This window comes from Stegostoma tigrinum, chromosome 40 (assembly GCF_030684315.1).
Source record: "Stegostoma tigrinum isolate sSteTig4 chromosome 40, sSteTig4.hap1, whole genome shotgun sequence".
NCBI classification, from domain to species: Eukaryota; Metazoa; Chordata; class Chondrichthyes; order Orectolobiformes; family Stegostomatidae; genus Stegostoma; species Stegostoma tigrinum.
In genome coordinates this window covers 16,528,705-16,590,118 of record NC_081393.1, presented here as the reverse complement: position 1 = coordinate 16,590,118, position 61,414 = coordinate 16,528,705, and the positions used below count along the sequence as shown (strand labels likewise).

Below are 61,414 nucleotides of genomic sequence, written 5' to 3'. Positions count from 1 at the left end.
TTTGGCCCCGATCCCTCTCAACCTTTCCTATTCATGTACCCATCCAGATTCCTTTTAAATGTTGTAATCGAACCCACCTCCACCACTTCGGCAGTTCATTCCGTGCACAAGCCACCCTCTGCGTGAAAAAGTTGCCCCTTAGGTCCCTTTTAAATCTTTCACCACTCACCTTAAACTTACTCCCTCGAGCTTTGAATTCCGCTACCCTGGGGAAAAGACTTGGATCATTCACCCTATCCATTCACCTCACGATTTTATAAACTAAGGTCACCCCTCAGCCTCCGATGCTCCAGGGAAAATAGCCTCAGCCTATTCTCTATTTTCATAATTATTACTGGATACTGGCCCTTTTGCCAAGGACATTTTTTTCTCCCTCTCTGCTGTATCAAAATGCTACAAAGTTTTGAATACCTGTCAGATATTCCCTCACACTTCTCTGTTCTAAGAGAATGACTCCACCTTCTCCAGACTCTCCACAAATCCAAAACTTGCTACTTGGTACCATGCTTGTAAACCTCATACAAAGTGTTAGCAAGCAGTAGGAGAAGGCTTGACCTTTCACATCACGGCACATTATCCTTTTCAAGAAGGTCCTCTCCTGGCTCCTCCTAGGCCTGTTGACATCCAGAGCTTGCCAGTACCTTCAACTAGTAACATATTGCCTCTCAGGGCTGACTGGGCCATGCCCTCACATAGACAGATCCTTCCTGAAATCTGTTGTCCAGAACCGAACACAACAGCGCAAGCTCAGGGGTGGAGGGAGCAGTTTGATGGAAGGGTGTCTGGATGAGAAGGGGTCGGAGACAGAAGACAGTGTTACAAGTGAGGGGCTGTGTTGGGTTGAGGTGAGGAAAATGATCAGTGCTCAGACACAGGGCCTTTGCTGAAGCTTTTATTGAGTTTAAACTTTGCGTGCAGCACAAGCTTTGCTCTGCTTGATAATATTAGCTTGCATAGAAACACATAGCACAAATTGCAACAGGCAGACAGATTCACCTGAACACAGCATTAAATTTTCTTTTCATGCACAACGGAGCTGGCTAACATGAAGAACTGTTTGAAGCAAAACATTTTGCGGATTTGTGAAAGCTGCCTGTCACTCCTCTGCCTCGGTATGGTGCAATTACTTTGACACTTAAACATTGAACAGACCTCCCCGCCTTTACTGGACCATCCTAAACTCCCCACACAGTCTAGCCTAAGGCAGCATTAGTTCCATTAAGGTCGTCACATTCGGGATTTAGTCCCTGAATAGGATGGAATGTGTGAGTGGGTTTGTAAAAGTATGATATGGGATGTGGGCGTTGCTGGCTGGACCAGCATTTGATGCTCATCCCTAATTGACCTTTGAGAAGGTGGTGGTGAGCTGCCTTCTTGAACTGCTGCAGTCCCTGTGTTGAAGGGAAACCCACGCAGTGCTCTTAGGGAGGGAGTATCAGGATTTTGACCCAGTGACAGTGAAGGAACGACAATACGTTTCCAAGTCAGGATGGTGTGTACCTTGGAGGGGAACTTGCTTGTGGTGTTGTTCTTGTGCATCTGCTGTCTAGGTAGTAGAAAGTGTGGGTTTGGAGGGTAGTTTCAAAGGACAGTTGGTGAGTTGTTGCATTGCATCTTTAGAGGGCACACACTGCTGCAGCTGAGCATCAGTGGTGGAAGGAGTGAATATTTGTGGATGTGGTGTCAATCAAGCGGGCTGCTTTGTCCTAGATGGTGTTGAACTTCTCAGGTGTTGTTGGAGCAACACTCATCATTCAAGTGATTGTTGACCCAAGGTTTAATACTATTTCAGGAGGGCCTTTGGAAATCTGATTGCCAACTGATTGGACATGTTGCTTGCCATATTGTTCCCATTGTCCCATCCCAACCCCATCTTTGGTCTGTCCTCTCAGCACTCTGCTTTTCCAGTGTCAATGGATGAATTTAGATCAAGCAGCCTCTTCCTCATCACCCCTGTCTTTATATGGTTAATAGGTGAAAGTGTTCCAGGAATTCATTTCTGAAAACCACACATTTTTTGGATGTACCAACTTTTTTTTTTCCTCTCAGTTTTGTTCACAGTAGTGACCTGGAATTTCGCTTTTAATCCCTGGACTTTCTGGGATGATCCTGGAGCAGGTCCTTCAGTATCACCTGCTTCTTGGGCAAAACAAGTCTCTGGTCTTTCTTTCCTAACATGTTTTTGTGCTGCATGAGATTATCGTCCAACCAGCAACTTTATGTATTCATTATGTTAATACTCAAAGCACCCCCTTCCACTCTGTCTCACTCTTTTCCTGAGTCTCCACAGACTTATGTCATCTTATCTTTGATTTCTGATTTCTCATCTTGCCTACGCTTTGCAGCGAGGATTGCTGTTTCTTGATGACTGTTACTTTATGGAGGAGATCAGTTTCAAAATTCTAACCCTTGGCTCCCTCCACCACTATTCCTCCAGCCCCATGACCCCCTGGCATCTCTGTTTCCAGCCTCCCACTGTTTCCTTTGGCTCACCATTGGCTGTTGTGCATTCAGCTGCCTGGGTGGTGAGCTTTGGAATTCCTTCCCTACACTGCTGCACCTGCCTACCTTGCTCCCCTTCCATAAGGCAGCTCCTTGATTGAGATTTTGGTCACGTGTCCTAACTGTAGAATGCTACAGTGCAGAAGATGACCATTTGGCCCATCGTGGTATCTTCTGTTCTGGCTTTGCGCTCATCTCTGCCATCTCATAGTACTCCTATGAGGCACCTTGCAACTGCAAGTTACTGTTGATCAATGAACCCTAAAGGCTGACATCCATCCCAACATGAGGCTTGAACAGTATGGATTGAATGGGTGATAGCTCGGCCAGCCTTTTTGCTTACAAGGTCCAGCCTCGTGGCCAAGCCCAATGCAAGAAGTTGTGGAATTCTGAGCATAGAATATAATCTCATGAGGAAGAGAATGAAAGGAGGATGCATTTAGAATTCAGACACACTACTGGGCTGTGTACTTGCTTCCTTCCTGACTGGATTTAGAGAGCGAGTGGAGGGAACGGAACAGGGAGGAGATGGTGTTTCGAGAAGCAGAAACCAGGCAAAGACTTGGTGGTGAGGGAGCATGTGTGGAGCCACAGCTGCCAGGTGTAGGGGTACTGGAAGACATGGTAGAGAATCAATGGAATGAGGACTGGGGGAGAGATATACACAGACAAGATGCATATGCACAGAGTGGATGGTGTGGAGAATAGGAGATGGTAGACGGCAGACGAGAAAAGACTTGCACTTGTATAGCACTTCTCACAATCATTGGATTCCCCAAAGCGCTTTCGTACCCATGAAGTAGCTTTTGATGTGTGGTGACTGTTGTTATGAGAGAAACACACATAGCTGACTCCTACAAACAACATAATCATCAAGTAACTAGATCTGTTTCTGCTGCTGGTGGCTGAAGGATAAATATTGGTCAGGAGCAACGTATAGTTATTGGGCGGGACACCAGGAAAGGTGCACTTGGGGGTGCAAAGGAAATGTGAGTTGGTAAAGGGTGGACAAGGCCACCACAGGAGGTGATCAGCCCCCAGCTTTTTACCTGCAAATGTTGTTATGGGATTAAGTTGCAGGTACATCCATTTGTGGCCACTGGATGGCAGTGTCTGACAGTAACCCTAAAGATTAACTGCAATCTTTGCTGATGCCTGTTTTGGACTGGAAACCCCTGGTATAACTGTCCCCTGTTTCCATTCAAATTTGTTCTGTCACCGCACATGCAATAGAATTCTCTCTGTCATTTCTACAGTTCACTGGCTTGGCATCCTGGGCTATTCCCCGTTTAATAAGCGATGGGGGCTGGCTATTGGACTTCCAACCTGCTGCTCGATGTGCTGGGCCCACTGGGGTGACCCAAAATTCGATTTGCTCTTCCTTTCAGCCCTGCCAAGTGAGTAGTTGTCATAAATGGTCGCAGGAATGGGGCAGCATTTATTTAATGCATACAGTAGTTATGTGAGAACCTGCCTTTTGCTGAATGATTTTTCAAGGTGATCAAGGGAGTCAATAGAGAGAAACTGTGGCCTTTGAAGGCAGGAGGGCTCATTCCAGAACAAGGGGCAAACCTTTAAAACTAAACCTAGGCCATACTGAGCTTTAATGTCAGGAAGTGTGTCTTTTATACAAAGAGGAACATAAAACTGTAAAGAACATTGAGGCAGGGACTCAGTTGGAAACTTTGAAGCTGAGATTGATGGTTATTTGTCAAACAGGAATATTAAAGAGCTCGGAACATTGGGGAATAAATAGAGTTAAGATACAGACCAGGTGTGAGCGAACTGAATGGTAGAACAGGCTGGAAGGGCTGAGTGGCCTCCTCGAGTTCCTTTGATCCTCAGCGTGATCACATATTGAATTGCCCTTTCTGTCAGGTGGCTACATTTTGCCAGCAGGTAGGGAAGTGTGGTGTGAAAAGGAACAGGAAAGTTAATCTCCTGGACCTCAAACAAATGGTGCGGGGTGGGGGGAGGCGGTGGTGGTGGTGGATCGTGTGAATCACCTGGGCATTTCATAAATTGTGTGTCTTTTTGAATTATTGAGCATCCTGCTATTTTAAAAACATCAGAGGTGAGAGGCGGGACTCTAGACTGAGGGAAGTGGCTTGTCGGAAACAGGGAGTTCGCATGAAAAATCCTCCAGGACTGCCAGCAATGGAGAGTTGACAGGGAGATGGGCTGGGACTAACTGGTGTTGGGGGGTGTTTCAGATCCAGCCCCAGGTCAGCACAACTCCTGGTAAGTAAGCGAGTCTCTCTGATCTTCCATATCATCATTCAATGGAAAACCAGGGACAAGTGGTGCGTTCAGTCTCATGGGTTGAGGTGGGACTTCGCTACATTGTGCTCATCACATTGAACATGTCAATGGCTGGAATGTTTGCTCAAATTATTTCAAAAGTTCGCAAGAAGAACAGAAGGGAACAGGATGTTGCAGAGAGTGGAAATTGGCGGTTGAGGGGTGTCACCTTCAATAGTGAGATCGATTGTGCTGTCTGCATTGTGCTCTTGAGTGAATGGGCTGACCACCCTGTGTAAATGCGAGGGCACCTCAAGTGTTTTGTGCTGCACAGTTGCCTTAAGACCGGGTACCCTGACATTTAGGACAGAGGTGGACCCATGTGCTAATGGGAGAACATCCATGCCTGGTAGCTTAGCGCCATATGGATGTGGACACTTCAGTGCCCCTGTCTACCACCTAGACGTCTCTGAATGATTGTTGATACGTCTGACCCCATGGCGTGCCCGTGACTGTTTCTGCTCTGGGTGACAAGGAATTATAGTATATTTCAGGGTGGTGGAGGTGGGAGGAAGAAGGACTATTCCAATCACTGATCACCTCCTTCCTCTTCCCCCCCCACCACCAAAAAAAGGCTGTTTTATTCACAGTGGCTCTGATGCTGGTTTAGTCTCCTTTCCCCTCCCTTTTCCCACACATTTTCCCCCAACCCTCACCACCCCCCAACCCCATTTCCCCTGCCGTCGCTGACTCTAACGCCCGACACTGATGTTGCAAGTCTTGCAGCTGGGATCCTTCTTGGCGTTAGCGGTGGAGAGGCTCATGAGCTGGTGCCCACCAATCTCGCCAAGGGTGCCCAGGGACAGGCTGAGCGGCTGGGTGTAAATCAGTTCCAAGATGAGGTCCTGGGCGTGGTGGAAGACCAGCTGGCCTTCGGGGTCCTGGGTGCAGGTCAGGAAGGGGTTGAGGGCGCTGTCCAGCAGGGGGAGCCGCTCACGGCAGAAGAGGTCGCCAGCGGAGCCCTTGGGCGCCAGCACCAGGATGACATAGTGGTAGGCGGTGTACATGCAGTAGAGGTCAGCAAAGTACAGGTTGGTGCCGGGGTTGAAGAGCTTCTCAGCGTCTACCCGGAACCGTATCCGACCGTACGGCGAGTCCATCTGCGGCTCTCCGGTGTTGAACTCAGTGTTGCAGCTGAAGAAGATTCCATGCAGCGTGCCATTCACTGGTGAGCCGTGGCTGCCGCTGCTGTCCTTCAGGTAAGGCTGCATGACACCGTTGTGGTGTGTCCTGAAACGAGAGAGACTGCAAGTGAGGTGGCTGCTCCCCTCCCCTAAACCCACACCCCACCCAACATAAGGAGCATCCGACAGAAGGTGGAGAACAGATCATCATTTCATAGACCTGCTCCCTTCAAACACTCTAAGGACATGGGCATCATAGGGTTAAATACAGCGCAAAGCCCCCACCCCCCCCGTGCACTGTCCCCCAACAACCACTCCCAGGACAGGGACAGCACAGGGTTAGATACAGAGTGAAGATTCCTCTGCACTATCCGTATCAAACATTCCCAGGATAGGGACAGCACGGGGTTGATACAGAGTAAAGCTCCCTCTACACTGTTCCCATTAAATAGTACCAGGACAGGGACAGCATGGGGTTAGATACAGAGTAGCATGCCATTTCCAGACATTCTGCCACAAAAAGACAGCTGAAACTTTGGGATCTGAATTGATGGGTTTATAACTACAACAACATTAACCTCCCTTTGAATGCCACCTTCAACATAATAAAATTTAATTAAATGGAAATTGACATTGACCAGATCAGGAGATTTTAAGGATAAGGATATTTAATCAGTTGACAAAATATCTCTTTGCAGGCCTTTATGTAATTTTTGGTTTGATAATGTTGCTCTGAGACATAAAATAACTTCTGGTTGTCAGTGTTTTACAGGAATATAATCAAACTAAATTTGACATTGTATCATATGGAGAGAATGGGGTTTAGATGTTTGACAGTTTGTTGAAGAGGTTGTCATTTAACTGATGAAAGAGAGGCAGAGTGATACAATGACACGGAGTAGGAATTCCAGGGCTTCAATCCTGGAAGTGGTGGAGCGATTAAAATCAGGGTAGGTGAAGGAGTACAGAAACCAGGGAGGCATGTGGGGCAGGGAAGGGGATTCCATAGCTGGGGACAGAGATGAAAACAAGATTGAGAATTTTACTTTTGAGCTGTACTTGTCCAGGAACCAGGGCAAAGGATAGGGGAGGCGTCCATGGGACCCCAATAGTAGATACTTGTGGGGCTGCTGTGCTTGGGGGTCAGGATTGGTCCATGATTTCTATCTTTGACCCTGCGAGGAGCTTGTGTAAATCACTGAACACAGGACTGACAGACGAATGGGACATGGTGCAAGTTAGGACAGGAACTGCAGAGTTTTTTATGATTGTGTAAGTCACGAGTCCTGCCAGGAGAATATTGAAACATTGCACTTACCCCTGGCACGAAGGAGTGTTCCTGCAGCAGATGGACATGGGCAGGCAGGAGGCAGGCAGAGTTACAGAGATGGGAATAGGACATGTTGGTGACAGCAAGGCTGTGTTCAGAGGTGTGAGTCGATTAGGCATAGGTATAAACATACCTTATGTATTCAAAATATTCCTCGTGCTGGTTCCGATAGAAGACAGAGAATCTCAGCATCCGTCCTGCAATTGCTTCTGCCTTCTCCAGCAATTGTTTCAAATGGGCAGTGGAATAATCTGGGAAATACATTCACAGGGCAGGAGTTGGATCATGCAATACCATTTACACGTTAAGTGTATCAATACTTTATTCTCAGTATTTCTGCAAAGTTATCCGCAGAATATACTCCAGAGTGTTCACATTCACACGATGTTTCTTTGTGACTGTTGATGTTCAGAGAATGTCTTTTGCAGATGTTTAATATTCACAGTACATCTCTGGAACTGTGTAATATTTACAGATGATCATTGTTAATATTCATGTAATATTTACAGATTATTCCCGTTATTGTTCACAGATATTTCTGGGCAAGTCAATATTTAACGGATCTAACTCAGTGTTAATATTCACAGTGTATTTCAGGAGATGTGTTAATATTTGCAGAATAGAACTTAGTCTTAACAGTATTACAGTAATACAGCATCGAAACAGGTCCTTCGGCCCACCATGTCTATGTTGACCAACCAACATCAAATTATACTAATCCCACTTACCTGCATTGTCCATAGCCTACCACACGTTAGCATTTAAATGCTCGTTCTTAAATTTTGCGCAAGTACTTGCCTCCTACAGCCTCTCAGGTCGTGCATTTCATATTTCTGCCCCCCTCTGGGTGAAAAGCATTTTCCTCAGATCCCCTCTAAACCACTTTTTCCTCACCTTAAACATATCCACCTGGTCCTAGACATGTCTGACATGGTGCATGCACTTTAGCTATGCATCTCATAATTTTGTGTACCTCAATCAGATCTCCCCTTAGCCTTTCCTGCTCCCGGGAAAACAAAACCAGTCTATCTGAGATCCTAACCACATTTAGTCTCTGTACCATTCTAACTGAGACTTTCCATCTCAGGCAACATTGTGATGAATCACCTCTGTACCCTGTCCAGTGCAATCACGGCTTTCCAAGAATGTGGCAACCAGAACCGCACGCAGTATTCCATCCGTGGCCTAACCAGTGTTTTTATTTGGTTGTCACAAGACTACCATGCTTTGATTTTCTACGCCCTGGCCTTCTTCACCAGTCTGTTTACCTGTGCTGGCCCCTTCAGGGATCTCTAGACTTGTTCATCAAGGGCTCTTTGCCCCTCAGTACTCCCTAAGGACCTACCATTCAGTGTGTGTATATCCTATTACTAGATCTCCCAAAATGCATCACCTCACACTTACCAGGATTAAATTCCATCTGCCATTGCTCTGTCTAATTTACCAGCTGATCAATACCAGACTGTGGCCTGAGATCATCCTCATGCTCAAAAACACCACAAATTTTTTTTGTGTCATCTGCAAACTTACTAATTCTCCTGTCAACATTCAGATCCCATTTGTTGCTGTACATTACAAACAGCAAGGGTCCCAGCAATATCCCTGTGATACGCTGCTAATCAAAGGCTTCTCGTCATAAAAAAACACTCTCCACCTTCACACTTTGCCTTTTATTTGCAAGCCAACTTTGGACCCCATTTGCCAACCTGCCTTGGACCCCACGCGCTCTTACCTTTGGGACCAGCCCGTGTGGGACCTTGTCAACAGCCTTACTGAACTCCATGTAAACAACTACACTATAATATATGGTCAATATATGTAGTCGCCTTTTCAAAATAAAACCTCAGACAGGATCTCCCTCCACCAAATCTGTGCTGACCATCCCTGATAAGCCCCATGCCTTTCCATTGATTCATCCTTTCCCCTCAGAATTTTTTCAAATAATTTTCTTGCCACTGACGTCAAACTAATTGTGCTGTCCCAGCTGCCCTTTCTGAACAAAGGAATCACATTAGCGATCCTCCGATGATTTGGCTCTTCCCCTGTGGCCAGCAAAGTATTAAATATCTCAGCCCTGACCCCAGCAATGTCCTCCCTTGCTTCCCATTGTAACCTGGAATACATTGCATCAGGCCATGGGGATTTTTGCACCCTTATGCCTGCTAACACATCTAATATCTCCTCCTTAATAATCTTAACATACTCTGGAACTTCACTATCCCAACTAAAATCCCCAGCTGCAATGTCTTTCTCCTTTGTGAATACGGATGTAAAATATTCATATGAGAACTTACCCGTGTTCTATGTACAGATTGTCCCTTTGGTCTCTCATAGACCTCACTTTGTCCCTGGTAATGCTCTTGTTCTTAATATACTTACAAAATACATTGGGATATTCTTTAATTCTATCTTCGACAGATATTTTGTGGCCCCTCTATGTCATCCTAATTTCTTATTTAAGCATCTTCCTACACATTCTATACTCCTGAGGGTCCTCCCCTGTGTTTAATGCTCTGAACCTGACATATGCTTCCTTTTTTTCCCTGTCAAACTGTTGTTATCCCGTGATGTCCAGGGTTCCCTGGACCTGCTATCCTTGCCCTTCACTCTTAGGAACACGCGGGCCCTAGACTCTCAGGATACTACTTTTAAAAGACCCCCACTTTCCAAATGTAATCTTGCCTATAAGTAGCTGCACCCAATCTGTATTTTCAGATCTTGTCTAATTGTATTGAAATTGGCCTTCCTCCAGTTTAGACACTTAACTTCTGCACTATCTTTATCCCTTTCCGTAACAACTCTGATGTCATTTGAAGAGTTATGGTCACTGTCACCAAACTGTTCACTCACTGACACTTCAACCATTTGATTGGCTTCATTCCCTAAGATTAGATCTAGCACTGCCCCATCTCCAGTTGGACTACCTGTGTACTAGCACAAAATGATCTCTTGGATGCTCTTAAAAAATCCACCCCTCTAATTTTTTCACACTAAGGTAGACCCAATTCATTTTAGCAAAGTTGAAATCTGTACTACTCGGACCCTATTCCTCTCACAACTCTCTGTGATTTGCTCCTCTACCACTCTTTGACTGTTGGAAGGCTGTAGTGTAATCCAGCAAAGAGACTGGCTTTTATTTTCTTTGTAAGCTGTACTCAAATGGCCTCATAATAAAATGGCTTTATAAGACACCCTCCCTCATTACAGCAGTGATGGTCTCCTTTAACAATAAGGCAGTGCTGCAGCCCTCTTACATTCCACGCTATCATGCTGAAACTTGTATATCTGGGAATGTTGAGCTGACAGTCCTGCCCTTCCTTCAACCATGTTTTAGTGATTAAAGCATTCCCATATGCTGATCAATGCACTAAGTTCATCCTCCTTATCAGTCAGGCTTCTTGCATGAAAATTGAGACAATTTTAGCTTTCCTGACCTCCCATGTGCCTTATCATGCCAGTGTCTCCTCCGCCCATCAGACTGTCCTAGCATTCCTTCTATATCTGATATGACCTCACTCCCGACATTACATCTGCTCAAGGACGGGCAACTAAAGTAGCACTTACCATTGTCACCCAGATCCCATTAAACACAAAATGATACCCTGTAAGGAAACCGGTTGGTGTCTGATTTCAAGTGCTCACCTCCTGTGCAGAATTCCACCACTTCACTCCAGTCAGACACAAGGTATTCTCCATCGCTTTGCTTGATGGCGACCTGGACCGCGACGCTGTATTCTGTGCGGGGGCTCAGGAACCAGTGTCCTCGCACTGTCATCGGTAATGCCACAGCCTTGGCCACCAGTTTAGTAGGGACATCCTGAATAACCAAGAACATCAGAATGACCTTCACTGATTCAATACCCCTGCATATTGGAATAAGCCATTTGTACATGCGCAGCACCTAAAAACTGGTGCGAATTTGGCCTGAATACTGGGCAGCTGGAGTACAAAGGGATGTAAGTCTTGCTTGCCCAGCTTCTGGCTTGACCACAAGTGGGGTATTGGACACCTCTGCTTTGAAGAACATCTTGTACCTGGAGGAGATGCAGTGTTTGTTAATTGTAATGGTACCAGGATCTAGAGGGCTAAATGTTACAGACTGTTTGCAGAGAATCGGCTTGTGCATTAATGCTTAAGACGACTGAGAGGAAGGTGATCAAAGTGGTAGGCTAGACAGAAGTCCGAGTGACATGATGGATAGTGTCACTGGTTCTTAACAGAAGCTCTGAGTTTGGCTCCCACCCCTGGTCTTGAGAACTAAGGATGTTGCATCAATCATGTGGCCAAGTGGGTTGAGGATCAACGTGCATCGGGTGAGACAGAGATTTCTGATCAGCTGTTTGTAGAAGGCAACAGTAAACCACCGCTGTATCTTGCTCAGCATAGGCGTGGATCAATGCACAGGGCTGTAGTGGCCAGTGTTCTGTCCATGCATGGTACTTGTACAGTGAGAGCAAGAGAGAGGGTTCCAGGGTAGTCTGATCAAGGGGGTTGAAATGGCAACATAGTTTGAGATGCACTATATCGTTTGATGAGGGGAACCTAGAAGAAAGGGGAAAAGATACTGAAAATTGGAGCTCGGCTTTTCAGGTGGCAGTGTCAAGAAGCACTTCAACACACTGAAGGGTGTTTAAAATCTGGAAGAAAAAGAGAAATTGTCGGAGAAACTCATTAAGTCTGGCAGTATCTGTGGAGAGAAAGCAGAAGTAACATTTCGAATCCAGTGACCCTTCTTCAGAACTGTAGTTAGGCAAAGGTGATATATATTCTGAAAACAGGGGTTGGGGAGAAAGGAATAAGTGAATAGTCTGAGCTACCAGCACTTCTGAAGAATGGTCACTGGAGTTATAGTCATAGAGCTGTACAGCACAGAAACAGACCCTTTGACCCAACTTGACTATGCTGACAGATATCCTAAATTAATCTAGCCCCATTTGCCAGCATTCGGCCATGTCCCTCTACACCCTTTCTATTCATGTACCCATCCAGATGTCTTTTAAATGTTGTCATTGTACTGTCTGCATCACCACCTCTGGCAGCACATTCCACACACCACCCTCCGTGAAAAGAATTGCCACTCCAGGTACCTTTTAAGTCTTTTCCCTCTCACCTTAAATCTATTCCCTCTAGTTTTGGACTCCCCTACTTGAGAAAAAGCCTTGGCTGCTCACCCTGCCCATGCCACTCATGATTTTATAAACTTCTTTAAATAAGGTCACCCCTCAGTCTTCAATGCTGCAATGGAAAATAGCCCCAGCCTATTCAGCCACAACCAGTAGCTCAAACCCTCCAGACCTGCAACACCCTTGTAAATCTTTTCTGAACCCTTTCAAGTTTAACGTCATCTTTTCCACAGCAGGCAGACTAGACTCTGCTTGCTCTCCACAGAAGGTACCACAGCAGCAATGCCTATTTTTGTTTCACATTTCCAGCATTCACAGTTCTTTGTTTTCATTAAAATCTGGGGTGCTCTCCCCCAAAAGCAGTTCAGATGCTGAGGTTTGAAGAAAAGAAACTGCCATGAACATTCAAGATAATAAAATGTGAGGCTGGATGAACACAGCAGACCCAGCAGCATCTCAGGAGCACAAAAGCTGATGTTTCGGGCCTAGACCCTTCATCTGATGATGGGTCTAGGCCCGAAACATCAGCTTTTGTGCTCCTGAGATGCTGCTGGGCCTGCTGTGTTCATCCAGCCTCACATTTTATTATCTTGGATTCTCCAGCATCTGCAGTTCCCATTATCTCTGCCACGAACATTCAAATGACTTTTCTTGGCTTCATTTTCAAGTGTTAAATCTAGAATCCTGTGTCACACTGGTATGATCCCAGCTTTCAAGATCAGTCCTGTTCTCTTCGATCATTCTGACGTCCCCGTCCTTCTGGTCAAAGTTCATCTTCACTTGTGATTTCGGCAAATTATGGAGCCATTTTGCCTTGTTACAGTGCTTGACACTGCTAGGTGCACCATCCTGATACAGCTTTGTTTAATGAGGTCCAGGCAAAGAAGCAGGGAGCCTGTCACTGACCCGTGAAGGACTGTGTGATCAGTTCTGTGTGCAGAGGTGTCTCAGCCAGGAGACTCTGAATTCCAATTAAAATCAGCAGAGCGTATCTTACATTACAGTCTGAGCTCCATTTTCTGTCAGATAATAGTTTCTTCATAGCCTTCATTACTGCCGTTAAATCAGCACTCAACTGCTTGTGAAGGGAGTGCTGGCCATATCTGAGCCAACAACTTGGTGTCTGTGTTTAGGTACAATGATGAACTCAGGGAACAGTGGTTATAAAGCTGTCACCTTTGCAATCTTCTGGTTAGGTGTAAGCTTTATTCTTTACCTCTGTAGGTCACATCTTCCCATCTGGTTCACTGTAGCCCATCAAAGAAGGAAATCTGCCATCCATACCTGGTCTGACCTACATGTAACTGCAGACCCACTGCAATTCACTGTCCTCCGAAATGACCTAGAAAGATGCTCATCTCAAGGGCACTGAAGTATAAGAAATGTACATTGGCTTTATCACTGAAGATCACATCCATTTAAGGATTAAAGGGATGAACCAACCTATTACTTATTTCCACTCTCTAGTTCATATTTTTGGCACTGTTTTGTCTCTTTTTCTTCAGTCACATCCAGTACAAGCCAGGCCCAAGGTCCTGTGTAGTGACCAATCGTCACCAAGCCACAATATGCAGAGTCCAATAACAAATATAAGTGAGGTTGTTGACTTGCTTGCCGAGCTGGCTTGTTCTCGTTTAGACATTTCATCACCATGCTAGGTGACATCATCAGTGAGGTCTCCAATAAAGCAAAGTTGTTCTACTCCACTTGGAATTTATACTGTCTGGTCTATTATGGTGAGTAGTGTCATTTCCACTTTTGATCTGAATGAGTTTGTATATGGGGTCCGATTCTTTGTTTGTTGATTGCAATACAGGTGGAGAACCATGCCTCCAGGAATTCCCGTGCGTGTCTATGTTTGCATGGTATTTTGTATTCTATATTGTATATTCTATACAAAATCTTCGCTTTAAACGGATATCCCCGCAACTTCATCCGCATGTGCCGGCTAAACAGACAGCAACAGGAGGACACAGTATACCCTAACACACTGGCCACACTGCCGACATCAAGAAAATTTCAGAACTGACAACGAGACTCCTAAGACCGCAGGAATCATGGTGGCCCACACAGCCAGTCGAGGGCAAACACTTACAAAGATTAAAGACCCCGTTCCCACAACATGCAGAACCAATGTTGTTTACAAAATCCCCTGCAACGACAGCCACAAACGTTACATCAGACAGACAGGAATGGAACCAGCCATCAGAACTCATGAGCATCAACTAGCAGCAAAACGGAAGGATGAACTCTCCTTCGTGTTGGTACACTCAGACAATGAAGGCCATCAGTTTAACTGGGACAAGGTAACCATAGTAGCCCAAGCCAGACATAGACACACACAGGAATTCCTAGAGGCATGGTTCTCCACCCGTAATGCAATCGACAAATCTATAGAGTTGGACGCCATATACAAACACATACAGATCAAAACCAGAAATGACACTACTCATCATAATGGATTAGACAGTATAAATTCCAAGCGGAGTAGAATAACATCACTTAATCGGAGGCCTCACTGATGACGTTGCCCAGCATGGTGACAAAATGTCTGAACGAGAACAAGCCAGCTCAGCGAGCAAGTCAACAACCTCACCCATAACCCAAGCTACAGATCTTTGCCAAAACTTTAAACAATAAGTATTCAGTGCAATTAACAGGTAGAGTACCTGATTCTTTCCAAACCTCTAGTTAGGCTGCACCTACAGTATTGAGTCCAGTTCAGGGCACCACACTTAAGACAGGATATGAGAGTGTGGGGGAAGATTGACCTGAATGGTTCCAGGAATGGGTGATTTCAGCAACAAAGTCAGGTTAGAGAAGTTGAGATCCACTCCGGGAAAGGGAGATTGATGGAGCAAGGGGTTTTGATAGGGATGTACAAGATTATGATAGGCTTAGACAAGGTGGACAAAGAAAAGCTGTTCCCACTAGCTGATGGCGCGAGGACTGGGGGGATTGTGGGAAAAAAGAGATTTAAAATATCTGGCAATTGATACTTGGGAAATGGGGGCAAGATTTATTTCAGATACTGAATGGTTATGAACTGGAACTCGCTGCCTACCAGAGTGGTGAAAGCAGAGATGATAAGTCATTTCAAAAGAAATTTGGAAAGGTGTTTCAGAGGAGAAAATAACTCTCAGGGCTAAGGGGGTAGAATAGGACTGACAGGATTGAAAATTAAAGATCCTTAAATATCGTTGCTCATATTGTCCCTCCTTGCAGATGTTGACAGTCCTGCATATTCCAACATTTTCTGCTTTAGCCTTTTCATGAGGTGCAGTGAGGTGTGACCTTGGTCGATGTATGAGTCCAAGAAATGATTGGATGTATATTTTTAATTTCTTGGCAGTCTCCAATTTCATCCTCATTTACTTTAGTTGCAAACAGAAATGTTCTCAGTTTGTCTCTCTTGTTGCCCTCAGGACAAGTGATCAGAAGAAGAACAAAGTAGTTTTCAAGAGGATACAAAAAGTCTGCAAAAGGACTCACATTAAATGAGCAGGCAAAACTTTGGTAGGTAGAATACTGTGTTCAGCTCTGGTCAGCCAGTTATAGGAAGGATATTACTAAACTGGAGAGAATTCAGAAGAGATTTAGCAGCATGTTGCTGGGTGTGGAAGGTTTGAGTTATAAAGAACGCCTGGATAGGCTGGGACTTTTCACTGGAGCTTGGGAAGTCGGGAGGCAACCTTATGGAGGTTTATAAAATCATGAGGAATGTAGAAAGAGTTAATGTTAGTTGTCTTTTCCCTACGATGGGGATTTCAAGACTATGGGGCACATTTTTAAGATCAAAGGAGGGAGATTTAAAAAAAAGATAAGAGGGGCAATTTTTTTACACAGATGGTGGTTCATGTGTGGAGTGAACTTCCTGACAAAGTGGTGGATACAGGTGCAATTAAAACGCTTACAAGACATTTGGATAAGTACATGAATAGGAAAGGTTTGGAGGGGTATGGGCCAGGAACAGGCAGGTGGAACTATTTTAGTTTGGGATTATGTTCAGCATGGACTAGTTGGACCAATGGGTCTGTTTCCATGCTGTGTGACTCTATGTGCATTTGTGAATTTGGCAAGAAGAATTGAAGGACAGTCTTTAAATGAAGAGCAACTGCAAACTGTAAAAAACACAGGAATCTGGATAACATTAGTGTGGAGCTGGTGGAACACAGCAGACCAGGCAGCATCAGAGGAGCAGGAAAGTTTACAGTTCAGATCCTGATCCGAAACATCAAATGGACAAATGCACATAGAGCTCCACACTATGTTATCTCTGACTCCAGAATCTGCAGTTCTTACTGTCTCTGACAGAAATCTGGATGACCTGGTACATGAATCACAAAACAAGTTAGTATGCAGATGCAGAAAGTGATTAAGACGGCAAAAGGAACATTGACATTTATTGCAAAGGGAACTGAGTTGAAATGTAGAGAAGTGTTGCAAACATTGTACAGGGCCTTAGTGTGCCTGCATCGCAAGTGTACAGCTTTGGTCTTAGAAACAGTGCATTCAACTGATACCCAGGATGGTCGGGTTGGTGGGAGGAAGGAAGATGATTTATTTTAAAGGTTGGACAAGCTGGTCTTGTATCCTTTGGCAAATGAGAAGCAATTGTACTGAATATAGAAGATCCCAAGGGGATTTAACAGGATGGCTGCTGAGAAAATGTTCCTCCTTGTGAGAGAAACAAGAACTAGGCGACACGCTTTGTCAATTTTGGGGGCATGGCCTGCTAAGAACAGAGATGAGGAGAAATGTTTTTCTCTCAGTAGTTTGTGTGTCTTTGGAACTCTCTTCTCCAGAGATTGGTAGAGGCAAGACTGTTGAATACTTTTCAGGAGATAGATTCTTGACTAACTAGGAAGTTACGGGGTTTCAAGGGATGAGTAGAAGTGTGAAATTGAGACCACAATCAGATCAGCCATGATCTCTGTAAATGGCAGAGCAGGTTTGACGCACCAGATGGCCTCACACTTGCTCCTAATTCTTAACTTTTAATATCCATACAAGGAGGGTGCACTATAAATTTAATATGTGCTTGCCAACTATGAATTTGGTGTCAGTGATTCAATTCAACAACTATTTTCTCAGTCTCATTCAGTGTGTCAGCTGTGGTTCAGTTGGTAGAACTCTTGCCTCTCAGTCACACAACTGTACATTTGATTCATGCTCCAGGAACTGAGTGTGGATATCACTGTTGTTGTTGCAGTCTGATACAACCTGAAGCCCCAGCTGCCTTCTGGGGTGAAGCTATAAAATCCCATTACTTTAAATCAAAAATAAGCGAGTATCTTGTCTCAAATGTAACCTTCCACCAACATCACAGAAAACGGATTTTTTTTCAGACCCTGTGTGATTGCAGTAATAGCAGATATTCATGTACTCCTGAGTATGAGGACATTCAGCGTAACGGAATTGTGAACAGCTACCTCTGCTCATATCTATCAGACTCAGTAATAATCTGAGGCTAGGTTCTGCCAGGAATTCAGCTATGGATGATGGTTTCCAAGGCAACAGTTGCTTGTGGAGTCGTTTTTTTTGTTGAACTGGAATGCAGGTTGAATTAAGGGAGGGGAGGGGAAAAAAAAATTAATCATCAGAAATGACAAGGCTTTGATATTCTTCGTAGACCTCAGTATTTTTTCACAAGCCAAGATTTTATAAAGATGCAGAGCACTCCGCTTTCAAATATAGACATTAAATGCTTCAGTATAAGTCATGTTGCCTGTGATAAGACAACACAGGGAACACAAGAGGCATGTGTACAGTGTAATAGCACACTGCTGCTCGTACAAACTGTCATGTATCCATAGCCAGAAGTTAGATACAGACTGGGATCTAATTGAGAGGTTCTAGATGGTTTGTATATTGAATAACAGATACATGGGAGAGAGTTACAGCCTGGAATCTAGTCGAGGGGTTCAAGGTAGTTTATATGTAACATAACAGATACACATGAGTGAGTTCCAGACTGGAATCTAATCAAGGCATTCAAAGTGATTTTATGGAGAGAATAACAGATACCTGAGAGTGATTGACAGACTGGGTTCAAATTGAGGGGTTCAACTGGTTTATTTATAGAATAACAGATACCCAAGAGTGAGTTACAAACTGCAATCTAGTCGGGCAAGTTAAATTTGGAATAACCAGATAACCAGTTACAGACAAGAATCTAATCCAGGGGTTCTGGATGGTTTATATTTAGAACAATAATTCCTGGGAGTTGGTTACAGATTGGAAATGAATTGCGAGGCTCTGGTTGGTTTATATATAAAATGACAGATACCCGTGAGTGAGTTATAAATTGGAAACTAATTGAGAGTTAGGGTTGTTAACATATAAAATATGAGATAACCAAGGCTAAGGGACCAACTGGAATCTAATTTAGAAGTTCATGGTGGTTTATATGTAGAATACTGGGTGTTTGGATGGGAGACACTTTATATTTCAAAAAACAGAAATCCAGTAATGAGATAGAAGTGAGAATCTAGTTGAGCTGTTAGGGCTATTTATGTGTACAAATTCAGATATCCAGTTATGAGTTACAGTCTTAAATCCAATCCAGAAGGGTTGAGGTGATTTATACATAGAATAATAGATATCCAGCAATGAGTTACAGACAGGAATTTGGTTGAAGGTTCAGTGTGGTTTATATATTGAATAGTCAGAGTTATGCAGCACGGAAAAAGACTCTTCGATCCAACCAGTCCATTCTGACCATAATCCCAAACTAAACTAGTCCTACTTTTCTGCACTTCACTCATCTACAGGAGTGAGTTATAGACAGGAATATAATTTAGGACTTCAAGATGGTTTTTATATAGAATAATACCAGGGACTGAGTTGCACATTGGAAACAAATCGAAGGATTCTGGTTGGTTTAAATGTAGAATGACAGATACCCAGGAGTGAGTTACAGACTGGAATCTCACAGACATTTAGAGTTGTTAATGTATAGAATAACAGATAACAAAGAGTGAAGGACCAACTGGAATCTGATTGAGGGATTCAGAGTGGTTTACATATGGAATAACAGATATCTGAGAATTGATTATAGGCTGGAACTGAATTAAGGGGTTTGAGGTGGTTTACACTTAAAATAACAAGTACCCAACAGTGAATTACAGACTGGTTTCAAATTGAGCGGTTCACTGTGGTTCATGTATAGTATAAGCAGTGCCTGGCAGTGAGTTACAGACTGAAATCTAGTGGAGGGTTTGGTGTGGTTTATATATTGTATAACAGATACCTGGGAGCGAGAGACAGAGTTGGAAATTAATTGTGAGGTTCACGGTGTAAAATATATAAAGCAGATACCCATGTATTGGAGTGAGATATGGACTGGAATCTAATCGGGGGAGTTCAGCGTAGCTTTATACAGAAAAACAGATATATGGGAGCAAGGTACAGAAGGGAATCTAATCAGGGGCTTTGGAGTGGTTTACACATCGAATAACAGACACCTGGTTGGGAGTTTCAGGCTAGAATCTAATTATGGAGTTTGGGGTGGTTTATACATAGAATAACAAATACTTGGCTGTTATAATTGTGGGTTGTTGTTTACATATAGAATAACAGATACCGAGAGCAAGTCATGGACTGGAGTCTAATTGAGGGTTTCAGAATGTTTATATATAGAATAACAGATAGCTGGGAGTGACTTACAGACTGGAAACTAATTAAAGTTTTCGGGTTGTTTACATATAGAATAACAGACACCCGGGAGTGGTTTACAGACTGGAAACTAATTGAGGGGTTTGGTTTGTATATATATAGAATAACAGATACCTGAGAGTGAATTACAGACTGGAATCTAATTGAGGGTTACAGGATGTTTATTTATAGAATAACAAATACCCGGGAGTGAGTTAATGACTGGAATTGAGGATTTTGGGTTGTTTATATATAGAATAACAGTTACCCAAGAGCAACTTACAGATTGGAAAGTAATTCAGGGGTTCAGGTTGTTTATTAAGAGAATAACAAATACCCCAGCGTGCACTACAGACTAGAAATTATTTGGGGGTTTTGGGCTGTTTCTGTATATAATAAGATACCCAGGAGTGAGATACAGACTGGAAACTAATTGAGGTGTTCGGGTTGTTTATATATAAAATAACAGATGCCCAAAAGTGAGTTATAGATGAGAAACTAATTGAGGGTTTTGGGTTGTTTATGTAGAGAATAACAGATACCTTGGAGTGAGCTGCAGACACATCACCTGTGTCAGGCTGGTTAGAGAAAATATCCCACGTGAATTGTGGCTGATTATGTAAGAAATCAATCTGTGTCAGACGCCCCCAGAGTGCAAATGATGGCTCCATTGCGGGGGTTTGAGTGAGCTGCAAAGTGGGAGAATGCCAGTGCAATTAGACAGGAGCTGATGGCTTTCATTCCAAAACATTACAATAAGTAATGTGTAATAGCAGCAATGATCAACTGTAATTAATTGTTTTATAGCCCACACGTACTGTCTACAAGTCAGAGAGAATGAGTTGGAGGGATGGGATTCTCTGAGCCCTGCTCGAATTGTGAAACAGTCTTCGTCACATTCAGCAGGTGTAGCCTCAGCTGGAGAAGAGAGGAACAAGCAATGTTTCTCTGTCATACGACTCAATCTTCACCAGCTCTCCAACCTTGGCTGGCTCAGCTACAACTTGCTGCTGTGCGAAGCAGAACCTTAGTTTCTACACCCTCTCTCTCTCTCTCTCTCTCTCTCTCTCTCTCTCTTCATCTCTATCAGCCATATGGCTCTCAGTGGGGAAGTGAAAATCTTCAGGTGTTAATAACACATTCTGGAAATGTGCCAAGCTCATAGCACTTGGCCACATTCTCCCATCTGCAGGTTTCTGCCTAAAGGTTCTTACTGTCCGTCCAGGAATGGCATGGCAGTACTGGTTTGTACAGCTTGACTCAGTATGAGACCACACCTTCAGCACAGTAGATCATTATGTAAGTTGATAGAAGAGGGTGCATTAATAAATCCTTCTCCTCACTATGTTTCCGAGTCGTTGTACTAAGGAAGAGTGACCATAGCAAGACTTAACCAGATCTGCAACAAAATGTGCAGTCTCACCCTGGGCAGCCTTCAGTGCAACAAGGATTTAGTAGAGATGGAGACTGTTAGAACCATTTGTGCCCACATTATTTGTATTCTCTCACTCTCCATCTCCAGCTTTTGTGCTCCTAAGATGCTGCTTGGCCTGCTGTGTTCATCCAGCTCCACACTTTGTTATCTCAGATTCTCCAGCATCTGTAGTTCCCGTTATCTTTAGAATCAATATCCTTATTCTTTTCCAATGTTGCCTTCAGTTACCTTGAGTTCCATTAGTAGGGACAGTTCCTGTTTGCTTTTAAATGTTGCTGATGTGGGTAAAGCATATGTTCTGCTTAGCCCAGAAGGGTTGTCACCCTCATAAGATGGATATGGATGAGAAAAGTCATTCATTTCTTTTGCAATCTGAGCTCAAAATTTAATTAGACCATGAACAGCCTGAGAGCTGTGCCTGTTTAGATAGATGCTCTCAATTTGTTAAATTCAGGTTAACACTAATCGTTGAGTTTATTTTCACTGAAGACAATTACACAGAATTCAAAGAAGCAGCCCAAGCTTTTCAGTTTTTAGCCTTCCAGTATTAGCTCCTGTGTAATTATCTGAAATAAACTCAAATATTAGTGTTAGCATTGGGATGTAACAGCCTATCAGATGCTATTGCCAGAGCAGCTGTATTATCAAACCTAAATTTAACATTAAACAAATTACACTCTGTAACCACAGAAGTGATTAGTAATTATTGTAAGCTGTCTGCCTGAAACCTTGGAATAAGCTTACCCTGTGCTTGAATTTGTTGGAATCCTTATTTTCTTTCTTGTTGAGGTCAACAAAGTAATGTGTAATGCGCTCCCTGTCTTTCACATCAGTATCCCAGCAGATCTTGAAAGAGTCACAGGTAATGTTGGTGATTTTGATGTTGTGTGGTGTTGACAGCAGCTCCATTTTCTGTTGGGGAAGAAGGAAAGGACAATATTTCTTTTAACAGCAAGAAGTGACTTTCATCCTGAGCAGCTTTGCTTTGTAGCTACTTCATGCTCAATACTGCTTCAGGGAAGTGAGAATTTTCTCAACAGTTAACAAACAACCATAACTTGCATTTAGTAGCCCCTTTAGCACAGTAAAACATCTCCAAGGCACTTCACTGGAGCAGTACAAGAAAAAAATGACCCTGATCCACGCAAAAGAGCTTGGTCGCAAGTCGTTTTTAATGGAATGTTTTAAAGGAAGAGAGGTAAAGATCGAGAGATTGAGAGGTGTAAGGAGGAAATTGCAGAGTATAGCGTGCATGGAACAGAAAGCATGACCACCAGTGGTGGGTCTAAATCGAGAAAGTTCAAAAGGCCAGATTTAAAGATGTGTAGATATCTTGGAGGGATTGTGAGGCTGTGGGAGGTTACAGATATTGGAACAAATGAGGCTATAGAGGGATTTTAAAACATTTCAGAATGTTGACTTTTTCAAACCAAGAGGTGATGTAGTCACTGAAGGCGGGTGAATATCTGAAATGTATTCAGTGCAAGTTCAGATGCAGGCAGCAGGTTTTTGACTGGGCTGAAGTTGTTGGAAGGTGGAAAGTGGGAGATTGACCGGGGTGTGTCAGAAGAGCCAAGGTTACAAAAGGATGGAAGAGGGTCTCAGCAGTGATGAGCTGGGTCCGGGGCTGAGTTGGATAAAGTTATAGAAAGGAAATAGTTCTGATGTTGAAAAGGTTATGCTTTCAGAAGCTCGTCTAGGGCAGTCATAGACAGTTCCTGTGAGTGGAATGGAGTCAGTCTCCTAATTAAGTTGGCTATTTCATAGCCACACATTGAACAATCTTTGTGCACAAACTGTTCAATGCAGAAAGAACAGCGCATTCCGCAACCTGTTAAGTATCCTTTCATGGTGATTGACAAAAGAAGTAACAGTGACCAAGAAAAGACTTTCTCTCATAATGAGTGGTTCAGATTTGGAATACACTACCTGGGGAGTATTGGTGGAGGCAGGTCCAAACATGGCTTTTGAAAAGGAATTAAATCATTACCTAAAACAGAAATATTTGCAGAGCTAGGCAGAAAAGGTCAGTGACTGGGGTTAGCTGGGTTGTTCTCGCAGAGAGCCAACTTGATCATGTGTGTCTTCTATTAGAACATAGAACAGTACATCAAAGAAACAGGCCTTTTGGCCCACCAGGTTGTGCTGAACATTACACCAAGTTAAACTAATCCTTCCAGTTGCCCATGGTCCATATCCCTCCATTCCTTGCTTATTCGTATGCTTATCTAAAGCCCCTTGAATGCCCCTATCGTACCTGTCTCCACAACTACTCCTGGCAATGCTTGCCAACCACCCACCACTCTCTTTGTAAAAAAAACTTGCCCCTCACATCTCCTCTGAACATTCTCTCTCTTATCTTAAATGCATATCTTCTAGTATTAGACATTTCAACTCTGTAAAACAGATTCTAACTGTCCACCCTATCTATGCCCCTCATAATTTTATAGGTCTCCCCTCAGCTTCTGTCGCTCCAGAGAAAACAGCCTTAATTTGTCCAGCATAACAAAGTGTGGAGCTGGATGAACACAGCAGGCCAAGCAGCATCTCAGGAGCTCAAAAGCTGACATTTCGGGCTTAGACCCTTCATCAGAGATGGGGATGGGGAGCGGGAACTGGAATAATTTGTGCTCCTGAGATGCTGCTTGGCCTGCTGTGTTCATCCAGCTCCACATTTTGTTATCTTGGATTCTACAGCATCTGCAGTTCCCATTATCACTTAATTTGTCCAGCCTCTCCTTATAGCTGATACCCTCTAATTCAGGCAGCATCCTGGTAAACCTTTTTTGCACGCTCTCCAAAGCCTCCACATCCTTCCTCAAGCCTAATTTGAACATTTGATTGCGACATCATTATTGATGTTCCCAAGATTGTAGTATTATTAGCCTTTGTTGAGTACGGAAGGATGAGTCAATGTTAAAAGTATTGATCACTGAATATTTGGAAGTATAACCCTCCTGCCCTGGCTAGTTTGAATGTAAAGTCACTGAGGGAAACAAATGAAAGATTAGCAGTTCCAAACTGTCTCTTAGGTATCATGGAGGTGTGTTCACTTTAATGTGGGTTCAAGAATGACACCTTCTCAAAGACAATTAGAGATGGACTATAAATGCTGCCCGCGTCCCACAAACAGGTACAAAATTAATCTTGTGAAAAGATTGTCTATTTGTAAATAGTTATACTGGCATCCTCAGCCTAATGGAAAAGGAGTTAGCTGGCGAGGAAGGCAGTTTATTAACTGAAATGAATGTAGAAGCACACTTTGAGTTGTATTCTCATTATTTGGAATTGTGGTTTGACCGCATTGCTGTGCCTGTTGGCGAGAAATGGATGTAAGAAATGGACAAAAAGCTGCAGTTTGTTACGAGTATCTAAATTGGTAATGTTTTGACCAGCTTGAAATACTGAACTGAGGGAGGGGAATCAGTGTGGCTGTAAGTACCATCTTAATGTTTAGACATTACAACACGTGCACCATAAGGCAACACAGCCTCCACCTCCCAGTAATAGCAAGAGGCTGTGGACAGCTGTGGAAATAGGAGTACCAAGTCTGGAAGATTTTCCACCCCATGCCTTTCCATGCCTTTTTAGCTGACGTCATAGCCTCTTGGGTACAAAACTGTTTAAATTTACAAAAAGCAGAGGGGCAGGTAGGGAGAGTGGTACTGTTTTGATGGCTTCTCAATTACTGGATTCTTTAAGAACGTTAAGTAGAAGCTAGGATAGACCATAATGCTTCCTGAACCTGCTGCATTGTTCAAAAAAGGATATGGCTGATTTCCTGCCTCAATTCCACCTTCCCGCCTCCCCATCACACCTGCCCACAACTCCACTTGATTTCCTGAGAAAAGAAAAATGGCCCAACCTTAGATTTAGGTATACTCCACAATGGAGCATCAACAACCCTCATATTAGAATCTAATTTTGTCCATAGATACAGAATTCCTTTGAATTACATATTGAATAAGGAAAACAGGTGTTGGGAAGTCATCAGGTAGTTGGATTAAAGTATGTTTAAGGATGTGTCAGCTCAGAAAGGGACTAGACGTATTTGATTGTGATCTGTGAGGAGAAATGAAGAAGCTCCTTCAGAGTTTTTGTATATGCTTCACAAATAGGCTCTGTCAAGCTCAACACCTCACACTGAAGTAATTTACCCTCGTCTCAAACCAAAATAGTCATCCCCTCATCTAGAGGCTGAGATGTGTTTTTGATTACAGAATGGTTTATCCTTGTGATCAAGGTTCGATCCATGTCCCAAGATCAACATGGCTGTCAAAACATTTAGATCAACTTTAAAATCAAGTAGGCACCCGCACAACATATAAACAAGGAACAGGAGGTGGTCGTTCCGCCCCTCAACACTGCTTCCCATTTAGCATAATCATGGCAGTTCTGCTTGTAGCCTCACATCCACATTTTCACCTATTATCTTTCAATTTTCATTCCTCCACTTACATGGTTAATGCTTAACATGTCAGGCAGATACCTTCAGCCATCACCATTATAGTCAATTCCAGAAATATTTATGCTATCACATTAAGTGCTCTTGCTATTTCAGGCTATGTTGTTTACATTAGTGGTAAACATTGATGATATATCCCATGACACTTTTGCTTAACGATAATCGAATATTTCAGCCTTGGTAAAACCAATCACCCTCTTCAACCCACAGCTTACAGGAAAGAGTTTTATAATGTTTCGTGTTCCTGATTTCGCACCTGAGAGGACTATTTCCAATGTTCAGATGATAGCCCTTGTTCTTGAATTCTATACCAAAAGAAATAGCTGCTGCGTTCCCTATTAAATTCCCTAAGTATTTGAATGAGAGAAACACTCAACATGCTATACTGAAAGGAACATGAGCATCGACAGCCATGGTCACAATGAATAGTGAAACAGGCTCAAATGATCTCTTCCTGTTCCTAATCCTTGTGTCCTTATGTTAATACATCCTAGCCTCTCACCATTTACAAAATATTGTAATTTATAGATCTTGGATCCAAGATACAAGAAAGGTTTAGAACGATATGGGCCAAAAGCAGGCAAGTGGAAATAGTTTAGTTGGAAAAATTGGTCAGCAAGGACGAATTGAACCGAAGGGTCTATTTCTGTGATGCATGACTCAATGACCCCACATTTGCCCAAACTGCCCACTCACTAGGTTCACCCATCAAGTTCCTTTGCGATGGTGCTGCAGCAATGATTGATGGGTGGGTAAATGGAGGGCGAGTGAGTCAGGATTAGCATTGAGTCTGAATGTGGATGGTAAGATTGTGAGGGACAGTAATGGAGAATAGAGAGCATGAGGTAGGTTGAGAGAGTTAACCTGTATTAGTATTATTATGTACCTGCAATGTCTTTGTGACCTCTTGATGTATTTTTAAACAAGTAAATGTTGCATCGTTAGTGCTTGGAAAAGTGAAATATTTCATTTCTTGTTGCTATGGTAACAATGCTCCTCTAAAAGGAAAGTGCTGATCATGAAGATATTACCAAGATCCGCACCAGGAAGGGAACTCAGCCCTTCTTGTTAATTGCATTTTTGATCCCTCCTTCTTCCCATTCCCAACAATGAATCTATTCTTATTTTTATTCAATTTTGTAAATGTCTGCAGATTGTTTCCTTTCGAGGATAATGTATTTGAGTATTTTAAACAACCCTCAGTACCCAGTCTCAGTCCTTTTGTGTGCCTTGAACAGTATTTAGCACTTCCTCCTTCAATCTCTGCCTCAATGTAGGCATTATGTAGAATTAACGTGTTTAATGTGTACATAATTCTCTCTCTCTCTCTCTCTCTCTCTCTCTATCTCTCTCTCTCTCTCTCTCTCTCAGTATATCGTTGGTAGGCTATTCTGTGAAAATAGAAGTTCTGGATTTTACCTACATTAAAATGAGGACATGGAGCATCATTAAAAATGGTGACTCTCTTTTGCCTCAAGATCAGCCCATTAAGAAATCCCTTCCTCCTATAGGCTCCCAAATTGAACTGCTTTCTAACCACGTGTTGAGAACCACTTTGCCCCATGTTATAACATTAGTGTCATTCAGGGGCTTGGTATTCTCACCTTGCAGAGATGGGGTGGGGGTCACATACTTCAGTTGCTGCGGATGTATATTAACCCTTATTTTGTGTATAAGGTAGGGAGTGCAACATTTACATTTTCTCAGCTGCACTTGGGTAAATCAACTGTTACTGTGCCCTGAGTCAAGAATGTTACATAGTAAACCCAACGAGATTATGTTTCTAAGATTTGGTTACATCAAACACACTCCCTCCGGAAGGAAGAACAGCATCGATCCCTTCAAATTGTTGGCTGTGCTAGTGAGTTCAAATATCAGCAGAGATGTGAAACAGCGAGCAAAGGGATCTATTGGGACCTTTTACTTTAAGTGGATTCTAACTGCAGAATGTTAGGTAAAGGTACAGACAGTGTAAGCGTTGTAATGATGCTATTCAGGGACACAATGAGGCAGAAACAAGGAACTGTGCACTTGGAGGTGATGGGAAGCGCTAGGTAGATGTGGGATTTGGTGAGTAATCGGGATTGATGTAGGGAGAAAATGGGATTATAGGATATGTTGAGAAGATGGGTAGGTAGTATTGGCTAGAGAGGATTAAACGACATTGAAGAATATGGGTAGGTGGGATTGAGGGATTTGGGGAGAATGTGGGATTGAGGTTATAGGGGGATGCTAGGACTGAGAGATACGGTGGGTGGGGAGAGGATCTTGGTAGATGGGAATGATTGTTATGTAGGGAAGGTGGGGAACTGTCTTCAGGGATAGGGAGAAAGGAGAGTCCATAGGAATACAAGATATAGGTAAAGAGGGCGAGTGGATGGAATCAAGGGTTATAGCGGAAAAGGGTGAGTGTGTGGGATTTGGGCATAGGGAGAGAGGGTGAGTGGGGGGAATTTGAGGATGGGGGAGTGGGAGAGTTGGGGGGATTTAGAACAGGGAGTGAGGGTGGGATTTGGGATAGGGTGAGTGGGTCATTTGGGGATAGGGAGTCAGGGTGAATGTGTGGGATTTGGGATAGAGAGAAAAGGTTATGGAAAGTGAGGCTGATTGGGTTTGGTTGTAAAACAAAGATATGATTAGTTCCAGAGATAGTATGTACTCCAGATGCTGGAGAATCTGATATAACAAGGTGTAGAGCTGGATGAACACAGCAGAGCAAGCAGCATCAGAGGAGCAGGAAAGCTGACGTTTCTTCAGAAATGGGGGAACGGAAGGGGGTTCTAAAATAAATAGGGAGAGAGGGGGAGGTGGATAGAAGATGGATAAAGGAGAAGACAGGTGGAGAGCAGACAGACAGGTCAGGACATGGTCGAGCAGTTTCAGGGCCGAAGAGATTATGAGAGAGTTGCAGTGCGAGAGAGATCCACTGAGGTCTTTCTGGAGGAAGGAGGGTAACTTCTTCAAGGTAGGCATCTTTAGAAGAGGCTTTGCAGTGGTGTTAAAATTGTTTCTAACATTGTTGACATGTGTGAAACATTATTTTTGTTTTTGTTTAAATGTGAAACATAAGATCCTGGGATCCAACTGGACATTGGCAAGCTTAATTCAAATTCAGGAAAGGTTGTTTTGATGGGCCAAGTACACAATATCCTGCACCCATAAAATAATGCAGTTCAAAAACAAGGAACGAGAAAAAGCATCTATGCTAATGACAAATTTATATTCAAAGGCATTTTACAAGTAAATGAAAGTGTTTTAATAAATGACATTCATGCTATTATAATGATGAATGCAGCCGATTAAAGTGAGGAAGGTTCTGGAATATGTGCTTCTGCAGGGTTATGGGAGCTGACAGCTGGGATAGTTAGTGTCATTTTATCATCAATTTCTCTTGTTACATGAATGTTGAAAGCTAGTTTACAGATTTAATTGCAACCTCTTCATTATCAGGCTGTTAACTCTTGCTCATCCCACCTTGTGCTTGTTGGGACAATGTAATTTCCTTATCTCACTGAGGTTACAAAAAGGCCACGTGATGACAGACCATAAGTCACCCATTCAATGCAGTGGGACCCAAGAGACCTGTTTAACTCAGAGAAACATTACCTTTGGCTGTGCAGCACTCCCTGAGTACTGCAATGGAGCTTGCAGTCTTGATTTTTGTGCTCAAAGCTTGGAGTGGGACTTGAACCCAGAACCTATAGATACAAGTAATGATGAGGCCTTCCGGCAGATTTGTACTATGCTCACTTGATTTCATTCACTTCCTTGAAGGGATAGCCGGGGAGTGATTAGAAGCTCAAAATTCTGCAGTTCTCATGCCAATTACAGATGACTTCTGCCAAGTATCAGATTATTAGATATTAGGCCAACCCAGGAACAAACCAATCCTGGTCTGTATGATTCAGTATCCCACCAGGAATTGTATAATTTTACAACTGGGCTGTAAAACAAGCAGTTTAGTTCAAGAAGCAAGCACTGTCTGTGAGGTTGAATTTCACAAGCCAATGCACTTACATCTTCTTTAGGCTATTCTGTCAACATAAAAATAGGGTGGAAGATGCAGAGAAATTATTATCATGCAGCAAGTTGCTGTGAATCAAATTAAGCAGATGCATAAATATTTGGGGGAAAACATGCCTGATACAGAAAACTGGCTCAGCAGTGGGACTAATTAAATAGACTTATCAAAGAATCAGTTTACACATAATGGGTTGTATGGTGTTGTTCCCTCTGGTCCAAGATTCCATTGTTCACATTGTAATGTTGTAATGAACAGGGGAATGAGACATTGGAGGTGCAGTGAATTGTCCTGTTGAACTTTCCAAAACTGCAGCCACTACCATCTGGAAAAACAAGGGCAGCAGGTACTTGGGAACATCTGCTGCACATTCTTCTCCAAGCCATGCACTGTCCTGACATGGAAATATATGAGTGATCCTTTTCCATTGCTGGATCAAAATCCTGGCACTCCGTCCTTAATGGGATTGCGTGCATGTCCCTATACCTCATGAACTGCGTCAGTTCAAGAAGGCAACTCATCACCTCCTTCTCAAGGGATAGTTATGGATCAACAATCAGTGTTGGTCTTACCATTGATGCTCACATTCCATGGACAAATTAAAAAACAATAGCAATGATATGTTTTACAGTGGACTTGGTGACTATTCCATTTCTGAGGTCAGGCAGATTCGTATCTCTCTCGTCCCCTCCTGTTCTTCATTGAGGAGACAGCACAGAAACAGGCCATTCAGCCCCAACAACTCCATGCTGGTGTTTTTGATCTTTTTGAGATTTCTCTGTAATCCCTTTATCCCTGACCCATCAGCATATTCTTCTATTCATTGCCATCCGTGTTCTTATTCAGCTTCTGTTATTGACTTTAAATGCTATTGACTTTGAGTACTCCATCTGGGATCGAGTTCCATATTCTTACCACTCTCTGAGCAGTGTTTTGTCCTGAATTCCTGATCAAGTTTATGAACAATTACCTTGTTTTATGACCCCTAGGTCTGATCTCCCGAAGTGGAAACGTCTTCTCTGTGTTTACCTTTTCAAACACTTCTTAATCTTAAAGACTGCTATTAAGTCACTTTCCAGCCATCTCTTTTCCAGGGAAAATTGTTCAAAAGGACTGCCAGGTCTATCTGGGTGAACAGATTCAAGTAGAGCTGAATGGCTCTGCATCCTATGTATTGTAGGACTTTTCTTCCCCTGTCTCCTTCACGTGCTCACTTTCCTATTCAACATATGCACACCCAGTGAATAGGCCCTCTATAAGACACTGGTTAGACCTCTAGAAGAGTACTGTGCACATTTCTGGGTGCCACATAATAAGGAAGATGCGACTGCGTTGACAGAGTGCAGAAGTGATTTCAAAGAATGGTTCCAGGAATGAGGAACTTCATATGAGGATGGAGTGATGAAGTTGGTACCATTCTTCTCAGAGAGATGAAGGCCAAGAGAGATTTCATGTAGATTTCCAAAATCATGAGCTGGCTGGAAAGAGTGGACGGTGAGAAACTATTCCTGCTTATAAAAGGAACAGGGCATTACATTTAAAATGATTTGCAAGAGGGGCAAATATAGTATGAGAAAAAACACAGGGAATAGTTAGGGTATGGAATGCACTGCCTGGAAGAGTGGTGGAGGCAGTTTCAATTGAGGCATTCAAGATTGGGTGATTATTAAGAAAGAAATAATGTGCAAAGATCTGGAGGAAATGCAGTAGATTGGTACTTGGTCATGATATTCATTTAACGAGCCAGTGTAGTGGAACGAATGGCCTCCCTTTCCACTGGAAGACTTCTGTGTTGCTGACTAGAGCTTGACCTCTGAGGCTAGGAGAATTTAACCATGTTCCGCCATTCTGCAATGCTGAATTAAAGCAAGTCTTTTATTTCCTAACCCTTTCCATGCCATTGTGCAATGTTTATCTCTCCACTTCAAAGTCCATAGTCTGACACAGTGACCCTGTTGTTCCAATGGTGTACAAACTACGGTCGTGTTACAACAATGAAGCAAAGTGTTGATGGGAGCAGGGATGGTGATGTGGCTATCACAGCCATCCCTCAGTGATTGGGTGTTGGGGGGAGTGAGGGGATTGCTTCAATAGGAATCTCTGTTCCATTACTTTGACTGAGCAGAAGGACAAGCTGAGGAAGCTGTTAGCACAGCACAGCAAATAAAAATCTTGAGTGCTATTGAATACAAGAGCAAGAAAGTTATGCTAAACCTTTGTAAAATCTGTGTAGTTCTGAGGTGGAGTATGTGTTCGGGTTTGCACACCTCACTTTAGGAATCAAGTCTAAACTTTAAGGACAGAGCAAGGAAGAAGAAATTAAAGACTTCAGTTCTCAGGACAAACTCCAAATCAGGGTGATTCGTCTTTGCGCAGAATATGTCACAATGAGATTGAATTATGAAGGGTTATAATGAAAAAGCTCTGAGGAAACTGCTTCCAGTGGCAGAAGGGCTGGTAACCAGGGAAGATAATTGGCAAAAAAAATTCAGGGGCAAATGTAGAATTTTTTTTTAATATTGTACACTTTCTGGTCAATTTGAAAGGGTGATGGAGCAGATTTGTTTGGAACTTTCAATTGGAGTTAAACCTGGAAAGGAAATATTTGCAGAGCTATGAGGGAAGAGCAGGGAAATGGGACGAATAGCTCTTTCAAAGAGAAAGCACAGGTGTGATAGGTCAAATGGCCTCCTTTAAACTAGATGTTTGTATAATACTTAGGGCTCATCATCCCCAACCTTCCTATTTGTATCTAAGGATGAGATTCTAGTCTGTCACTGCTCTCATTCTGACGACTCTGAAATCAATAAAGACTCCTGTGGAATTTGTCAGGATTGGTACAATGTCTGAGTATTTCTCATCTCAGAGAATCAGTGTTGCATGAAATGATTCAGAATTGCCCAGATGGAGCATTCTTAGGTAACATTTGCTCCTGCATTTCAGTATATAGTCTGCTGCCAGGAATTTAAGTCAGATACTGATGGTCTAGATTGAGCAAACCACCTGGCTTTCAGTGCAGAACGAGTAGTATGCAGGTGAATTGCATAGGTACTGCCAGGTTGTTGTAAAAACCTGCCTGAAATCCTCATGTGCTTCAAGGGAGGAAATCTGCCATTCATACCCAGTCTGGCCTGCCTGTGACTCCAGACTCACGGCAATGTGGCTGACTGTTAACTTTCCTCTCCAGTGACCTGGCAAGCCATGCAGTTATATCAAACTGTTGCAGAATGAAGGTCTGTAAGTGTACCTGTGTCATTTGGGTCAGCACTGGGTCAAGAAAGTAGCTCGCCATCGTCTTTACAAGACTATTGAAGAGTGAGCATTAAATGCCGGCCTTGTGAATGATGCTTGTATTTCAAGAACCATTAAAAGGAGAACACTTGTACTGAGGGAGGCTATACAGTCTATTGAGTCTGTCCTAGCTATCCTATCCTGTACATAGCTGTCTGATGTAAGAGCTATCTGCTTAGCTCCCAATAGCTCCCATAGCCAGAAATGAAGGAAAGTGGGAAAAGGTAAGATTAAGGATGCAATAAATCGTTGGTAGTACAGAGCCTGGACATTACTGAAAGAGAGCTAGGTTACTGAAGCAAAATGTCTGCTGTTGGTGTACCTGTTCAACTGAGCAGCACTTGTAGAGCCACCCTAAGTGCAATAATAAACAGTTTAAGGCAATCCGTCAATCTCATAATGTGGCTCATTATGACAGGGACAACTGACATTTTTGCACAGTGACTTGTTCTCTGCAACTAAAGAGATAAGATCAAACCTTTTTTTCTGAAGAAGGGTTCAAACCAGAAACGTCAGCTTGCCTGCTCCTCCGATGCTGCCTGACTTGCTGTGTTCATCCAGCTCCTCGCCTTATTATCTCAATAAAGCCTTGTTCCTTTTTTTGAGTTGCCTAGATGTTTGGGAGCCTACAGGTCTCTGTTGCTTTCACCATGGCTAATCAGCATTTACCTGCTAACTAATCAGTTCCCTTTACGCTTATATCATAAATTGTTGTGATCACTTGAAATTTGGCATTCTTGTGTGACTCCTGAGGAGCACACGACAAAAATCTTCAACAATACATTCCTCTTTTCACTAATTTATAAAAATTCACCAAAGTCAATTCCCCCTTGGGATTGATAGGTGGGTGAAGCTCTCATGATCAAGCATGCTTTTAATGATGTTTTGGGTAAAACTGGAGCTCTGGCAGCTTGTGTGTATGTCCAACACTGACAACTCAATGCACCAACAGAGCTGAGACTCACAAGTCGCAGTGAGGCTATTTTTCACATCTCTGTTTGGAGATGGTTTGCTAATATTGGTCCTGTGATGCCACATTAGATGATGGTTACCAGAGTGGCATCGCAGGTGCAAGGAAATTCTGTGGGATTTAATCGTTGGCCTGGCTCCAGTGCTGGAAGGCAATCATTATTACAGTAGCCTTGTTCAATCAACATTTTAAGAGCTCCCAGGAACGAGGGAATGTGACTGAGGCAAGAGCTAATCATTTTATTTCTGAAGCGGCTGTAGTTAGAGGACTGATGTAAAGTGATCACATCCAGGGGAAATCCCGTTCTGTTGGGGAACATGTGAGTGGGACCTTGTGGATGCCAGTGCTTGGAGCAGTGGAGTTTGTTGGGACAATGTCACTGTTGCACGGCTGATAAAAATATTCAGTGCACAAAAGAAATGCTAAGTGTAAAACATTATTCACTCAAAAAGCATATTTGCATTGATGTGAGAAACAGTGAAATCGAAGTATAGTAGATATTTTGAAGTCACCAATGGATATTCAATCATCAATGTATATGGGAGAGTATGGGATAATGGAGTGGAGATAGAACTATTGAATCTCATAGATTTGAAGAACCCAATAACCTCCTCCTCCTATTTGCTATGTTCTTAAGGGACATAGAAGCTGAAGGGCAAGATAGTTCTGATGAACTGGTTCAGACTAAACTGGAGCACCACAGCTCAGGACGGGTGTGAAACCTTTCGAGAGGGTGTGCAAAAAATTTGCGAAACTGGTTACAGAGATAGAACATAGTACATTACAGCACAGTACAGACCCTTTGGCCCTCGATGTTGTGCCGACCTGTCATACCGATCTCAAGCCCATCTAACCTACACTATTCCATGTACGTCCATATGCTTGTCCAATGACGACTTAAATGTACCTAAAGTTGGTGAATCTACTACCGTTGCAGGCAAAGCGTTCCATTCCCTTACTACTCTCTGAGTAAAGAAACTACCTCTGACATCTGTCCTATATCTTTCACCCCTCAATTTAAAGCTATGCCCCCTCGTGCTCGCCGTCACCATCCTAGGAAAAAGGCTCACCCTATCCACCCTATCTAACCCTTTGATTATTTTATATGTTTCAATTAAGTCATCTCTCAACCTTCTTCTCTCTAATGAAAACAGCCTCAAGTCCCTCAGCCTTTCCTCGTAAGACCTTCCCTCCATACCAGGCAACATCCTAGTAAATCTCCTCTGCACCCTTTCCAAAGCTTCCACATCCTTCTTATAATGCGGTGACCAGAACTGTATGCAATACTCCAAGTGCGGCCGCACCAGAGTTTTGTACAGCTTCACCATAACCTCTTGGTTCCGGAACTTGATCCCTCTATTAATAAAAGCTAAAACACTGTTTGCCTTCTTAACAGCCCTGTCAACCTGGGTGGCAACTTTCAAGGATCTGTGTACATGGACACCGAGATCTCTCTGCTCATCTACACTACCAAGAATCTTACCATTAGCCCTGTACTTTGCCTTCCGGTTACTCCTACCAAAGTGCATCACCTCACACTTGTCCGCATTAAACTCCATTTGCCACCTCTCAGCCCAGCTCTGCAGCTTATCTATGTCTCTCTGCAACCTACAGCATCCTTCATCACTATCCACAACTCCACCGACCTTAGTGTCGTCTGCAAATTTACTAACCCATCCTTCTACGCCCTCATCCAGGTCATTTATAAAAATGACAAACAGCAGTGAACCCAACACCGACCCTTGTGGTACACCACTAGTAACTGGTCTCCAGGATGAACATTTCCCATCAACTACCACCCTCTGTCTTCTTTCAGCAAGCCAATTTCCGATCCAAATTGCTATATCTCCCACAATTCCGTTCCTCTGCATTTTGTACAATAGCCTACTGTGGGGAACCTTCTCGAACGCCTTGCTGAAATCCATATACACCACATCAACCGGTTTACTCTCATCTACCTGTTTGGTCACCTTCTCAAAGATGAAGGACATCAGCTATAAGGATGTTGTAGGAGATGCTGGGGCTGTTCTCCTTGAGAAGGTGTAGAGACTGTCAGAACAGACCTAACATTTTCCATCTGAAGCTGGACTCCCAAAGCCCAGAGCTGGTCAGGGTGGTCTTAAGTGTCTATAATTAAAATCCTGTCACCTCCCTTGCTCAGGCTGCAGTCACATGTTAAGGAAGCTAGGAAAACAAGTTCTTTCAAAGAGCTGGTGCAGCCAAGAAAGAACAAGCAGCTCCCTTCTGTGCTGTATTATATAAGATCCTCCTAGTATCTTGCACAAGGATGATTTGTGTTCAATGTTCATGGAATTGAGATTAGAGACTCAGCAAGCAAGCTGCCCTTCACACCTGCCCTGTCAGAGCCCAGACGCTGTGACACTGGGAAGCTGCGGAGGGGCCAACAGCAGCCTCTGGCATGAGCGCTTATTGGTGGCCTTTCCCCTGCAGGTAAGTTGGCAGGCGACAGCAGAGAACCACAGCAGGACACCGGTATGGGAACTAGAACAACAGCATAAAACAAGCGTGTTTGTCAGGCAATTCGTTTCGGACATGGAATGCTAAATGGGAAGAGGCTATTGAAACCAAGTTAATGAAAGCAGTTAAGATCAATTACGGATGGACAACACACGCACTGGCCTTGCCTGCAATCCCCACATCCTGTGAAAAAATTAAGTACCCAAAAAAAGTCAATGATGCAGTGTTATTTTTTAAACGTTCGCATACATTTGGAGATGTCAATCATTTTCCATTAAACACATTTACTCCTGAACACCTACCTGCACATGACTCACCGCAGTGAGTTTCTTCAAAATAAAAGAACAATTCATCCAGACTAATAGCAAAATGGATCTGGTTTAAATGTTGCAATAAAATGTGCAGAATTAGGAAGAGGAGTTGTGTTGAGACTGATTTACACTGCCCTTCGAAGCTATGGACTAGTTTGCTACATGCCGTACAAATTGCCTGGATTGGAGTTGACCATTTCAAAACTGCATAGCCAAGGGAAGCAAGACACAATTTCTCATTATTCTGAGCTGTCTGCGAGTGACTGCTTCTTATGGTATAAGCATGCACTCTTTGATAAACTCTGATTTGTACAATTATCCTCCAGATGTCACTGACATTGGCCATGCCCCTTCCGACCTCTGTAACCTTCTGTTGCCCTGCAATTACCTTCTGAGATTTCTGCATCCCGTCCACTTCTAGACACTTCTTAAAAGCTTTTGGTTCCCTGTTCTAATGTGCCTTTATGTGGGTCAGCACCAAGTTTCTGCCTGATTACAATGCGCCCAAGAAATTAGGGCAGAAATAGCTCATTCAGCCAATTGAGCCTGCTCTCCCATTTGTGTCAGGGTGGGCAGCGATAGTGTTGGGTCCAAATCCCACCATGGCTGATAGTGAAATTTAAATTTAATTAAAAATAAACCTGGAATAAAAGACTAGCCTAATGGAGAGCTTTGTCATATTTATTCATCTAGTTTGCTTTTGGGAAGGAAATCTGGCAACTTTACCCAGCCTGGCTGTACCTGACTCCAGACCCACTGCAATGTGTTTGACTCTGGGCAATTAGGGAGGGGCAGTAAATGCTGGTCTAGTTGGTGACACCCACATACAATGAGCAAATAAAAAATATGTTCATGGATGAACTCTCTCTATTCCTCCTTGCCATACTACCTCCAATCTGCTCAGAAATCCATCCATTTCAAGTACACTCAACATCTGAGCATCTATTTCAAAGATTTGCAGTATTCTATATGAAGAATCTGTCCTGATCTTAGTCCTGAATGGCTGAACACTTGGCGATATCCCATGTCTAGACTCGCCTACGAAACTGTCCAAGACATTTTTACACATTAACAGCAAATTGGAAGGACATACAAAGAAAACATACTGTGCTGTAAAAAGGCAGATTTACACCTTGGGAGACAAGCCCATAACTGAGCACTTCACTTTTCTTACATGCACATAATATAGCAAATAAATTTTCCCACCTGCAGAGCCCAACAGCAGCCTTGTTTCCTGCAGGTTGATGGGAGGAGGATGATGTTGCTGCTTTCTAGGGATGGTCAGTTGACCCTGTCTCCCAACGCAGGAAGAAAGAGAAAGAGACAGCTAAGTGAGATGTGTTCGGTAATCAAGTCAAGCACAGATCAGTACAAGCCCAGCGATCTCTGGGTTGTTTAGGCATGCTGCATTCACCAGCATGCAGCTGCAGGGCATCTCTCCACAGGCTCTGACTCACCAGCCATTCTGCCAGGATCTGGTGAAAGGAGCAGCAGAGTATATGATAGCAAGGCTTTCTTACCACTCTGAGCACAGGCTATTCGTGGTATACTTCTAACTGAGTTAGCAGTCAGCATTTGAACACAAATGCACATGAAACACTCATGGAATCAGGTTGAGGGCGGCCATTTGGTTCCTCCTGCTAGCTCATTGAACGATTATCCAATTAGCTATACCCCTGCCTTCCACCCCACCCCGTTTCCTTGTAAACCTTTCAAAATAGTGCTTTCCAAGTGAGAGATTTTTGAACGTGAGGAAGCAGCTGAAGATTTGCAGTTGTTTGGAGGGCTCTCACACAGACCTGTGTATTTCAAAACATTTCTGCCTGTTTGCTCGCAGTTAACTCACAATCAGAGTCTGTCTTGCTCTTAAATCTTGAAATCTTTCCCAAGTTCTGCCAGCCTCGAGGAATAATGAGGAAACCTCAGATTTATATGAGAGTGCAGAGATTAATTCAGAGCAGAAGAGCAGAAAATGGGTACTGACTGTGGAAAGCAAAGAGTCTCTTTTTTGTTACCCTTTCCTCATTCTGATTGGAAAGATCGAGCTTTTGGAAATAAGGAGGAAATCGCTGCCCCTAGTCTGATATACAGAGTAATAAATAGCCCATCAGGACCCTGTGACGATGCACGAATCTTGTTGAGTGTTCTGTGTCCACATAACTGCATGAATGTACTCATCTTGGAGAAAGTGCTGACAAGAGGATTCCAGAGCTGAGCCGTGGCCCAGCGGTCTGAACGGGCAGATGTTACACATGATGACATGCTTACACACTGTAATACTAACCACATAATTTGTTTTAGTTATGTTAATTGATAAATATAGGGCAGGGATGCCAGGGAGAACTCCCCTGTGTTTTGATGAGGTAGTACAATCGAGTCTGGACATGCTGTATCAACTAGTGAGGGCAGATAGGGTTGTCAAATTTAACATTTCAACAAACAATGCCATATTATGACAGAATCTTTGATAGAGCAGTGCTCCCTCAGTAGTACACTTGAAAATCAGCCTACGTCATGTGCACAGAGATAATGGGAACTGCAGATGCTGGAGAATTCCAAGATAATAAAATGTGAGGCTGGACGAACACAGCAGGCCAAGCAGCATCTCAGGAGCACAAAAGCTGACGTTTCGGGCCTAGACCCTTCATCAGAGAGGGGGATGGAGAGAGGGGGAGGTGGACCGAAGATGGAGAGTAAAGAAGATAGGTGGAGAGAGTATAGGTGGGGAGGTAGGGAGGGGATAGGTCAGTCCAGGGAAGACGGACAGGTCAAGGAGGTGGGATGAGGTTAGTAGGTAGATGGGGGTGCGGCTTGGGGTAGGAGGAAGGGATGGGTGAGAGGAAGAACCGCTTAGGGAGGCAGAGACAGGTTGGACTGGTTTTGGGATGCAGTGGGTGGGGGGGGGAAGAGCTGGGCTGGTTGTGTGGTGCAGTGGGGGGAGGGAACGAACTGGGCTGGTTTAGAGATGCAGTTGGGGAAGGGGAGATTTTGAAACTGGTGAAGTCCACATTGATACCATTAGGCTGCAGGGTTCCCAGGCGGAATATGAGTTGCTGTTCCTGCAACCTTCAGGTGGCATCATTGTGGCACTGCAGGAGGCCCATGATGGACATGTCATCTAAAGAATGGGAGGGGGAGTGGAAATGGTTTGCGACTGGGAGGTGCAGTTGTTTGTTGCGAACTGAGCAGAGGTGTTCTGCAAAGCGGTCTCCAAGCCTCCGCTTGGTTTCCCCAATGTAGAGGAAGCCACACCGGGTACAGTGGATGCAGTATACCACATTGGCAGATGTGCAGGTGAACCTCTGCTTAATGTGGAATGTCATCTTGGGGCCTGGGATAGGGGTGAGGGAGGAGGTGTGGGGGCAAGTGTCGCATTTCCTGCGGTTGCAGGGGAAGGTACCGGGTGTGGTGGGGTTGGAGGGCAGTGTGGAGCGAACAAGGGAGTCACGGAGAGAGTGGTCTCTCCGGAAAGCAGACAGGGTTGGGGATGGAAAAATGTCTTGGGTGGTGGGGTCGGATTGTAAATGGCGGAAGTGTCGGAGGATGATGCGTTGTATCCGGAGGTTGGTAGGGTGGTGTGTGAGAACGAGGGTGATCCTCTTTGGGCGGTTGTGGTGGGGGCGGGGTGTGAGGGATGCGTTGCCGGAAATACGGGAGACGCGGTCAAGGGCGTTCTCGATCACTGTGGGGGGAAAGTTGCGGTCCTTGAAGAACTTGGACATCCGGGATGTGTGGGAGTGGAATGTCTTATCGTGGGAGCAGATGCGGCGGAGGCGGAGGAATTGGGAATAGGGGATGGAATTTTTGCAGGAGGGTGGGTGGGAGGAGGTGTATTCTAGGTAGCTGTGGGAGTCGGTGGGCTTGAAATGGACATCAGTTACAAGCTGGTTGCCTGAGATGGAGACTGAGAGGTCCAGGAAGGTGAGGGATGTGCTGGAGATGGCCCCAGCTATGCCTGCCTCTTTGTAGGTTACTTGGAACAGTGCCTCTTCCGCACCTACACAGGCCCCAAACCCCACCTCTTCCTCCGGTACATTGATGACTGTATCGGTGCCGCCTCTTGCTCCCCAGAGGAGCTCGAACAGTTCATCCACTTCACCAACACCTTCCACCCCAACCTTCAGTTCACCTAGGCCATCTCCAGCACATCCCTCACCTTCCTGGACCTCTCAGTCTCCATCTCAGGCAACCAGCTTGTAACTGATGTCCATTTCAAGCCCACTGATTCCCACAGCTACCGAGAATACACCTCCTCCCACCCACCCTCCTGCAAAAATTCCATCCCCTATTCCCAATTCCTCCGCCTCCGCCGCATCTGCTCCCACGATAAGACATTCCACTCCCGCACATCCCAGATGTCCAAGTTCTTCAAGGACCGCAACTTTCCCCCCACAGTGATTGAGAACGCCCTTGACCGCGTCTCCCATATTTCCCGCAACACATCCCTCACACCCCGCCCCCGCCACAACCGCCCAAAGAGGATCACCCTCGTTCTCACACACCACCCTACCAACCTCCGGATACAACGCATCATCCTCCGACACTTCCGCCATTTACAATCCGACCCCACCACCCAAGACATTTTTCCATCCCCAACCCTGTCTGCTTTCCGGAGAGACCACTCTCTCCGTGACTCCCTTGTTCGCTCCACACTGCCCTCCAACCCCACCACACCCGGCACCTTCCCCTGCAACCGCAGGAAATGCTACACTTGCCCCCACACCTCCTCCCTCACCCCTATCCCAGGCCCCAAGATGACATTCCACATTAAGCAGAGGTTCACCTGCACATCTGCCAATGTGGTATACTGCATCCACTGTACCCGGTGTGGCCTCCTCTACATTGGGGAAACCAAGCGGAGGCTTGGAGACCGCTTTGCAGAACACCTCTGCTCAGTTCGCAACAAACAACTGCACCTCCCAGTCGCAAACTATTTCCACTCCCCCTCCCATTCTTTAGATGACATGTCCATCATGGGCCTCCTGCAGTGCCACAATGATGCCACCCGAAGGTTGCAGGAACAGCAACTCATATTCCGCCTGGGAACCCTGCAGCCTAATGGTATCAATGTGGACTTCACCAGTTTCAAAATCTCCCCTTCCCCAACTGCATCCCTAAACCAGCCCAGTTCGTCCCCTCCCCCCACTGCACCACACAACCAGCCCAGCTCTTCCCCCCCACCCACTGCATCCCAAAACCAGTCCAACCTGTCTCTGCCTCCCTAAGCGGTTCTTCCTCTCACCCATCCCTTCCTCCCACCCCAAGCCGCACCCCCATCTACCTACTAACCTCATTCCACCTCCTTGACCTGTCCGTCTTCCCTGGACTGACCTATCCCCTCCCTACCTCCCCACCTATACTCTCTCCACCTATCTTCTTTACTCTCCATCTTCGGTCCGCCTCCCCCTCTCTCCCTATTTATTCCAGAACTCTCTCCCCATCCCCCTCTCTGATGAAGGGTCTAGGCCCGAAACGTCAGCTTTTGTGCTCCTGAGATGCTGCTTGGCCTGCTGTGTTCGTCCAGCCTCACATTTTATTACGTCATGTGCACAGTTCTGGGAAAGGATCACCAGACCTGAAATGTTTAACTCTGAATTTTCTCCACAGATGCTGCCAGACCTGCTGAACGTTTCCAGCAGTTTCTGTTTCTAATTCCCAGCATCTGCAGTTATTTCAGTTTTTATTTTTGTGCCCAACTGTTTATATGAGTGCAGTTTGAATGCCCAACCTCGTGACTCTTGAGACAAGCCTATTGTTTATGGAGCTGCAACTGGTACCTGACACAGGCAAAACCAAAAGGCAAAGGCTATTCGGCCTGTCCGAGATGCTGTCTTTCAGGTGAGATATTAACCCAAGGACTCCTCTGCCAGTTTAAAAGATCTCATGGTACTGTTTCAAAGAAGAGCAGGAGTTTACAGGGCAGAGGGGGTGTTAGTCCCGTGACCTGGTTAATATTAACCCCTCCATCAAAATCATTGACAACAGGTTGTCTGGTCATTATTGCATTGCTGTTTGTGGGAGCTTGCTGTGTGCAAATTGGCTGCAGGGTTTCCTACATTACAACAGATACTTTAAAGTGACAATTTTAAAAGTTTCCTCAATGGCTGGAAAGTGCTTCAGGCCATAGAGGCAGTGAAATGTGCCTTAGAAAGTAAATGCTCTTTCTTGGCTTTTCCGTCTGGTTGATCACATTAACAAAGGTACTCTCGGCCAGTCAATCTCTCATTCAGACATAGCCAGGAATCGTTCATCCATCATTCTGCACCCCAGAGACCTGACACAAACAGACAATCCGATCAATGACTTTGAACCACAGGCACATCATTCATTCGCACAGTTCTGGCTCGGCCAGTTCCCTGGCTCAGGCAGTAGTGTTCATGTTTCATTAATGCTGCTTGCCAACATGAAGCCAGTTCTTCATCCATTCTTCCTAACCACTTGTTGCTTTTCTATTTTAACTTCCTCTTAGTGCCACTCTGTGTGAGGTGCCAGCTGGTTTACTGCCAGGGCATGCTATTAATCCCATATCCAGCCAGCTGCTAGATTGAGGCTATCTGATCATTCACACTTTCTTTCTGAGCCCTTTTTCTATCAAGCTTATCCTTGATGATGCCTCCATCAGATTGGGCGTCAATGCCTATTATTGTTAATTACAGATTCCGGAACTGATTGCCCCGATTCCGTCCCCCCTCTTCATCACAAAGAATGCTGTTGAGTAGCAATGCCCTAGACAGTGCCATTATTACATAATGGAGGTTACTGTGGCTCCCACCAATGTCAATGGACAGAACTGCTTCACTCTCCAATGTTAAAGAACCTCAAACTACAACATTGGACTCCTGGAGAAAAAGCAAAATCACACATTGACTGCCTTTCAAAAAGATACTTAACAGTGTCCTGGGGTCAACATCAAGTTCATTCATTTTAGATCAGAACTTTTGCCCCCATTCCATTTCATGTCTATTTGCTGGTGTGCATATTTGTGAAAGATCTCTCTAGAACTCAAACAGTAGCTATTTTGTCACTCACACCTCCTTTAGAGACATCTTTTGTTTCTTTATCTGTCCCATGACCTGTTATCATGTAATCTCTTCACCCTCTGCCCTATCACCTGCTCGAAACCTATTACATTACATTTCTAACTTTTCCCAATTCTGATGCAAGGTCACAGACCTGAAACATTGACTTTGTTTCTCTCCCTCTCTTTCTCCACAGAAACAGTTGCTTCTTCTCAGTGCTGCTCTGGTTTTGAAGGGTCCATGTATAAAGCATGAAGCTCCCTTTTTTCCGTTAGATCAATGTTCCTTCAGCAGTTTCAGCATTTGTTTCTGGTTTCCTGAGCTTGGCATTTTCACATTTTTCAAGATACAAGACATTGTGACTGCAGTGAGTCACCAGCATATTGGATCCTTATCTTCTGTCTGTCCATGAACTGGAGCTTTTTGATCCTACCCCGTTCTTCCAAAGACCTGAACCCACTAAAGAGTTTTGCCCGATAGGAGTGAGAAATGGGAAGTCTGAAATGTGAGTTGTTAAAGTGCAAGGTACACACTGCTGCTACTGTTCACTGGTGGAGTAAGGAGTGAACATTTAAGATTGCGGATAGGATGCTGATCAAGTGAGCTGTTTCATCCTGGCTGGTGTTAATCTTCTTGAGTGTTTGTGGAACTGCATACATCCAGGCAGGTGCTCATGCCTTAGTTTTGTCAATGATAGACAGGCTTTGGGGAGTCAGCAAGTGAGTTACCCATTGCAAAGTTCGCACCTTCTCTTGTAGCCACAGTGTTTACATGGCTGCTGTGGTTCAGTTTCAATGGTGACCCTCCAGAAATATGGATAATAGGAAATTTAGCAATGATAATACCACCAAATATTAATGCTCTCTTTTGGACACGTAAACATATAGTGCTAGTTGTCACTTCTCAGACTGGGATGGAATGTTTTCTAGGTCTTGCTGCATACATGCATGGTCTGCTACAGTGTGTAAGGAGTTAAGAGAAGTACTGAACATTGTGCGTCGTAGAGGCAGCTTGAAAGGCAGTGGTTAAGCGTGGGAAAAGCAGAGTGCATCCACCAGCCTGGCTAGAGGTATAGTTGAGAGCCCTGCTTCTCAGCCAGTTATAGTTTCAATTCTTCTGACAGCATGGGCTAAGAAGTACTCATCCCTCAAAGCATTCAAAGGTTGTAAACTATAAATGTCCCGGGTTACTCTAAAACCCAAGTTGTGTCACACAACACAATGATGTATCTAGAATGGCAAATTAAGATAAATATGTTGCCAGGAACCTACAAAACATTTGCAGTCCAGTTTATATATTTGTATATTTATTGTAATAAGACTTCTTTAAGTGCAGGATTTCTGGCTATTCTTTTACTGAGGACTTCAAATAAAGTCAAAGCTTTCCACTGTAGAAAACAAAACACATAAAGCTGTCCATTGGTTAAAACAGTCCAGGAATATAAAGACAGGTCTTGTCAGAAGTCTGGCATTATCTTTTGTTCATAGTAATAGAAAATGCAAGTTTAGTTAGGGGCTGTTTTCTCCCACAGGAAAGCAAGTTTACATCTGATGGGCTTGTTGTTACTGAAGGAAAGAAGACTCTATTTTGATGTCCTATTTCCTTGAAATCTGCCATTTTATCCAAGGAAACGGCTTCATCACAACCAACCTTGTTTCACAAAAAAAGCCCTTGCTTAAAATTTAAGCTTCCGTAGGCAATGTTATATATATTCATTCTGTGGGTTTGTGTGGTGACCTTCCCATCAGAGTTAGACTGTGTAAGAACTGTTACCATCTTCTGTGTCTGTGCAATCGATGCTGATGTGATAGTTCAATTCATCTGATAGCTTTTCTAAAATCTTTTAATTCAGATTGAATGAACCTTCATCTTTAGCAAATGAAGAATAGCTTCTGAATAACGTGTCATACCAAATACAACTTACTCCCTCTTTAATTGCTCCCCTCTCTTGCTGATTAAGAATAGTGGAGAGAACCTTTTCCCACCAGCCCTCTGAATTGCTTTCTGATTTCCACCTCCACTGCTCTCTCTCACTGTACAAAGATGGGACATGGTTTGAGTTTAGAGATTGACAGCAGGAAGACAAATAATTTGGAGGTTACAACGGTGAAACAACTCCACTATTCTGTTACCAACTCACCCTTACATGTGGAGAGTACTTGATACTGATCCAGCTCCCTAAGAGGCAGCTCTCAGAGTGAACAGGATGTTGATGCTCCTGTTCTTATCTGTCAGCCAGTGCTCCCTAATTGAACCAGGTTAACAACCCTAATCAAGGAACTCATAATCTGGGAGGACCCCGGCTGACCTCTTTCCAGTTACCACAAGCAGAATGAATGTTGAGTGTGAGATGACAGAAATTGGGCATTTAGAGACGCCAGGGACACCAGCTGAGACTCTTAGAAAAGCTACAAGAGGAAATCAGAAGGAAAGTGCAAAGGATGATTTTCTGACATTACAACTGGGTGTCAATCTGTAACCTAGCAACAATGGTCATGGAACTCCAGTTATTGAAGCAAATTGGAGACACTTGGACAACATGAAAAACATTGGAATGGAGATAAGGGGTTTATAGACCGAACAGAGAACATTTGATTTTGCTTGTGTTATACTCATTGGTAAAGGCCCCTGGGAGTCATTTGTGAGAAAGCAATATTCAGTCCTTGAGAACAGTGCCGATATTGTCTTAACAATTTCTCCTTCCTATTGTCCAAAGATGATGTATGAGGAATTATTTTGGCTGGGGTTGCATCAGTATGAGTGAAGAGCACAGAGAAGCAGACAGCAGGGTGGGGGAATGGTGGCACATGGCAACAGGAAGCAATGGGCTTCAGTTGGATGCAGTCCCAGTGTAATGATAAAATAGTGTGTGTTCAGGGAAGGTCTATTCATCTCCCCGAACCTACAGTTCAGTGATGAACCCAACATGTACACTGGCTGAGACTCCTCTATTTTAATCTGCTGCAGCTGAACCCTTCTTGCTAACATCATAGTGAGATATGATCATTCATCTCACACTTGGACGTCTCCTGATCAGACATTGTTCCTATTCTGGTGGTTATGCTCACTGAGGTGAAAAATGGCAGTAAAAATAGAACTCGTCTTATCACATCATCCTTGTATCATCTCACAGCCAATGAGGTGGAATTTCTGTTGCAGACAGAGAAATCTTCATTGGGTCAGACTTGAGCAAAGTCGTATGTCATGACACCAGAAGAGATGGCTCTCTGCTCATCTTCAAATAGTGTCATGGGATCTTTGAAACTTCACCAGACTGGGCAGATGGGACTTGTGTTTAATGCCTTCTCCAAAAGGTAACATTATTGACAATGGCACTTCCTCTGAGCAGCCTTGATGGGATGCAGGAGCAGAATTTGAACCAATTACTGACAGGCAGGCCAAGTACGTGAACTGGCAGAAGTAAGGATTGTGACACTCCTGCTACCTCCTGTCCACATGAAACATTTAAGGGTGCAATACATATACCATCCTCCTCAGCACAAATCTCAATCTCAGAGGGTCACCTGCCTGCACATGTGCAGTTTCTAGCCTTCCAGTCCCTATTTGAATATTATTAAGCTGTTATCAAATTGCAACTCATTTTCTGCTTCCTGCTCTAGCTTTATATTGTGCATAGAAAGCTTTATCAACTTAAAGCACTGCTGTGGTCAATTACTGCTGCCAAATCAAACATTACTCCAGCATCGTCCAACAAGCAAAGATAACCCACTCTTGTTTCTATAACGTGCATCCCATGCTTAAAGATTGTGGCTTAACTCACCTCACAATACATTACCTCACACTTCTCTGCATTGAAATTTACATGCCACCTATTCGCCCACTCTAACAACATGTCAGTGTCCTGTTACAGTTCTACGCTGTCTTCCTCACAGTTTACAATTCTTCCAGGGTTTTATATCATCTTCAAACTTTGAAATTGTCCCCTGCACACCAAGATGTAGATCATTAATATATTACCAAGAAAAGCAAGGATGTCAATATTGATCCATGGGGAACTCCAACATGAATCTTCCTCCAGCCCAAAAAATATCCATTATGCAATGTTTCCTGTAACTCAGCCAGTTCTGTATAAATATACTCAAGGAAGACTGAAAGATTACAGCCAGTTGCTTCTGCAATTTCTACCGTCATTTCGTGCAAGACTTGTTAAGTTTCTCCAGCATTTTTGATATCAGATATCCAGCATTCTGTGTAACAGAATGGACAGGATGAGCTGAGATGTTAATACTAGGGTCGTACATTTAAAGCAAGTTGCTGGGTAATTGGGGTGGGGATGGTGGGAGGGGGCGGGGAAAAGTCTCCACAGAGGCCTGTATCCTGTCACCACGTCACCCTTTACTCACATGTAAAGAGTCCTTGACACTGGTCCAACTCCTTCAGAGCCAGATCTCAGAGTGAATAGAACCTCTGACACTGCTCTTAATATCTGTCAGCCAGGGTTTGCTAACTGAACCGGATTAACAGACCCAGTCAGGGATCTCATATTCTATGGGGTCCGCCAGGCTGACTTTGTACAATTACTACATCCCTCCTCCTCTGAGTTCAAGGATAGAGGCCATTTTTTTAAATAGCTCCTCCTGAGGCATTTTAGCAGTGTGTCAGATTCCTCCAACTCTGTCTCTGATAAGGGCTGTGTATAATGCACAATAGCTCGCCTCTTGCACCCAGATTGTCTCAGAAGAAATTAATTCTCCTCTTCAGGCAGCAAAGGCATCCGCCATGTCCATCTCAGATTCTGAGGTATCGCCAACACTTGACGGAGTGGGAGAACCTCTCAGCTCATCCTATCCATTCTGTTAAGACCCCTCATGATATTATACATTTCTCCATTAAATCTCCGCTCAGCCTCCCTCTGTTCCAAGGAAATAAAGTCCAGAACAGTCAGAAAGGCAGTCAAAAAGCTGGGCATGTTTTGGTCCTGCACTGTTTGTGATTTTGCAGCTTTCTTATGGTCCATGTGCTTGTTCAGGACCATCACACTTGCCTGAGCTTTGTACATCACTGGACCTGACCTCAGGTCACTGGACATGGCCTGGACATGCAGGGCCATTCCTGTGATTCCTGCAACAAATTTCATCCCCTGAAGTAAGCTGTCTTGCTTAGCAGAGTCTTGTGTCTGGCATTGGCATTCCTGACACCGTTTCAAACGTGCCCACCTCCCTGCCCCTGCCCCCCAGCAGGTCTGGGAGGATCAGATTTAACCTGGTGCAAAGTCTTCTCTCAATTAGCAACTCTGCTGGAGCTATCCCTGTAGTTGCATGAGGGCTGGTCTGATAATCAAGTAGGAACCAGGACAGTTTGGTATCTCGTGAAGCTGTAGGCTTTATCTTTAAGCTTGCCTTCAAAGATTGGACTGCTTTTTCTGCCAGACCATTGGATGATAGATGGGATGGAGCTGTCATTTTATGACAAATACTATTCGACTTTAAGAAATACGCAAATTCCCTGCTGGGAAACAATGGCCATTATCTGTGACCAACACTTCTGGGAGTCCGCGTATTGCAAAAGATGTATGCGGTTTTTCTGTCATCGTCCCCTATGTTTGATGAATGAACTCTATGCGTGTCCAGCCACTTTGAGTGGAAGCCCACAATGACTAAGAACAATGAGCCCATGAAAGGACCCGCATGTTCGATGTGTAACCGAGTCCAGGGTTTACCTGCCCATTTCCGTGAATGTGGGGGAGCTGTTGAGGGCAAGTTATGTCCTTATTGGCTCTCTGGGCACTGTCCCACCATCACAGCTATGTTTGCATCCAGCTCTGGCCACCAGACAAAACATCTCACCAATAACTTCATTTTGGAAACCCCTGGATGACTCTGGTGGAGTTCAGCTAGTATCTGGCAGCACCTTTGATCAGGACAATCAGTCTAGCTCCCCACAACAATATGCCATCCTTGGTTGTGATCTGGTCTCTCCAGGTCCAAAAGGGTTTCATTTCTGTTTGTGGCGGCCCTTTGCTTTCCCCTGTCAACATCAGCTGCTTCAGTTCTGCCAGAACCAGATCCTTCTGCAACCAAAGTCTGATATTGTCAGCTGTGACTAGAACTGTGCCCAGAAAATTAAAAACCTTTATAGAATCTTCAAATGGTGGTACCACCTGTGGTGTATCTGCCAGCGTGAGATGGCTCAGTGCATCCACATTTGCTTTTTGGCTTCCTGGATGGTGTTCCAACTTGTCGTTGTTACAACTGTTATTATTACAAATTTATGTCTTCAAAGATATTGATGGAACTTGTTGACTTCAAATGTGGCCTTCCTTCTCTATCTGGGCGTATTTATGCTCTGCATTAGCCAAAATCCACAATTGGACATTCCTCTCCATTGGGCCACCTATGAGCTAAAATGACCCTGATGTACCCTTAATCTGTAATGGTTCCCTGGTGTAGGTTCTCTGCCTAGCCAAGATCTTGCACAAACGTAAGGGTTGGAGTGCAGAGCGAATTTTATTAAAGACTGGTTCAGCAATCGCTGAAGTGGCTGTGCCAGTATCAATCTCCATTAGAACTGGGTGACTATTAAACCAGACATTTATTTTGATTGATTCTGATTTGGATGTTGCCAAGCAATTTAACCATTCCAAAGCAGATGTGGACTTTCCAGAATGTGCATTCTGCTGGATACCGGCCTATGAGCTTTCTTACTCAGTTTAGGTCTAGTGGAACTGTTTTACTGTCTTGAGTCCACATTCTGGCAGCAACTACAATGGTTTCCCGGCCTGGATCCTGAAGAACATGTTAACTGTTTGGCCAAGGCTTGTCTTTGTTTTGGGGTTTTGCTGTGGGCTAACTTAGAGTCCCTCTGTTCAGGATATGTCCTAAGTGAGGCTATGAAATTGCCTTTACTGAAGTGGTATTCCCCAAGCTGAATTGGACTGGCGAGGGCATCCACTTCCATTGGAATACCCTGTAACTTATATGCTCCACTTGCCGCATTTCCCAGTAATAAAGTCAGTTGTAATGCCTGTTTGAAGTCCAGTTGGGTTCAGCTGGTCAGCGTTTTTGCATAGTTACACCATTAATTTCACATACCAATCGGTCCCTCAGCATCCCATTTAGAGTTGAACTAAAATCACATGCCTCTGTCAGTCATCTTAATTTCATCAAAAGCCTCAAGACAGAATCCCCGGTTCTCACATTGCCAAGTAAAACCGACAGTGTCTCAGAATTAGAGGAGGCTTGGGATCGTAATGTTCCTGAATGAAATCCGTCAACTCTTGAAAGACTTTAGTATCTGGCGTCACAGTACGATTATCATTCCTTTTCCTTGATTTGTGAGGAGAATTTTCTTTTTACTTAAAAGATGGTGAAGCTCTTGAATTCAGTGCCTGATAGCAGATATAAACAGACATGATTTGAAAGAAGCACATTTAAATATTCACTTGAAATGCTGTAAGGACCAAGAGCTGAAGAGTGGGATTAGGCAAGTTAGCTGTTCTTTTTTGTCATTGGCATAGACATGATTGATTGAATGGCCTCTCTATCTTTCTGTTATCCCATGACCTCATCTTCTAATGTCAGTAATCTCACATGAAAATCCAGATGGCCAAGCTCCCAAGGACTGTTCTCATTTGTTATGCATTTTGTGCTTCTTCTAAATTCTCTGTCTCTCTGTCCATTATTCTATTAATCTTTAAATAATATGCTTTCACCTTTAATACGAGAGGCAATAAAACCCTTTCTGAGATGAATTACACTGATCTCCTTTGAACTTACATGTAAAGCAAAGCATTCTGCCTGGAGGACCCACAGACCAGGGCACCCATCTTGACATGGAGTACAGAGGAGCTAATGTAAATACCTTCCTCTGCCATAATGTTAGTAACCTGCACAGACCTGGCATCAGAAAAAAGAACCAGAGTGACTGGCCTAGACATGATGTGGTATTAGACTAGTGCAGCATACCTCAAATTTGACTGAGGCCCTGCCTGCCCTGTTGGGGAGTGTATTGATGATCCCACATCAATAGTTTGAAGAAGAACATGGGAGATCTGGGCCAATGTTTACTGCTCAACCACCATCCCTGCAAGATCACCTCCTCCTTTGCTGTTTGTGGGAGTTTGCTGTGCACATCATAGCTCTGCTTCAAAAAACACTGCATTGCTTTCGGGACATAAAAGGCACCTTATAAATCCAAATCTTCTCCATTCACGCTTACAAATGTTGCATTGAGAACGCATAATGGTGTAAGCAGGGTGTATGCAGGCCGTGACAGTACGATTATCATTCCTCTTCCTTGATTTGTGAGAAACATAATTAGTCACAGTTCATTCAGCCACGAAGGAATGAATGTATTGATTACACTGTTGCTGGGCCACACAATGGTAATTCATAGGGGCCTGCTCATTGTATAATGGCAATGTTTCAACCAAGCCATTTCCTGAGAAAAGTTCATTTTTGCACTGCTGATTAAGCAAGAAGGGTGAAGATAGTAAATACAACAGCCATGAATCAATGAGAAGGTGGTCATGAAGTCAGAACTGAGTCTACCACCACATGCCACACCATTCGCTGTCAGCTTCACCAAATGTAAATGACAGTGCAAACCACCGAACACTTTCAGTAACTCAGCATGTGCCAGCAGGGATGAATAAGCAACAAACCTAAGAGCATGTTACATTGTGAGAGCACACAGCCATGCAACAGCCTGGATGGTACACACAAGCCGTGCTCCAGGTTCAGTAGCTACATTATGTTGTGCACTGAAAGAAACTGGCACTGCACCACGGCGACATTTTATAGGGACATTGCCTGATAGGATTTGATAATCCTATTGAAGCACATTGGGGAGAAAGGGGTGGGGAGTGTGCTTTCTTTCTGCTGAGCACCTATTTAGCTGTGCAAGGTTAAGAGAGGACTGCAGCATTGAGCTTAAGTATCATTGATGCCCCACAAGCAGTATACTCTGTCTGATATTGTAAAATGCTGGCATCAGTGCCATTTGAATGTGAGGTGGCACCCTGAGCACCAAAAGAAGAGACAAGCTGTGCAGCTGAACGATCTAATTACAATATTATTTTTCTATTGCAGTAAACTTAAAAGAATATTTTTTAAATTTCCTGGGAATAGACCATTAGATACAGGAGCAGCACCAGCAATTCAGCCCATCGAGTGGCACAGTGGCTCACAGCACAAGGGTTCTGGGTTTGATTCCCTCAGGTGACTGTCGCTGTGGAGTTTATACTTTCTCGCCATGTCTGTGCAGGTTTCCTCTGGGTGCTGCAGTTTCGTCCCACAGTCCAAAGATGTGCAGATTGTGTAGATTGGCCATGCTAAATTGCCCACAGTGTCCAGCAGTGTGCGAGTTGGGTGGATTAGCCATGGGAAATGCGGGATTACAGGGATAGGCTGGGCAGGTTGGGTCTAGGGAGGATGCTTTTGGAGAGTCGGTGTGGACTTGATGGGTCAAATGGCCTCTTTCCATACTGTAGGGATTCTATACGTACTTTCTGCTCTGTACTGAGAACATGACTGAACTGATAATCTTCAACTCCACCTTGCCATCTTTTCCCTATAACCCATGATTCCCTTCCAGTAAACCTTAGTTCCCATTACATTGTGAATAGGCATAAAAGGCTGTTGCAAAAATGTCTTTTTTCACCATTTTTGTTTTTGCGCATTCTGAGATTTGTTCATGGACAGGTTAATAGCAGATGGTGCAGCCAATTGTGTGGGGGATGTCTCTTGACTCTGTAAGTACTGTTCTTAATGCTGACTCATAATACTAAATGATGTAGCAACACCCTCGCAGGTTAGCTCACGCTGAACTCTTTTATTAAATCACTGCACTTCATTTGATCAACAGCTGCATGTGTTCAGCAACTGCTGAAAGGTGACTGGTCTCTTCTAGCCCACCCTCGAGAAATGCTTCTAGTCTTCCTTTTCAAAATGGTCTTAGAAGGACACTCACACCAGCATCCCACATGAACACTGCACATGGTGGGAAAGGGCACAATATCACATGGTCCTGCTGTTTCAGGTGAAGCCCTTTTTCCTAGTTTAGTCCATTTGGATGATTTTCACACTGATTGCCAAAGCCTGCATGAGGGGTCCATTGTTTAAAGGGACAGGCACCCAGTTAGTCTGGATTTATGATTTTTAAGGTCTGCTTTGACAAGGCCTGGAGTGTTTTTGGAGGCTCAGTGGATTTGCCAGCGAGTATTGTTGCCACTTTACAGAGTGGGCAGAGTCATAGGTGACCTGTCCACACAAAGGTTACAGTAAGGTGGTGAGTTGCAGTCACAGGGAAATGCACCAGAGGTTTTGGGAGGAAATGCTGTTCCCTGTACACGCTGTCTGAATGTCTGAGCAGCCTTCCAATGTAACCAGCATCTCAGTGGGAGTGGCCATCAATGCTGCAACATCAAGGTTCTCATTTATATACTCCACAGCAGGCTAAGATTATTGCTCTCCGGTGTGTGGCACATGAAATATCTATTGGTCCCTGCATGGCAGCAACTAACTCATAATTGTTGACTCAACATGTGCTGTACGCAACTCTCCCATAGCCCTTCAGGAATGGGCAGCGTCAGTATCTGAGCTGCGAACATCTGATCAAACAAATAGGACCTCTGCATCAGTGCAGTGCATTAGCTGTCAGCCTTAATTTTTCACCCCACTGTTGTGTGTTTTCGTTACATTCTAACTGGGTCCAAATAAATCAGACAAGTGATAAGGGCTATATTGCAAAGGTGCACCAGGGTTTAAGATTTGTCCCCACAGAGCAGACTCCACCTGGCGAACGACAAGCTCGCAAACACCCAGACTGACAGATCACTTGCAGACTCAGACTGTAAGCCAGCTTGTGGAGGGATTTTTCAAGGCTTCAGAGGTTGATTTAAATGGCGACATCTACAGCATGGTGACAGTTTGAATTTGTGACTCTTGGTATACAATTCAGGTTGACTAATAAACAATTCATTTTGCTCTAATGGTGGAAACATCTTTACAGCAACAAATGGTACCTCCTGTGTCTCTCCAGTGGAAAGCAATCATCAGAAAGATGTCAGCTGTGCCATTGTAGCTGCAGAGAGAAAACTGGAGGCTTTTCCGTTTTGTTTTCACTCAGACATTGCTTGTACAGGCCTCTGCTCAGATTGAGATCTTTTAAAGGGTGTTCGGCGGTGACAATTGTAGTACAATGGTCAGCAGACTTGCCTCTTATCCTAAGCTCAAGCCTCAGTTGGATGAGTGATACATTTTTTATAATACTTTCATAAGGTTTGGGACTTTCTAGCAAGGCCAATATTTGTTGTCCTTGAGCTGAGTGGCAATTAAGACTCAACCCCATTGCTGGGGGCCTTGAATCACAGTTAGGCAAAAATGAATTTACTTCCCTGAAGAGCATGATTGAACCCCAATGGGATTTTACAACAATCAATGATAGTTGTCATGGACAGTACTATTGAGACTAGCTTTCCAGGCTTATTAATTCAGTTTAAATTCAACCATCTGCTCTGGTGAGATTCGAACCTGTGACCCCAAACCATTAGGCTGGGCCCCTGAACTACTGGTGCAGTGCTTTGTGACTACACCAATATCTTCCACCATGTCCAAAGCAAAAGTCAGGAGTACCTGGATGAACGCAGCTCCAACAATGCTCAAGGAGCTCTACGTCATCTGGTGCCACATCCACCATCACTCCTTTGACCACGGATGCACAGAGGCCACAGTGCATGTTCAGGTGCTTGCAAAGGTTCCCTTTGACAGTACTTACCAAACACATGACATTTATCATTTAGAAGGTCAAGGATAGCAGAAACGTGGAGACACAGGCACCAGCAAGTTCCCTTCCAAACCACACATCATCCTTATTTGGAAATATTTCACTGTTTCTACAGTGTGGTTGTCAAAATCCTGTAACAGCCTCCCTTAACAGCACTGTGTGTGTTCCCATACCTCACAAGCTGCAGTAGTTAAGAAAGCAGCTCAGCACTGGGCAGTTAGAGATGGGCATTAAATACTGATATGCCAGTGACCCTTATCTCCCATGAATATAAAAGCCATGCTTTAGCACTGAAGCTAGGCTGACATCCCTGTGCAGTACTAAGGGAACATAGCACCAACAGAGATGCTGCCTTTCAGATGCAGTGTTAAATTCGAGATGCTGTCTGCCTTCAGATCCCACAGCATTATTTGAAGAATGATTTAGAAGCTGTCCCTGGTTTCCTGGACAATACTCTGACCAATACCTGAAAGAAAAGATTATCTGGCCAATGCAGCTTATGGGACCTTGCAGTGCCCGAACTAATTGCTGTATTACAGCACTGACTGCACCTCCAAAGTACTTTGTTGGCTTCGTGTCATCCTGAGGATATGATTGGTGCTATATTAGTGTTTGATGGTGAAATATCCGTGGTGGTTTTTGGGAAGTTTTTTCAGAGATGCGCACTGACTGAAAAATTATATTGGGCACAATGTGAGAACATATTCCATGATAATTCGCCTGTGTATTTAATGTTCTGAGGTTGTAGAGACTTAAGTGCTGTTACATTTCTCATCTTATGCCAGGTACCTTTCTCCAATGCATTTATGGGATGTGAATATCTCTGGCTGACCAGCATTTATTGCCCATTCCCAACTGTCCTCAAACTGGATGGATTCCTTGGCTGCCTCAGAGGGCAGTTAAAAGTCAAGCATGTTTCTGTGAGTCTGGAGTCACATGTATGCCAGCCCAGTTAAGGACAGATTTTCGTCCCTAAAAGACATCACTGAATCAGATGGGTTTTACCACAGTCAACAACAACTACATGGTCACTAATAATCTCCTTAAGTCTCTTTTGCACCTTCCAAACCTGTGTACACTTCCATCAAGAAAGACAAGGGCAGCAGAATCATGAAAGCACCACCCTCTGCAAGTTCTCCTCTGAGCCATTCACTATCCCGACTTAGAAATATATTCCTGCTCTTTCAGTGTTGCTGGATCCAAATCCTGGAATTCTGTCCCTAACAGCATTGTAGCTCTACATGGACAGCAGAGGTACAAGAAAGCTGCTCACTACCACCTTCTCAAAGGCAAATAGAGATGGGTAGTGAATGCTGGTCTAGCCAGTGATGCCCATATCCCATGAATGAATTTTTAAAATTCAAGATTTCACTGAATTCATATTTTACACTCTATTTTGGTAGGATTCAAACTCATGTCTCTGGAGCATTAGCATAGGGCTCTGGATTACTAGCCCAGTGCTATTATCACTCTGCCACCTCCTCTCCAAGGCTGCATACATTGAAAGCTCTTCAGAAGCTCACAGTTCCTCTGCTACTGCTAACCTATATCTCTACAATATTGGCCCCTTTCCTCCTTAACCCACCCACTGCTGCTGAAACCGTTTTTATGCTTTATCCCTCCACTAAGCTCAGTGCAATGAAGGTGCTCTTGACTGAACATGCTTCCTCTATAAATATCAATATTTTCAAACCACAGGGTTCCACATGTCCAGGCCGCCAGTCTTCCAGCGTCTTAAAGCATTGAGGTGAAAATACTGACCTTCATCTACAAAGGGCTCATTCCAGATAATCTCCTCTCCATCCTTACATGCACCTTATCATCAGAAACTGACTCTAGCTTGCAGTATATCTGCCTTTCAGCCTGTCATTGAAGACGTAATATTCACCTTTCTTACTCATATTCTTTGTGGCTTCATCCCAAAATCTCTCTGCTTTTTTTCTTGCTCTCTTCCCATTTAAAATCCCATCTTTCAAATGTGGCCTTTTTGACCAGGCTCTGAGACATTACCCTAACTCAGGGATAAACCTTGGGATACTATCCATGTTAATGGCACCATACAATGGAATTTGTTGTGGTTCTGTCTTCAAACCAGTTCTCCATGCCCAGATAGAAAGAAATCCAGAGAAAAACCATTTATTCTTCTCACGATAAATGCTGGTAGTGACTTCCACATCCCACGCTGGTGTTCCCATGGAAACAGAGAAACTGTGACAGCCAGAAACGCACTCTGGCCCATTCGAGTAATATTTGCCATGTGAATAGAAAGTGGGTAGTATGAGGAAAGGCAGTGGTTAATGAAAGGGCAGAGATGGACACAAACCTCCATTTAGACTGACAACTGTCTGATTCAACATGGGCCAGAGAGTGCCCCAGTGAGGTGAATTCCCTATACAATGCTTCATTCAGCCATTTTGTTTTCACAAACGCAGATCTGGCTGTATCTGATTGTGGATGAACCCTAAGCTCTGTTTGTCTGAGATGTATTATAACGCACAATGCCAGTGGCACTAGTGTGAACAAAAAGATTAAAACTTCACCGAAATCGGTTTGTTAAACAGTTCAACTGGTAGTGTTTATATATGAGGTTAATGTGTGTACGTATCACAGTATGTCTTATATGTGACTCAGAGGGTGTGTAGGTGTGTGTGCCTGTGCGTGTTCGTGTTTGTGTGTCAATGCATATGTATCAGAATCGTAGCTTGTTTGTGTCGGGGTGTTGGAATATGAATTAATTATTTTGCTATGAATTTTCAGCCAGTCTGCCCAAGGGTGATTATTCTGCTTTGAGCAGCATCTCCAAGGGTCCACAATATGTCTGCTTTGCAGTGAAGTGAGATTGTCAGGTGTAGCTGACTCAGATCTCCTCATTCCCAAGTGAAAGGTTACCAGGCGAACAGTGGTTCCCAGGCTTCTAACCAAGCGGCATTCAGCTGAATCTGTTCTTATTGGGTCTGCTACTGCTGAGACACTAATGGGGAAACCATTGGTGATGGGTAGGTGGTATAATAATGCAGAGCGGATACTGCTTTATACTGGAAAATAAATGGTGCGGAACCTTTGGATGGTAAAACGTGGGTTAGTGTAAGAGGTACGCTCAAGTCAGTCATCATAGGTAAGATGCCTTGCTCCATGGAATGGGTTTAGATAACTTTGCCTACTTAGTGAGTGATTGGCACTGCCAGTCCAATTGAAGAGGTCAGCTGAGGGATTATAAATTGGGCACTCTGGTGCAGGAAAGGACACCATCCTTGGGTTTCGAACTGTGCTGCTGAATGTGATACTCTGCCCCCACCCCACCCCCTCCCTCCCTCCCTCTCTCTCTCACAGACACACACACACACACACACACACAATACAAAAACTAATGGAGTAGTTAAAACAACGATACTCTCAATTAACCAAAGATGAAATGGACCGTTCCAATTTTCAAAGCGGGACAAGGCACCACTGTTCCTCTCACGTCCCGGAGGAATTTTTGTCCCATGGAAGTCGCACCATTCCGGAAGGTGTGCGTCCAGACCGTTTTGAAGCTTGTGGGTCTGGAGTAGTCCCCCCCAGGCCCGCCAGCCCCCGGCACACCGTCGCCGCTGTGCTGTCCATGGTACTGAACTGGTTAAGTCAACCAGGGAGCGAGACATCTTACTCCGGGGGATAGAACAGCGGAATCTCCCCCCTCCAGTGCTACATGTGTTTATCCAGCTCTCTTACTGCATTGACTGGATTGTGGGGAAAGGAGGATTTTTCCTCCTTTCAGACACATTTTCCCCGGTTCCCCCAGCACAGCACAGATGGAGATATTCTCCTGTGTGTCTGGGCTGGCGCAGCGCGCCTTCAGTTGCATAAACAGTCATCGCTTTCCTTCCCTGGAAATGAAAGCGTCCATTCAACCGCTTGTGAAGGGAGAATCGGCAGGGCACCCACCTGAAACTGCGGCTTTTCCCTTCTTCACTGTCGCTTAACGTCAAGTTGCAAGCCTGCGATTCGTAGGGAGGAGGGAGGGAGGTTTTCTTTGGAGTGGGGGAGGGAGCTAGGTTGCAGTGGCTGAGTTTATTCCAGCTGCATTTTTTTTGGTGGTTAGACAAATTCTTCCCCTTCTTGTGCCTTCGCCTCAGACGCTGCTCTGTTCTCGGTGGAGCTGCCTCCCAGCAACAGCTGATCTTACGTCAAATCGCTGCATAATCCCCACATTCGTGCAGTCTCCGGAGAATCTTGAACCCTCCAGGAACACACCCCCTTTTAAAGGGGACACCTCACTCCGGTGCCTGCAGGCTGGGAAGGGTGTGGAGTGGGGCAGTAAGCGAGGGTCCAACTTAGCAGCTCACCTAATTGCAAAGACGGGCCGTTCGGCCCATCGTGCTGGTACTAGCGCTATATGCCCATTACCCTCCTCCCCTTCCCTTCTCTCTGGCCTTACCCTTCTCGCCTTCCCTTCTCTGTAGCCCTGCAAATCGCATATCTCTAAATAATTGAAGAGCGATTCAGTTCGTTCTTTCCTCACGAGGGCCTTTTTTTTCTGTCAATAACATTAAATTTGTCCTCCCCGGCTCTGGATTCTTCCACCAATGGGAACAGTTTCTCCCTGTAGACACTGTCCCAGGCACCCCTCATGATTTTGAACACCTCGATCAAATTTGCTGTTGTCCATGGAGAAGAGCTTTTTCCAGTCGCTCCAGGTAAAACCCAGAACCATTCTTTTTGTAAATGACCTGGATGAGGGCGTAGAAGGATGGGTTAGTAAATTTGCAGACGACACTAAGGTCGGTGGAGTTGTGGATAGTGACGAAGGATGCTGTAGGTTGCAGAGAGACATAGATAAGCTGCAGAGCTGGGCTGAGAGGTGGCAAATGGAGTTTAATGCAGATAAGTGTGAGGTGATGCACTTTGGTAGGAGTAACCGGAAGGCAAAGTACAGAGCTAATGGTAAGATTCTTGGTAGTGTAGATGAGCAGAGAGGTCTCGGTGTCCATGTACACAGATCCTTGAAAGTTGCCACCCAGGTTGACAGGGCTGTTAAGAAGGCAAACAGTGTTTTAGCTTTTATTAGTAGAGGGATCAAGTTCCGGAACCAAGAGGTTATGGTGAAGCTGTACAAAACTCTGGTGCGGCCGCACTTGGAGTATTGTGTACAGTTCTGGTCACCGCATTATAAGAAGGATGTGGAAGCTTTGGAAAGGGTGCAGAGGAGATTTACTAGGATGTTGCCTGGTATGGAGGGAAGGTCTTACGAGGAAAGGCTGAGGGACTTGAGGCTGTTTTCATTAGAGAGAAGAAGGTTGAGAGATGACTTAATTGAAACGTATAAAATAATCAGAGGGTTAGATAGGGTGGATAGGGAGAGCCTTTTTCCTAGGATGGTGACGGCGAGCACGAGGGGGCATAGCTTTAAATTGAGGGGTGAAAGATATAGGACAGATGTCAGAGGTAGTTTCTTTACTCAGAGAGTAGTAAGGGAATGGAACGCTTTGCCTACAACGGTAGTAGATTCACCAACTTTAGGTACATTTAAGTCGTCATTGGACAAGCATATGGACGTACATGGAATAGTGTAGGTTAGATGGGCTTGAGATCGGTATGACAGGTCGGCACATCATCGCGGGCCGAAGGGCCTGTACTGTGCTGTAATGATCTATGTTCTCTGAA

General features: G+C 44.2%; 1 protein-coding gene across 2 annotated transcripts; it reads right to left on the bottom strand.

Annotated features, from left to right (window-relative positions):
• Positions 1-878: 878 nt before the first annotated feature.
• LOC125448115 (phytanoyl-CoA hydroxylase-interacting protein-like) lies at positions 879-59,971 on the bottom strand. Of its 2 annotated transcripts, none has more exons than XM_059641105.1 (6): positions 59,696-59,971; positions 38,214-38,302; positions 22,216-22,383; positions 10,900-11,074; positions 7,391-7,508; positions 879-6,033 (listed from the first exon to the last, which is right to left on the bottom strand). In XM_059641105.1, exons 3-6 carry the CDS (start codon positions 22,378-22,380, stop codon positions 5,496-5,498), a joined length of 996 nt encoding a protein of 331 aa, XP_059497088.1. In that variant the 5' UTR covers positions 22,381-22,383; positions 38,214-38,302; positions 59,696-59,971; the 3' UTR covers positions 879-5,495. The 2 variants fall into 2 exon arrangements, with proteins under 2 accessions (XP_059497088.1, XP_059497087.1); XM_059641104.1 differs by having other exon boundaries at positions 38,214-38,298.
• Positions 59,972-61,414: the final 1,443 nt, after the last annotated feature.

What these genes read in the sequence shown, in the direction of transcription:
- LOC125448115 (XM_059641105.1), bottom strand. Translation starts at nt 22,380, where the DNA reads ATGGAGCTGCTGTCAACACCACACAACATCAAAATCACCAACATTACC. An exon ending in GGTGGAATTCTGCACAGGAG is followed by an intron (nt 7,509 to 10,899) that starts GTGAGCACTTGA and finishes TGTATTTCCCAG; the next exon opens with ATTATTCCACTGCCCATTTG. An exon ending in GAATATTTTGAATACATAAG is followed by an intron (nt 6,034 to 7,390) that starts GTATGTTTATAC and finishes CTCTCGTTTCAG; the next exon opens with GACACACCACAACGGTGTCA.